The sequence below is a fragment of the Juglans microcarpa x Juglans regia genome, chromosome 8D (assembly GCF_004785595.1).
Source record: "Juglans microcarpa x Juglans regia isolate MS1-56 chromosome 8D, Jm3101_v1.0, whole genome shotgun sequence".
Taxonomy (NCBI): Eukaryota; Viridiplantae; Streptophyta; class Magnoliopsida; order Fagales; family Juglandaceae; genus Juglans; species Juglans microcarpa x Juglans regia.
Window position 1 is genome coordinate 5,333,284 of NC_054608.1, and position 69,126 is coordinate 5,402,409.

The following is a 69,126-nucleotide window of genomic DNA, read 5'->3' on the forward strand; positions in this document are numbered from 1 at the left end:
ATGTTTTGGAAGACAGTTTTATTAGACATTTTTCCGCATAATAAAAGTTCAGTTTTTCAATTATGAAATTATGGGATCTATTACCGGATTATTTTTATGGAAAATACGTGGCACTCCTAGCCTACGGGAAGGGGGTGTTACAATAGATTTTTAATAGGCAAACCAAATTTTTTTTTCAAGAAGTGCATGGAGTTGAGGAAAAATGATACTAACATCAGATTTTGAGTGCATCAGAAAGAACCAACAATAACGAGTGTAATGATCAATAAAAATCACATAATACCGAAAACCTTTGTAAGAAGTGACATGAGGTGAACCCCACACATCAAATAAATATACTCAAGCGGTTTGGTACTGACTATGCTATTGGTGCCAAAAGGAAGTTGTTGGCTCTTATTAATGCGACAAGAACTACAAACATGGTTAAGAGATGAAGATGAAACTGACAAATTATTGAATTAAATACTTGGGAAACAATCAGAGTCGCCCCCGTGATTCGATCCTTCACAAGAAAATAATCAGGGTGAAATTCAATGAGCACATTATTGGTCTTAGTAAAATGATGCACAGAAATAAGATTCTTGTGAATAGATGGTACACAAAGAGTATCACGTAATTGAAAAATTCGACCAGTAGATTGTAAGGCAAGAGAACCAATATGAGTGACAGAAAAACCTGAACCATCTCCAATGACCATAGCATCAGTACCATCATATTCAGAGTGGATAGATAAGTTAGAGAGGCCTGAGGTGATGTTGTGGGAAGCACCAGAGTCAAGAAGCCATTTCGCACTCTTGCAAGTTGATTTTCAGGCACAGTTGGCAAACATAGACTGCAATTTCAGACACAAGCGGGCTGTGTGTCCAAGTTCTTCACAAAACTAACATTTTGGTTTTCTACGAGGTTGATTATTACGATACTGACCTGGACCAGTTTGCTGAGACCCACCACGGTAGTTTTTCTTGTAGGACCGAGTGGGAGAAGGACCATCATGTCACTGGGCGGCATTGGTAGTAGCAACAAGCTGAGCTTGAGAGGCCTCCAAGCGCTTCAAGTATGCCTCATGAGAACTAAGGACATCATGGAGTTCTTCAAATGACAGGGACGCTGCTCTGGTGCAGATAGGAGCGACGATGTCCCTGTAGTCAGTCCTGAGGCCATTGAGTACATAGAGAGTAACATCATCATCAGAGAGAGGCGCATCAATCATGGCAAGTTCATCAATGGTGGTACGAGCAGCTTGGAGATAATCAACAATGGATCGGTCACCACGTTGTAGAAGGGTCAGGGACTCCTGGAGTTGCATCACCCTTGTACGGGAACGATTTCCATAAAGCTGTGAAAGACGAGACCAAGCTTCAGCAGAGGTCTGCGCCATGGCAATGAGAGGAGAGATAGTGTCGAAAATAGACGCCAAAATGGTGTTGAGAAGCAGCTGGTCCTGGCGGAACCAGTGGGCAGCAACAACACGGGCAAAGAGATCAGAGTCACCATCTGGACATGGTGGGCACTTAACTGAGCCGTCAAGAAAACCCATAAGGTCATATCCATGAAGAAGGGATTGCAAGGTGGCACTCCACGCAGGAAAATTTGAGGAGGTAAGTCGCTGCAATTGGTTTGTGTTGATGGTGATAAGAACAAGGTCTTTATCAGAGGAAGAGATGAAAGACGCCATTGTTGTGGAAGTAGGGAAAAAAAATTTCAGAATCGGATGACGTCTGATACCAAATAAAAAAGAACAACACTTAATGTGAATAACGTTTTTATTCAAAACTGTCGTATTATTCTATCTATAGTGCTTTACATATATATACACTATTGACTTATAAACAAGGAAAGTAATTTACAAGGAAAGAAAAGAAAACAAGGAAAAAATAAAGCAAGTCTGCAAGCTGGAGGCATGGACGTGAAGGTGCTGAAATCATGCAGATCGTGATACGCTCCTGTGCTGGAATTGTGCAGATCACAATACGCTCTTGTCAGCTACGATGTTGGCTTGATTGGTGGGATCTCTTTTACATTTCCACGCACACAGCCGCCACTCCATGCCACAGCCGCTACATTCTCTTTATCCAGTTCTCCCATAGGCAGTACTGGAGCATTGCCCAAGATCCCGCATCTTCCTCCATGCAAAATGCACACAATTACAGAAAAAAAGATGGTAACACAAGGTGTTTTGGTATCGCTGGCAAAGAAGAAGAAGAACAGAGCAGTGCCACAAGGAAGAAGAAAGATAAGGAGAAATACAAGAGGAAGCTGAGGTACACAAAGACGCTGCACTCACACTTGGAAGAAAAATATCAAGAATGTAAGGGTTCCCTAGGTTTGTGTATGAATTTCTGGGTTGAGTTGGAATTCTATGGAATGAAACAGAAAATTTCAACAGAGAGAATTGTAATAAGAGACGGAAATCATAGGAAATGGATAAGAGCAACTCAAATGTTCAAGTTGCCACAGCATTCTTAAAGGGCCCCTTAACCTCCAAATTTAGTAACCAAATTCTTCAAGTTCTTTCCAGATGCTTCTGCTCTGCCATTTCTGGCGTACATATTGCAGCACTACTAACTAACTGCACAAATGGCAGTGATACACGTGTAACTTCATAACAGAATGTAAAACAGAAAGTAATTAAATACAAGTACGTAAACGATAAGGCTTATTAATAAACGAAAGCAAAACAAGTAAACGGCATGTAGTCTTCATCTTCTGAGTTCTCCAACGCTATGTTCCATGCTTATTAAAACGGTGCACTTCAGGCTTCCTTCATATGGTGAGTTTCGAGTTCCATGCTATAACCCTAGTTCCTTCTCTTCGACAATTCATGTTCCTCAACTACTCCACTCATGTCCCTCCCAACTGCGGCGACCTCTGGTACTCCTCTTGGCCATCCATAGAAGCCGTAACACCCCTAGAGCCTGTAACAATCTCCCTCCCTTTAAGCACCTTGCCCACAAAGTGTGGGTATAGGTTTCGCAGTTTCCAGAGAGACTCCCATGTATTATTCGCATCAGTAGCCCCAACGCATTTCACCAAAACCTCTGTGATGGCCTTGTACCCATGTTGCTTGAGTCTTCGATCCACAATCTTCTTGGGTTCAGGCAATACTTCCCCTTTTGAGTTCACTGGAGGAAGTTGTGGCAGAGGACTGATTTGATCCCCGAGTTTCCACTTCAAGCATGAAACGTGGAAAACTGGGTGGATCTTTGATGAAGCCGGTAGATCCAACTTGTACACTACCTTCTCCAGGCATTGGATGATGTGAAAGGGCCCATAAAACCGCGGCGATAGTTTGGAATTCTGACAAATAACTACAGATTTCTGGCAGTATGGTTGAAGCCTGAGGTAGATCCAGTCCCCCTCATTAAATTCCCGCTCTGTTCTTCTTTTATCCGCATAAAGCTTCATCCTTACTTGAGAAGCTTCTAGGTTTTGTTTAAGTACTGCTTTGAGTTGTTCTCTAGTTTGCAGTAGAGTGTCAACTGAGTCGTTTGATGTTGTCCCTGGTATGTATGTGAGTAGTTTAGGAGGGCTGTAACCATAGAGGACCTCGAATGGTGAAATTTTTGTAGCCATGTGATAAGAAGTATTGTACCAAAACTCAGCCATGGACAACCATTGAGCTCAACTCTTGGGCTTATTACTTGTGTAACACTGTAGGTAACCTTCCAAGGTCTTGTTAAGAGCCTTTGTTTGACCATCTATTTCTGGATGGTAAGTGGAACTGTAATGTAAACTGGAACCTTGAAGCTCAAATAAGGACTTCCAAACGGAACTGAGGAAGATGGGGTCACGGTCAGAAACGATAGTCTTAGGAAGGCCGTGGAGTTTGAACACCTCCTAAAAAAAAAAATTTGAGCTACTCTAGCTGCTGTATAAGGGTGGAACAGTGTTATAAAATGGCCATACTTGGTCATCCTGTCGACAACGACCAATATGACTGTGGCTACTTGGGAATTAGGTAGACCCTCTACAAAGTAAAGGGAAATGGCTTCCCAAGCTTGATTTGGGATGGGAAGTGGTTGGAGGAGTCCCAGGTGGAGGATGTTCTCTGTTTTATTAACTTGGCAAATATCATACTCTCAAACTGTTTTTTTGATGTTTTTCTTCATCCATTTACAATAAAAGTCTCTCTTAGCCCGTTGATAGATTTTGAGAAACCCTGAATGACCAGCCTATGGGTCCACATGAATAAACTTGAGAACCTTGTTTTTGAAGGCTGGTTGTGCATCAATAACAAATCTGCCCTTTTTCAACAGTAACCCTTGTTGAAGGGTATAACCTTTAGGTACGGCTTGGTTGGCTTGGAACTTAGCCAGCAAGTCTTGCATCTCCAGAGAACCTGAATAGCTGTCTTTTAGCTCGTCAATCCAAATGGGAGTGGGAAGGGTAATAACTGCCAACGAACCCTCCATATTGTTGGCAGCTTCATGCCTTCGTGATAAGGCATCCGCCACTTTGTTTTCTTTCCCTTGCTTATACTGGATATTGAAATCATAGCCCAATAATTTCGTGATCCACTTCTGCTGGGTCACAGTACCCACCTTTTGTTCCAACAGAAACTTTAATACTTGCTGGTCAGTTTTAACCTTGAAAGCTTGACTCAACAAATAAGGCCTCCATTTCTGAACTGCCGTGACTAAGGCTATGAACTCTTTCTCATAAGTTGATAGAGTTAGAGCCCTTCCTTTTAAAGCCTTGCTCAAAAATGCAATGGGCTGACCCTGTTGCATAAGGACAGCTCCTAGGCCACCTCCACTAGCATCACACTTCACAGTGAAGGGTTGAGAAAAATTAGGTAGTCTTAGTACTGGTGGTGAGGTCATTGTCATTTTCAATTCTTCAAAGGCCTCGACAGCCTTGTCATTCCAGGTAAAAGAATTTTTCTTAAGTAGTGCAGTAAGTGGTGCCGCAATAAGACCATACCCCTTGATAAATTTACGATAATAACCCGTCAAACCCAAGAATCTCCTCAAAGACTTGGTGTTTTTAGGCACAGGCTAGCTTAACATCGCTGCCACCTTCTTAGGGTCAGCCTTAACTCCCCTATCAGTCACAATATGCCCCAAATATTCAACCTCAGATACTCCAAAGAAGCATTTCAACCTTTTTGCATATAAGCAGTGGGTAACAAGGGTGCTTAACACCTGTTGTAAATGCTTGAGATGGTCCTATATGCAGCTATTGTATACCAGGATATCGTCAAAAAAAACTAAGACAAACTTCCTCAAAAATGGTCTAAAAATCGTGTTCATTAGCCCTTGAAATATGGATGGCACATTGGTAAGCCCAAAGGGCATTACCAAAAATTCATAGTGGCCTTCGTGAGTACTAAAGGTTGTCTTAGGAACATCTTCAGGGACCACCCGTATATGATGATAACCAGGCCGTAGGTCTAGCTTAGAAAAAATCCAAGACCCATGTAGTTCATCCAGTAATTCATAGATTACTGGAATGAGAAATCTGTCCTTCACAGTTTCCTTGTTGAGACCCCTATAGTCAACACACATGTGCCAGCTGCCATCATGTTTTCTTACTAACAATACGGGTGATGAAAAGGGGCTGGAACTAGGTCTAATTACTCCAGAAGAGAGCAACTCAGTAATAATTTTCTCAATCTCGGTTTTCTGGTAGTAAGGGTATCTATAAGGGCGAATAGAAATTGGATTAGTGACATCCTTCATCACTATTCTATGGTCATGAGACCTTTTGGGAGGAAGCCACATTGGTTCACGGAAAACCTGATCAAATTGTGTTAATAGTAGGTCAATATGTGGATTGCAAGTCCCCTGAGGTGCTTCTATTTCAGTGGCCATCAATTACAACAAAAGCCCTCTATCCCTGTGCATTGCAGTCACTAGAGACTTGTCACTCTCATTAGTAAAAGTGGACTCACCAAGCTGCACACCTTGTAAATCAACCCACTTATCTACCCACTTAAACCACATGCTTAAACTTGAGAAATCCCAAGTTATGGGGCCCAAACTTCTGAGCCAATGTATCCCTAACACAGCATCACAACCACCCAATGGTAAGACATAAAAAGAGGGGTAGAATTTAATACCTTGTATCGTTGTGATCACATGAGTGCAGCACCCTTCACTTTGCAGTTCTTCACCATTTGCTACCTTAACTCTAAGTTGACCAGATCTATCTATTGGTAGTTTATTCTTTATCACCAATGAGGGATCCAAGAAGTTGTGAGTACTTCCTGAATCCACCAAAATGGCCACCATGGAGGTACCAATTTGGCCCATCAATCTCATTGTACTAGGGCATGGGGTTCCAGTTAAAGCATTTAATGAAATTTCTGGGTTAATCTCAATGACCTGGCAAGGAGCATTATCAGTTAAGTCATTGGAATCGTAAAACACATCCTCCCCCTTATCATCCTGATTGTCATCCGTAGCATGCATAAAATAGATTTTAAGGGACTTACAAACATGTGAGGGATTTCACTTTTCTTCACAGTGGAAACACAACCCTTTCTTCCTTTTTTCATCCATCTGCATTGGATACACTTTCTATGGTGAATGTGCTGGTTTGTTAATCCGTATGTCCCCTAAATACTGATGTTGGTTCCCCGTAATTTGTACTAAACTGCTTTTGCCTCCCCATGGTTTCACTACTCTCCTAGAACTAAGCAGATATTCTTCCTGGATTCTTGCAGGGCCAAAAACTGCATTTAAGTTGATGGGGCTCAACAGTCGAAGAGGAAGCCGAATCTCATCCTTGAGGCCACTGAGAAAACAGCTCAACTTGTGAGAATCTGGCAGTCTCTTGAGTCGGTTTGAGAGTGCTTCAAATTGTCCTTTGTAGGCAGCTACTGAGGTTGTTTGCTTGAGACATGTGATGGCCTCCATGGGGTCATCATAGGCTGTGGGTCCAAACCGGAGCTGCAAAGCTTGTGTGAATGTTTGCCAGCAATTAAATTGCCCTGTATTCGTTGCATCCTGGTACCAAATGAGAGCCTCCCCATTCATGTGGTAGGAAGCCAAAAGAACTCTATGGGCAGGGAGTGTTTGGTAAAATTCAAAGTAGTGGGAAGCTTTAAAGATCCAACCTGCTGGATCTTGTCCATCAAAGTGTGGAAACTCCAATTTGATACCCCTGGGTAAGGGTTTGCGATTGTCCTGGTGTTCTTGTTCAGCATCAGCACGAGGTTCACGGTGTGCCAGCTAAGCTTGGATCTGATTCTGTGTAACAAGAATAGTTCGCATCATGTCATTCATTTGCTGCATCTGCTCTCTTAATTCCAGTATGCTTTGTTCGTGATTAGCTAACATTTTTTGGTGCTGTTTGCAAGATCTTGTGTTGTCTGCCATGAGGACCGTAGGCTCTAGATACCAATTGTAAGGGTTCTCTAGGTTTGTGTATGAATTTCTGGGTTGATGGAAAGTATTTATGGGTTGAGTTGGAATTCTATGGAATGAAACAGAAAATTTCAACAGAAAGAATTGTAATAAGAGATGAAAATCACAGGAAATGGATAAGAGCAACTCAAATGTTCAAGTTGCCACAGGGTTCTTCGAGGGCCCCTTAACCTCCAAATACAGTAACCAAATTCTTCAAGTTCTTTCCAGATACTTCTGCTTTGCCATTTCTGGCGTACATATTGCAGCACTACTAGCTAACTGCACAAATGGCAGTGATACACGTGTAACTTCATAACATAATGTAAAACAGAAAGTAATTAAATCCAAGTACGTAAACGACAAGGCTTATTAATAAACGAAAGCAAAACAAGTAAACGGCATGTACTCTTCATCTTCTGAGTTCTCCAACACTGCATTCCATGCTTATTCAAATGGTGCACTTCAGGCTTCCTTCATACAGTGCGTTTTGAGTTCCATGCTATAGCCCTAGTTCCTTCTCTTCGACAGTTCATGTTCCTCAACTACTCCACTCATGTCCCTCCCAACTACGGTGACCTCTGGTACTCCTCTTGGCCATCCATAGAACTCGTAACACCCCTAGAGCCCGTAACAATCTCCTTCCCTTAAAGCACCTTGCCCACAAGGTGTGGGTATTGGTTTCGCAGTTTCTTCGTATTGTTCCTTTTGTCATTAATGTGTCTGCCCCTATGGAGTCCGTATCCTTCGTACTGTTCCTTTTGTCATTAATGTGGCGTGTAGGTCAAGTAGTGGTGCCATTATTGAGGCGTGGTTCTCCACTATGCCTCACCCCACTAGCGTACTTGATGGTCCATCAATGCCTCCCTTGTTAGAGTATCGAGGGTCACCTGTACTTTTCGCCCATTATGCGGACAAGCACTCAAGAGCTGGATGCTATTCAATGGGTCTCCAAGTTGGTGAGTCCTATCCCCCTACAGCACGTTCGTTTATGCAGGTAGCATTTAGAAGAGCCTACCTGAAGATCCTACTTGTTCTGGGTTGGACCTTTAGTTTGTGTCCCTTTAGTTACCCTTCTCAGGCCCACTGGGACAGAGGGAGAAAAATCCCCTTACAGTTAATGCTGCTGTACAGGTGAAGACCTTGGGAGGAATGAAGGACTTAACAACTTTCTTTGTTATAGCATTAAGTCTTTGGTTAAGAAGGAATAAGAAAATTCATGAAGATGAGCTTCTAGATGCAAGGAAGGTGATTGAACATGCTTTGACAGTACACAAATTGTATGGAGAGGTGAAGCTAGAGCCATCTTCTGCACTGAATAATTTTTGTGGATAGAGCCCACCACCTGAGGGTTTTGTGCAGTTTAATGTAGATGGAGCCATATTTCATCATCTCCATTTAACAGGAATTTGAGTTATATTGAGGGATGCACAAGGGAAAGTTGTAATGTGACTAAGTAAGGGAGAGTGGGAGTTGGTGGGAGTTGGACCAACCAGAGGTGATTGAGCTCCTAGCTGTTCTGCAAGGGTTGCAACTTACTGCACACATTGGCATTACGAAATCTGATCTTGGAATATGACTGCATGTTGGTGATTGCATGTTGGTGCTGAAAGAATTGGCAGCCGATGCATCAAACCAATCACTATGGGGACCTATTATTCATGAGATTAGGGTCTTCTTGGCTACTTTTATTGACGTAAAAGTCTATCATGTTAATATAGACTTGGGAATGAGGCAGGTCATGGCCTAGCTAGACATGCTTGGATTGTAGATTCCATTCAAATGTGGTGGGATGGGTTTACAGATTTTATCTCTCAAGCTATTTGGCTTGATAGTCGTCTATAAATCTTGTTTTGATTAATGAAGCTTTTGTTCATTGAAAAAAAAAAAATAGGAAAAAGCAAAAAAGCTTGAAAAACAAGAGCACAAAAAATGAGTCTAACAATATTTATGATCATAGATATCAATTTTTTAATATTATTGAATGCCCAATATATAAATATCGTGTCATCCAGAATATAATTTTTTTTTTTTTTTTTCGTTCTCATACTTTAAGCTTTAAAATCCAGGCATACCCTGTCCAATGATATTTAGTTTTTTTTCTTTTCTCATACATATATATTTGTTATAGTACTACTTACAACACTATTTAATTATGATGAATTCAATAAACATCATGACAAACTTACCGTTATATACACAGGTTTTCTCAGCCTAATAAGTATGTTTTTTTCAACATGCATGGTAGGTAGCAAAGCAAATATTCTATTAAAAAAAAAGCAAATATTCTATTAATGGTTGCTTATGGTTTATGATGTCGGGCCAAAACGTGATCTCATCATTCATCATTCCCTTACATGTGTCGAAACTTCTACCTTCTTCAAGTGGATACTTTCATTCTACAAGTGCATGGTTTTGATTCGGTGGTTCAATATTATATAATTGTAGCATTTGATTTTTTTTTTTTTATTTGTTTATCGCCATATATGTAAGTCAACGATCATATATTTAAAAGATGTGACATCATTTAGATAGATACAATGTAATTTCTAGATCACACCATGAATTAATTCACAAATTCAAAACTCAAATTGGACTCTTACATGATTGGTTAAACCTATGATATTGATCCTATCCTTCCCTTGAAAAATCTAATAGGATTTTGAAAAATCTAAAGCTTATAATTCAATAAGAAAAATGTTATTCTTATAGCTTATCCTTACTGTTTGAAGTTATTGCTGTAATTTTTTATTTTATTTTTTAATTTTAATTATTTAGTGATTAAGAAAGTATTTTTTAATAATATTTTAATTTCTTTTATTTTTTATAAAATATTTAAAAATACATATAAAAAATATAATATAACTAAGCCAGCGGAAGGTGTGAGCTGTGGCGGCCCACCCATTCAATAATTTAAAGAGAAACCCCACTCAATCATTCGAGGCAACGTACAGTCTGCATTTCAAAATAACATCGATCTAGCCAAAAACACCTTTAACGGATATGGCCTCCTCCAATTAAGGCGCTCCCATTGCAACTAGCCACTCATTCCTCCACCTCAACTATTGCAAAATCATCATTTTTTTACTATTCCTTCTTTGATTTGGCCAGAGAATATGGGTCCTGAATTAACGTTCATTGTCCCTACCTTCTCTTTATTGTCTGGAATGAAGCATTTTTGTTAGATTTCTCGTCCTCTCTTCTTATATCCCTCGTATTTTTAAGTTTAACATTAAAAAAGAAAAATATTGATGTTTTCACGAAAATAAACTCAAATTAATATAATTAAATGTGATACGTCAGATTATAAATTTTCTTTTACTATAAAATAGATTTGATGTATCATATCAACTCACGTTAATTTGTAAAATATTTCCATAGATTTAGTACTTCTCTTGACACAATATTTTTTTTAAAGTAGAATAAACTCTATTTATTTATAACGAGATATTACAATTGTGACCTGAAACATACAGAATACAAGTCAATTATTACTTTTAAGGCTCCACAATACCCAAATTTCTTTGTGATTAACATGGTCTAGTTTATTGTTGTAACTCTCTATTGTCTATCTGAGAGATAACACTATTTCCTAAGACAAATTTAACAAATTAATCAAGATCAATAGATGCATGACATCAAGGAGGCCGCAAGGCAAAGGGAAAAATTAATAAAGATTAACATCAAAGCATACATGAATAAAAGAATGAAAAGATGATCATTATACATGAATTGGATCCACACTCAATTCTACTCACCGGAAATTAAGGCACTAACAACTGTGTACATGATGACAATTATATATTTAGAATCAGATACCGTATCATAATCTGCAAGACCTACCGATTACTGCGTATGAACCATTTCTTTGGCAGAAACACAAATAATGGGGCAAATGCTGCAAACAAAATGTCAAAAACCCCCATTGATATTAATGCCTAAAGAATATACGTTGGAACTTTTTCTTTTTATCATGGTGTCCTGTACTCTCACTCGTTACCCTACAGTAGAAACGGCAAGAGGAACCCTGTCTAGGGCCACCAATGCACCGCCACCTGATCCGAAGAAAAACAGGTTCCCCGACTCGGCCGCCATTAATGGTTTTCTGAACCGTGTTGACTGGTTCAAAGACTCGTCTATCCTTCGGCCTGCCATCGTCACCAGCCTCAATCCTTCTCTCTTCTCTCTCGTTGTAATCAGCTTCAACTTCGTCTCGCTTACCAAATCCCACATCCGATCGTTCCTTTTTCGATTTGCGAACAACAACAGTAACCTCTCTTTGCAGTCCTCAAACCTTTGCAAGGTGTTTAGCATCTGAGTCAACTCGCCGTCACTCAGGTTTTCCGTTCTGTTTCCGAGTTCCGAAACTCGGAGAAAGATTTCTAACTGAACCGACCTGTAATCTTCGCTCACCATTCTCACCACCTCGTAAACCAAATCGTTCCTCTGAAGGTATAGCGAATCTGGTACCTCGCAGATTCTTTCTGCAAAATCCACAAGAACATCCAACTCCCTCGACAGATCCGAGTCCAAGAACGTCAAGAATCTCTCTTCTTTATTTTTGTCGTTATTCGTGCCTGAAGATGAACAAAAGCAGTAACCCAAAACCTTAGAAACTATCAAGTTTTGCTCCACGAAACCCGCGTACCATCTCACCCACGACGACAATTCCCACATTTCGGCCCCGGAACAGTCTCGAAAAGTCGAAAGGTTGAGAAAGTTTCTGCCACCAGAAGAAGGATAGAACGAAAGCTGATCGTTGAGAATGAAGGAGCCCCTGGTGATGATATTATGGATCGTGAGAAGGCATTTGATGGCAACCGGAGCGCTGTGCGTGCCATGCAGTCGAGCCATGATCGCATCTATGCAGGAGCATGCCGTTTGGCGGGACCCGTTGCCGAGGGCGAGAACAGAGGCGATGCGCTTCTCCAGCGGAGGGCTGGCCGGGTCGTGGGTGGTGGAGAGGAGGACGGCGACGTTTACAGAGGAGGCCGTGGAGAGAGTTGCTTTGATCAAGGAGGCTTTGTCTTTGAGAATATCTATGAGATTTCTTAGCTTCTTTAGCCCACTCATGGCAGGCCAAAGAAAGATTGCAAGGTGGAGAGGTGGTGAAGGCAAAGGGAAATGAGGGAAAGGGAAAGATCATAAGACATAAAACGATACAGCCTTTGGATACTTTAATTTTAGTTATGTCTCTATTAATAGTTACAATATAAAGGTCGTAAATTGCGTTAAACAAATGCACTAAAACTTCATGTTAATACGAGTTGGAGAAATTCATCATATATATATATATATATATATATAGAGAGAGAGAGAGAGAGAGAGAGATGCCGGCTGCCCCCATCTTTTACCATATATTTGTTGAGTCATGCAAGGCTGCGCCCAGCAGTAGCTGCTGACACGCTAAGGCAAAACTCTTATTTTTTATTTTTTTGTTTTTATTTTTAAATTTTTTTAACATCTTTAAATATTTTTAAAAAATAAAAAAATATCAATATACTAATAATTATTTTCTTAATCAGTAAGTAAAAAAATTAAATACATGAGTGATCAAAATGAGAGAATATAATAGCATTATTCATATTTGTTTGAGCATGTTTGTCAGTTCGTGCTAATAAGAATATTATAAAAATGGTGTGAGCTTTGACATCTCCAAAAATGTCCAATTAAGACCACTTCAATATAGAAGAAATTAAGAAGGAATATTATTGTCATAATAGGTACAAATCCTACGCGTTATAATATTTATTTATATGGCTTATTATCTTTTATAAATAGACCAAGCATTAACGGGCAACGAAGTAACTAGGAAAATTTGTTGGCCTGCTTTTGTTTATAAGAAAGTTTGTAATCGTGTTTCCGAAAGACATGTCCAAGAAAATCATCGGAGTCAATCCGACAATTGTTTAAAGCCAAACACATTACAAGAAAAAAGGTCATTTCCGGCGGTCAAAATCGCCGAAAATACATATACTTCTCGCTAGGATTGATTTCTTTCGGCGATTTCTAAATCGCCGCGGATTCGACGATATCCTCAAGCCAATTTAGAACTATTTCATTGACTTTAAAAAATCGCCAGAATTATTAGTATTTGCAGCGATAATCTATCACCACAAAGGTTATAATAAAACGCCGCAATTGGTGGTATCAAGTTCGTAGATAATCGCCGCAATTTAATAATACCAGCGACTATTTACGTCGCAAATACTCAATTAATAGCCGCAAATGGTCAATTGGGATTATTCTCAGATTGCATAATGTCAATACAAAGACGTGCCTTAACAGTAGCTGCCTCCTGTTACAGTGGGAGCATCATTTATCTAGTGAAAAACATTTGATTTAACATTAAAGACATGACTGTAAGCACATGAGAAGGAATACCAATCCCCCAACCAATCAGATGTAATTTGAACAATTACATATTGACATATAATTTCCCTTTTAGGAATAATGAGCGTCCATCTTTCTTGATCAAACATATATCCATCATGCACAAAACCAATTTAAACAAAAATGACAATCTGATCTAGTGGTTTGTCCATTATTTTTGCATTTGCAATCAACTATAGTGTTCATATTCTAATCCACTGCACTTAACTCCATAAAAAAAGTGACTTTATCTAGAACTTTTTAAAGATAGAAATGACTGATTTAGGTGAAATGGTTTAGGATTAGCTAGGGAGGGTAGCAAACAATCCCATGTTTTTCTTATTAAAAAACAAAAAATTAAGCATTGGATTCCCAAAATGTGGAAATACACTTCCCCTCATACCTGGAACTTTTCAAACAAATTAGAAAAAAAGAATATTTGTTTTGAATTTTCCAGTCAACATGCTATGTCTTCATGTACATGTCTATCATAATCTTTATATTATAATTCTATACCATTCTATTTTTTTTTATAAATAACTCTATAAAATACAAATTAAGAAAGTGCATTTAACGAAAGTGCATTTAAGAAATTGCACCAAATCAACCAAAGCCTGGCAATACAATCATAACTTTAAGAAAGTGCATTTAACCATTCTTTCACTACTTGAGGAACACACTGCACGCTCAATCAATTCTAAAAACATATATCCTTGCAGTTTAAATGCACTTTGGTGGTGGCATGGCTGCTGTAAATTGCCTTGGCAGATCTAACATATATCATGTACGTACTTGCTCTCAAATGTAGTTATTTAATTTAAGCAGCAGTACATACATTAAGAGACGTTGTTTGTCTGTAAAGAGCTGAGAGTACTGCACCCTGTGTCTTAGTTAATCATCAGTTGCATACAAAGCATGAATTAATGTAAGATAATTATATAAATATTAAACACATGTAATAAAATATTGGATACACCATTAATTCTGATCCAAGCAATAAAATAACAATCACACATGTGCAGATTTTGAGGATTATCTCCTACTGGCCGGGAACCCTTTGACATATATATATATATATATATATATATATATATATATGTCACATTATATAAGAATACCAAATTATTTATCAAGATGGATATATACAAATGTTTATTGTCATGCATACCCATTAATTAATTCCGTCTTAAAATTAGAGAGCCTTAATTAGCGGAAGGTTTCCCAAGTGGAAACCATCTTTCTTGATCTATATATTCATCCCTTTTACTACTCTTTAATTAGTTCTGATGAGTACATGAAGCACTAAGCTAGCTGCAAGTATATATAGAACATAAATTCACAAACCCCATGCGGCTGTCATATATATGCGTTAATCCTCCAAACAACAACACTGAAAAATCAATAACAACTCAGGTCTTTACATCTAATAATATGCACACATGAGCATATATATGACAGCTGTTGATCTTGTCCACAAACCAACTGGAATCCGCATCTGTTGTACTGAAGACCGGACTCAACTCCGGAACAAGGATCGAGCTTTTCAGCTATTGCGAGCTAAACTGTGAGCATCAATTTCACCATGGGTCATCTTTGCTTGTTGACCATATATACTAACAGACAAACAAACATATTACTCATAAAGGATCAACCTGTGGTGTTTTCATTTTTGTCAGAGCATTTCAATTAAAAAAGGAAAAATCTGAATCCTTTATGAGGTGTTTTTATTCAAGGGAAAAGAATTTAAACAAGAGTAGTATTTTTAGTTCAATGTTGTTTGTGTTTTTTAGTAGGTAGGATGATCCTCTATAGTATTTTCTTATTTATTAATTATATGTTAGTAGTCTGGTCTGTTATATGCAATTCAGAACTTATAATTTCATTTCCACTTTAAAATTACATGTTTGGCCCTCTGCGCCCCACAGCCCTCTTTGTTTAAATTATCTTGCTACATTTTATCATCATCCTTGAACTTACTACAGGTATGAGATAAAAGTAAGAGAGCAGCAAGAGATGATAAGCAGTCAACGAAAATCACAGGTATATCTTAGCTTAGAGGATATTTGAGATACATATGTGGTCACAACACTTCCTTGGGGCGTCTCATAGTTCTAGTAACTTTCTTTAGGGGGGTAGTTTGGTTGTGTTATCAACCTAATGCACGTCAGTCACCCTTTGAAGTTCAGTATGACAATCAGCAGTACCACAAGTATTAGCATATTTTCAATCTTCACAGTTTGACAGCACTAGTGTCATTTTCGATCATTTTAACTTGAGATTACATGCAGTCTAAAAAAAATGGTTCATACTTTATGCTAACCACTTGAAGAAACACATAGATAACTGGAGATCTAATCTAACTGGGTAATACTTTTACACTAAAAAAAAAAAAAAAATTTAATCTCATTCCCACAAAATTATAAACTCACTAAAGACACTATATAACAATGTGTAACATGAAATTACAAAGAAAACAAAGTCCAAATTAGGGTGAAATTAGGGACACAGGGGCTCGATTCCAAAATGGCTCTGTGAATGGAAAACATTTCTCATGACCTAATGCACCCAAATCATAGTAATGGAAAACGAAAATAAAGAAAGAGAAACTCACTAGGGATTTGCAGAAGACGGCGGCACTGGGCAATCGGAAACCACTTTGCGAAGACGAGAGTGCGAGAGAGATGGATGGAGACCAATAATCTGAAATACAAGCTCATCGACGTCGGCGAGGAGGCGAGATGGTGGCGAGAATAGCACCGGAGTCGCCAATCGCAGTCGAGAACAACAGAGAGAGTGAGAGAAAGGGGGCGGGAACTGGGACAAATCGTGAAGGGGGAAAAATTTTGGGTAGGGTGGGAGAAATAAGGCGCCCGCGGGGGAACATTAATTTTATTAGTATTTCCGGCACTTCAATGTCGCCGCAAATAACAAATAATTGGCCGCAATTAAATGGGTCATCTGTTTTACGCTGACAACGTAGATTATTGTGACGACAATCTACGCCGCAAAAAAGGGATATTGCGTCGATTATTCACTTTCGACCAAACTAAATGCTGCTACAGTTAAAATTTCCTATTGCGTCGAAAACATATCGCTACAATAAATAAAAATCGCCGCAAAAAAAAAAAAAAAAAAAAAGTGAACGTCAGATTGTGAATTTGGGCTGGAAGTCAGCGACGGCATGGAAATCGCTGCAAATACTCCTTTTTACCGGTGATTATAGTTGCGGCGATAATAAAAACACTGGAAATGACCCTTTTTCTTGTAGTGACAATTAATTAAAGACCATTAGCCAAATAAGGTTATGAAAAATCGATCGGATTGGGGGATTTGATAATTGATGAGGGTCCTTTCCTTCTCTGAGGGGTGAGGTGGTACTCTCTTTGCTTTTGTAAAGGTTTGTCTCTTAGACGTCATCTGAAGAGATTGGATGGAGGCCGATGAGTTACAAAGACTAAGGGTTGGTGTCAGCCTCACAGAACAGGAGGTACAAGCAGTTCTGGTAGATTAGAGGGCACTAGAGAAATTGTTTTAAGGCAAGTTTTGTTTGCTAGCCCTGACAAAGCAAACAAAAAGAGGCTTTTAGAGCGACAATGACAAGATTATGGAGACCAGAATGAAGGATGCAGTTCAAGGATGTGGGGGATAACAGGTTTCTGTTAGAGTTCCAATATATCAGAGACAAAAATAAAGAACAAAATGGTAAGTCTTCATCCTTTGAAAGAATGTTGGTAAGTCTAAAAGAATTTGATGGTAAAACTCCATTGAAGATGTCCCGTTCTCTCATGAAACTTTTTGGATCCAAGCGTACAACATGCCTCTGGCTAGCATGACTGAAGAGATGGGGACTAAGTTAGGCTCTGGTGCAGGAAATGCGTTGGAAGTGGAGACATAGGAGAATGGTCTTGGATGGGGCAATTTCTTATGTTTTAAGGTGGAGATCGATATAACCAAACCATTATCAAGAGGGAGACTTTTAACTATGGATAAGAAGCAGCTTTGAATCCCTTTCAAGTACAAAAGTCTCCTTACGTTCTACTTTCAGTGTGGGGTCATCAAACATGCGAGGCAATGCAAAGGTCCCAATTGTAATGATTCCAAAGCTGAAGGGATGAACCAGTTTGGTCCATGGTTACATGCGAATTAGGTCAAGAATAGTAGTCAGTTCACCAGAAAGTGCAGTGGTGATTCTCATCAACCACCACAGCAGGTCTGGCAATAGCAAAACTCTGGTGGGGTGCCTAATAAGGAAAGCACTGAGGCTAAGACATAATTTCATGGTCAACAAGCAAAGGAGGGAGAGGAGATCATTGATTCTTGGAATCAGTTTTTGAATAAAATGGAAGATACCCCTGCTAGGCAAGAAGTGATGGGTAGTCTAGGAAGGAAAGAAGAGAGTTTTGAAAAGTTCCCTACTAAAATGGGCGATGATGTAGTTCTTTCCTTATTAAGCCCGTATTTGAGGTTCCAGCATGTTTTAAGGAAGATTCTAGAAAGGATAGGCAGGTCAATCTGGGAAAACCAATTAAGGAGATGATTGGGGTGACTAAGATGGATAGTATAGCAGATAGAAATCTTTCCTCCTCAGTGGGGTCTATTGCTAGCCAAGCTAGATCATTGGATCAATTTTTAGGCCATTAGTTACAAGATTTGGCCCAATTTATGAAGCATGCTAAGTGGAAGAGGAGACCCCGTGACAAATTCTTCAATAAAACCCTCAAAGATTCTAATGACGAGTCTGGTACTAACAGTTCTCTCAAACGGGATGGAGGTATGGTCAGCCAAGAAGTAATGGAAGAGAGCTCTTTCAAGAAACATAAGATTCTGGCCATGAAGAGTGACTTAGCATAACAACAAGAGTTAGCAACAACTATGAATTGCCTAAGTTGGAACTGCTGGGGGCTTGGAAACCTTCAGACAGTTCATGAGCTTCACCATATGGTGAAGGATAAGCTCCCAAAGGTAGTTTTTCTTATTAAGACAAAATGTAATAGAAGCAACGTTGAAAGAGTGAGCAAAGGCTTAGGCCTAAAGCATAGTTTTGTGATGGATAGTCGAGGACTCAAGGGAGGAATTGCATTTCTATGGCATGATGATTTGAATGTTACTCTAGTTTCCTATTCTCACTATCATATCTCCCTAAAAGTTTTTGTTTAGGGTGACAGTATGAAATGGATGCTTACTGGTTTTTATGGTCATCCTATAACTAGTAAAAGGCTAGGCAGTTGGTTGAGGGCACTAAAACCACCACGAGGGATGGCATGGATTTGCATGGGGGGTTTTAATGAGATACTACACCAGAAGGAGAAATATGGGGCTACCTTGAGACCATATAGTCAAATAGACTTGCAATGAATGACTGTGGTTTGAGTGACCTAGGCTATAGTGGAGACAAATTCACCTGGTGTAATAATCGTGAAAGACCTCAGTTCACAAAGGAAAGACTCGATAGAACTCTAGGCAACTCGGTATGGCATGATATATTTCCCAACATTATAGTGAGAATAGAAGTTGCCCAATGCTCTGATCACAGACCACTCATGATTACTATGGCCACTGGTTCATAATGGGCTGTCAAGGGTGAGAAACCTTTTAGATATGAAGCTAAATGGGCAAAAAGGGAGGAGTGCTTCAAATTGGTGGAGGAAATTTGGCATAGAGCAGGTTTGTACTTTAACAGGTTACAAGAACTATTGAAAGCCTCATAAGATGCAAAACTAAATTAAAGGAATGGAGTAGAGTCAATTTTGGGCAGTCTAAGAGACTCATAAACACTAAGATGAAACAGCTTTCTAATCTTCAGAAGTCTAATAAGGGTGACCTGACTCTCAGAATTGACTTCACAAATGGAGATTGAGAAGTTTCTTGAAAAGGAGGACATCACATGGAAACAAAAGGTTAAACAGAAATGGTTGAGAGAAGGAGACAAAAACACAAGGTTCTTCCACCAGTGTGCAAATCAACGTAGGAAGACCAATACAATCAAGAGGATAATAAATGAGTGTGGCGAAGAGTTCACATCAATAGAAGCTATGGTTGACCAGTTTTAGCATTACTTTTAGGACCTCTTCTCTACTTCTCATCCAGAAGGTATTGATGAGTGTCTGAGGACTCTTCAAGCCAGTGTGACTGAAGATATGAACAAAAAGCTCTTGAAGAAGTACACCACTCAAGAAGTGGATGAGGCTGTTTTCCAGATAAATTCCCTTAGCTCACCTGGCCCTGATGGATTCCAACCTTTTTTTTTTTTTATCAACAACACTAGAATACTGTTGGCAAAATGGTATGTGAAGCATTATTGTATGTACTGAATTCTAATGGCAGGATTGCTGAGCTTAATGAAACATACATTGTTCTAATCTCCAAGATTAAATCCTCTTCTAAAGTGACTGATTTCAGACCCATCAGCCTATGTAATTTCCTCTACCAAATTATCTCTAAAACCATTGCAAACAAGTTGAAGAAGATCCTCCATTGTATTATCTCTCAAATCCAATCTGCTTTTGTGCCTGGTGCTGAGGTGTTAAGCTCAAGATTGACTCATGTAGAAAAGCAAAGATCTCTTACAGGGGTTCCTATTGCTCGTGGCAAGTTTAGCATCACTCACATTTTCTTTGCAGATAATAGTTTATTGTTTTGTAAAGCTAATGCTTTCGAATGGAGTACATTGATCCACATTCTCAACCTCTATGAAGGGGTCTCGGGTCAGAAATTGAACAAGGAGAAAAAATCTATTCAGTTTAGTAGAAATACACCAAGACAAGTCCAATAAATGATCCTCAATATTGTTGGAGTTAGATCTTTTGTGCCTTTGAGAAATATCTCAAATTACCTTCTATGGTTGGTAGGTCCCGAGTTAATTCATTCAAGAATATTCTAGAAAAGTCAGAAGTAGGCTGAGCAACAAAAAAGTCAAAACTTTTTCTCTAGCAGATAAGGAAATCCTTATTGAAGCTGTGGTGCAAGCTCTTCCTACCTTTAGCATGAAAGTTTTCAAGCTCCCTTTTAGCCTACTTAGGAGCAATAACAAAGTGATGCAAAATTATTGATGGGGTCAGCAAGATCAAGAGATGAGAATACACTGGATTTCTTGGAATATAATGGGCAAAGCTAAGACTGCTGGAGGTCTAGGATTCAGAAATTTAATGAGTTTTAACATGCCCATGCTAGCCAAGCAAGGGTGGAGATTACTGCAGTACCCACTTTCACTAACTTTTCAAGTGTTGAAATGGAAATATTTTCCTAAGGTTAATTTTTTGGAGGCTAAACTGGGAAGTCAACCATCCTACATTTGGAGAAGTATTTTGGCTGCTAAACCTAAATTGGAAAAATATATCTTTTGGAGAATAGGCAATGGCAGTGATGTTCATATATAGAAGGGTAAATGGCTTCCCAATGCTTATAATCACATGATCAAAAGTGTTGTCAAAGTATTACAAGCTGGTGCTAAAGTGATTGACCTTGTTGACCCCGATACCAAGCATTGGAGAACTTCTCTTATTGATGATATTTTCGTGCAAGAGGAAGCTAATACCATAAAAAGGATGCCTCTAAGCAATTGCAATAGGCCTGATAGACTGGTTTGGAAAGGTTCTGCAAATGGGAAGTTCACAATTAGAAGTGCCTACCATTTGCACACTGAGTCGGTGGATCAATTGAAGGGGCAACCATCTAGTAGTACAAGGAAAAGCAAGATCTAGTCAACTATTTGGAAGATAAATATTTCCCCTGCAGAAAAAATCTTTTTTGTGGAGAAAATGTACAGAGGGTTTGCCTACTATTTTGAATTTATATAAGAGGAAAGTGGTGAAGTCATACTGTCCTATATGTCTTGAGGGGGTGGAATCAATTACTCATGCCCTATGGAGTTGTCCTCCTGCTCAAGACATTTGAGGTTAGTGTTCTACAACGCTACAAAAAAGTCCTCACTCAGATAGGCTTTTCCTAGATTTGATTGAAGACTTGTGCAGGAATTCAGATTTTGAGATCATGGAAGAGATTGTAGTGGTTTCAAAGAGAATATGGTACAAAAGGAACATGGTAGTATTCCAAAATGAGTTCAAGCATCCAAATGTGGCAGTGAAGCAAGCAAGTGAGGATTTGCAGATGATGAAGGAACTACATTCCTAGAAACCTGGGCAGTCTAGTTCTATCAATATGGTGGTTCAAAGCTAGACTCCCCTTCCTAAGAATTATGTCAAGATAAACTCGGATGTAGTTGTGGACAAGATTAATTGTCAAGTGGGAGTAGGTATCGTAGTAAGGGATGAGAATGGGTTGATTTTTGCAGCTATGAGACAAAACATGTCCATGTTCTCTGATCCTCTATTGGCAGAAGCTGTTGGAACTTTTGAAGCTGTCAAGTTTGGTCTACAATTGGGACTCACCAAGATTGTTTTAGAATGGATTCACCTCAGATTGTCCAAACAATTCAAAGGGAAGATGAGTCTTGGTCAAAACCAAGATTACTTGTCAGTGAAATCAAGGACCAGTTATAGTCCTTTGCCCATTGGTCTGTACACCATGTCAAGAGGGATATTAACATTGTTGCACACACTCTAGCTCAGAATGCTCTTCCTCTTTCTATTCATAATGTGATTGTAGACATGGAGGAGGCTCCTTCGTGTATTATTCATTTGTTATGAGTCGGTGATTTGAATGAAGAAGATATTTCCTTTTAGAAAAAATCGATTGGATTAAGGCATCGTTTGTTTTCATAACGCATTTCAACTCATCTCATCTCATCTAATCATTATAATTTTTTCAAATTTTCACACAAAATAAAATAAACAATTCAACTTTTTCAAATCTTAAAACAAAAATAATATTAAAAAAATATATTCTAACAATATTTTATTCAACTTTAAACTTTAATCTTAATTCATCTCATCTTATATTATTTCATCTGCGAAAACAAAGATATTCTCTCAAATTTGTTTTGCTAAAAACTCAATTAAAAGAAAGATGAGACCATATATATTAAGTGATATTGCGGTATTTATTGAACATTTAAACATTACAATTTTCCCCCCAACTTATCTCAATACATCTCATCTAATCATTATAACTTTTTCAAATTTCCATATAAAATATAATAAACAATTCAACTTTTTCAAATCATAAAATAATAATATTATTATTTATTTTAATAATATTTTATTTAACTTTTAACTTTCATCTCAACTTATCGTATATCAACTCACTATTCAAACCTTTCCTTTAATAATGCTTGGAAAAATTGATCAGAATAACAATAAATATTAATTAATATAAGATTTATTTCTTCTTTATACGTACACAAACGTCATTACCAAGAAAATGCGTTCTTGTTTGCTTGTCTCGAATCAAAAATCTCGATCGGCTCGGCTTCGACCAGAGTCCTACCTTGGTACGTACCCGTCCCAATAATAGGCTACAAAATCCGGAGCTTCGACTAGACTCGAACGGTGCATGGTTGATGGAGACAAATTTAGCATGAATTTCTTAGGTCATGAGCTTGTTTGCCACACGTAATTGTATCGAAGTCTCTTTACGTAACCACGACGCTCTCATCATGATTTTACAAATATTTAATACTTTGACTAAACTCCTCAAACTTTGCAATTGACAGACAATTTCAACAAAAGGCAACTTTTCATTTGAGATGTAAATCCAATATTGCTCGATTGGCCGGGAGTTAGATTTTCAAAATAACCCAAAGTCTGAAGAAATAATTAATATGCAGCATACATGATAGGTACATGTATGCTTTGATACATGAAAAAATTATTCTCATCAATCACTATTCACATCTCATATTTTATAAAAAATATCGTTTTATGAAAAAAATTATAGATGTAGAATATGAGAGTAAATAGGTAGAAGCATATACTAACATGAAGATTCCTTGATTTAACTACTCTTTGCAAGCAGATCAAGACATGAACAGCAGAAAACCATTTCAAAAAACAGAGCAAAATGTTTATAGTTTTTTATCTGCTGGCTAGAGTCAATCTGAAATCTGTTTATAATGTCCAAGCAGTTGAGCATTTGACTGTGAAACATCACTAGTACTACTAGATCACAAACCCAATTGAATCAATCCATTCCAAGATATGGAAATTAATCCCACTAGTTAGGATATAATGAACAAATTATGAAGAAGGTTCTTCTCACTCGGTTTTCCGTTGCTTTGTTGTTTTCACGTATGCTGTTTGTACATTAAATAACGTAATTGGAACGTGAAAACAAGCAATGGAAAAACATGAAAAATCAAAGATACGTAATTAAATACTGTAAAGGGGGAAGAGAAAGGTCAACAAAATGCATGTACATACATGAAAAGGTTAGAGAGCCCGGGCACTTTAGTCGAAGGAAAGTGAGGTTGAGAAGCAGAGGAAAACGCGTGAAGGTTATCCAAATTAGAAAACGTGTCGCAGACCCTCTTCATTTCGGCGCGTTTGTGAGGACATGATGACCAACAGAGAAATGGACTAGCTTTAAGTTCCGCTACGTCGACGTGGAACACAGAAAAACCCATTTGCAAGGAATGTCAAGGACTTTAAAATGGCCACTCAGGTACGTACGTACGGTGGAACAAATTTACAAAAAAATTTAATATATATATAACTATATAGACAAAAAATTTTATTTCAAAAAATATAATTTTTGTCTCAAATTATATTTAGAGATGAAAAAATTTCGCCTCAATTTTTTTTCGAAAAGACCGTCTCAAAAAGTTTTGAAGATGAAAATCAAAATTCGTCTCAAAAAATCATTTTTAGAGATGAAATTAGGCGGATCCAGTTGAAACCGTTCGAACAGATAATTTTTTTTTAGACAAAACGATTTTGTCTCAATATAATGTTCGAATGAAATATTTCTCCGTCTGAACCGAGATGTCCATTCGAACAATATGAAATATTCATTCGAACTAATGTCCATATTTGATCATGTTCGAACAAACGGAGTGTTCGAACAAATTTTATGCGTTCGAACTAATAAATTTTTCAAATGACTTGTATTCGAACAAAAATTATGTCTGTTCGAAAGGAAATTTTATTTTCGAAAATTATATCCTTTCGAACTGGGTTTTGCACATACCTGTTGTTCGAACAAATAATTTATTGTTCGAACGTCCGTATTTCTCTTTTGTCGTTCGAATGGGGTAGTTTTTGTTCGAATGGGTCTGTTTTGGTTCGAATGAAATTACAAATGATAATTTACCGTTCGAACTGTATTAATCATACAGATCAGAATTTAATTAAAAATATCATATTAATATTACACAATTTGTAATTCAAATATCAATTGTTCAAATGTTTTGGAACATCATAATAGCAATTAAAGAAAAGATAAATTTGAAGACTATGATGGTGGCACAGAGTTTTGAGACATCATTGACTAGAATTGTTCAAACATCTTTTGGTTATTCAAATGCATCATCTCTTCTAATCTCGCCTCCAAATCCGTTGTTTGATCTAATCAGGCCAACAGCTCTTTTTCCTTGGACCTCAATCATTCTATCTCAAGTGCTGCTTCCTCCAATTCCTTAGTCTTGTCGTCATTCAATTTGGCTCGAGAATAGGATGATGATGATAATGAGGATGGTTTTACGCAACGACCTAAACCCCTCAAATATCCAGAACGTGATCCAAGAACTTGAGAAATGATATGAACATCGTTGACAAATGATGCATCTGATGGATCCGCAGCAATTTCCTTAAGAGATTATCTCTGTTTCGGGACTGGCCCAAACACCATCACGATTTTTATGTGTTTTAACATACAATTGGGTCAAATCATAATCAGCAGGACTTTCTTTTTTCTGTAAAAGGAAAATCTATATTAGAACTTAAATAAAAAAATGTGTATTATATGTTAATATTTAATGAGCACTAAAATAACTTATCATTTTGTTAGACAAACGATGAAAAGATCGAGAACCTGCATGATGGTTTATCTTTAAATTTGATCTATTTGTTTTGTTCACAGTACTCCGTTGCTAAAAGAAAAAAATATTAGTCTATATGTTTAATATATCTGTGATATATTATTAAAAAAAGACAGCAGCGATATTACCTGATAAGCAGGGTCTTTAAACCTATCACAAACTTTCTCCCATTCGTTTGGTGGAATATTTTGGAATGGATTTTGGCGCGCCTCTATTATAGTACTAAACTTCTTATAATGTGCATGGCATCGACCTTTGTACCTCCGAAATGCATTCGACATCAGTCCCTCAACCATTAATCAATCCTCTCTTCGGCCAAAATTAAGCTCAAACTCATCCTTTCAAAAATTATAAACAATTACTATAAATACAAAATAACTTGAAAGTAACATGTTATATACTTAGTTGCTTGAGATGTATGTTATTACCAAACGACGGTTTTTTATGTGGTATTTCACATTTTGGGGAACTTTAGACCAAGAGGATGTAGAAATCGGTGTATACGTGCGAGTAAGTGTACCAACATAAGAAGCAAGCCACGCTGCTGAATCTCCGGAGCCACCGATGTGATCATCAGGAATGTCAACTTTGATTTTACCAATTTTCCTTACTTTCTCTATGCAGACATCCCTCGTAGTGCCTCTACCTCGACGCTTGTTTACAATAGCTATATATACAGCAATTAAAGCATAACTTTTTAATTAAATTAATTTATTTTATAGATATATTACTTAAATTGAGTATAAAATATGATATCTAATTTGATAAAATACCTTGTTCTGACCTTAGTGATGTTAGCTCACTATTAATGACAGGTAAACCACACGGGGAGTCAATAATGAATTGGGATGGCACACGTGTTGCTTTGCATTTGGGAGGCATATCTATTTGAAATTATAACAAATTATTATTCAAACAATCGTTAAAGATATTTACATGTTAATATTACTTACAGAAATTAATGTTTGAAATTCATTCATTATCCGTTTTGCTGGACCAGTCGCCCTTATCCTCACTAGACACTTCAGTTAATTCATATTCTTCCGATATTTCACCCTCAATTACTTTGGGTTGAACTTCTTCTCTACGCAATGGAACCATATCATATTGGCTTAAATCAACAAATAGATTGATACCTACTTCACTTTCTTGATATGCTTCTTCATTTGCTGGACTATCAACATCTTCATGTGGTTCGTCTGCCTCTGGAATGTAATCATATATATTTTTTGGTGCAAACTTCTCCACTACCCGCCATGGGTTTCCGTACTCCAGATTATCTAAATAAAAAACTTGATTTGCTTGGCAAGTGAGAACGAAAAGATTGTCCTCATACCATGTGTGAGATGTATTGACACTCACAAAATAATCATCGTTACGCACTCTCAACCTAGGATTTGAGACATCCCACCAATTACATTTAAACAACCAGACCATATATCCCCCCACATACTTTAACGCTATGATATTTTCCACAATTCCATAGAAGTCAATGTTATCATCCCCATGGCTTCCTTCGACTACAACCCCACAATTTTGAGTTTTCCTATATCTTTCTCTATCAGTTGTGTGAAATCTATATCCATGCACCAAACATCCTGAGTACTGGAAAGCCCGTCTGGACGGACCACATGCTAGAGCATATAGTTTTGGTGAGATTTCTGATGAATTTTCACCATATTTCAATGCAACCTATATCAATAAATATTATTATATATAAAAAAAAGTAGAGTTTAGTGGTATGAAATTCGTATTATAAAATGAGGCTTAACAGTAATACCGTATGTTCAAACCATGAGGCAAATTCCTTTTCGTGCGTCTTTTCTACGTCAGTTACACCATTCGAGCGAAGTAGTTGTATATGTTCGATGTGCATGTCCATGTTCATGTTTAATTTATATGAAGTTATACTATATTATTATACATAAACTTAAAGATAATAGTGATTTAGAGAATCATCACTAACCTTAAGTACTGATCAATCTCTGCGCAGTTATTCAAGATATACCATCGAGCTCTTTCAAACTCTTGCGAACGTAGATCGTAGCCCCCTTGTGCGCCTATGGGCGCAGGATATGGAAAAATACAGTAAATGTCGATGAGACTCCCATCTCTCACCCACCTTCATAATTTCGGTCAGGTCTTGTAAATCTAATATCAGCCCCACGAAAATACAATGAACAAAAGATATGCTACTCATTATCAATATATGACTCTGCAATCGAACCTTCTGGACGAGCTTTATTCCCCACAGATCGCTTAAGTTTTCCCGAAATCCGTTCAATAGGATACATCCATCTATACTGAGCCAGGCCAGCGAGTAAAGCCTCACGAGGTAGGTGCACAGCCAAATGAACTATTACATCAAAGAATAAAGGCGGGTACAAACTCTCTAATTTGTACAATATTACTGCAATGTCAGCTTCCATTTTTAACAATGCATCAACTTTCAACGTTCTACCGTAAATGTCTCTGAAAAATCCCCCTAATTCTGTGAGAGCTGTACGAACATCTCGAGTAAGCTTTCCACGCACACCAACCGACAACAGACGCTGCAGAAATACATGACAATCGTGACTTTTAAGACCAGTTATCTTCCAATCATATGTTCGAACACATCTTGTCATGTTTGCAGCATAGCCATTGGGTAATTTGATTTTCATAAACCAATCACAAAATTTATTTCTCTCATCATTTAAAAGTGTATACCATCCGATGGGCATATAAGCTGACGATCTATTATCTTGCAAATGCAACTCCGGTTTGATCTCCATCTCCTTTAAGTCTTTACGAGAGTTAGCTGTATCTTTTATCTTTCTTTCTTTTGACATCAAAGTGCCCAATATATTCTCACATATATTTTTCTCGATGTGCATAACATCTAAATTGTGACGTAGTGTTAAGGTAGACCAGTATGGTAATTCAAAGAAAATACTTTTTTTTTGTCTAATTCAACTCCACTGCTTGTCGTTTTCTCTTTCGAACCCTTGAATCTTTTCCAAATCTGTTTTCTGAAACATCCCTCAACTGGACGATAATATCATTCCCAGTCAACTTTGGCGGTGATGCCCTGCGCTCAACCATTCCATCAAATATCGCTCTATTTGTACGCCATCTATGATCATGTGGTAAATAATGACGATGTCTCATAAAACATAATTTCCTACCATGACTCAACCATTGAGACTGTGTATCTTTATTATAAACAGGACAAGCCATTTTATCTTTTGTGCTCCACCCAGACAGATTTTCATATGCAGGAAAATCATTTATTGTCCACATCACTGCAACATGCATCTTGAACTACCCCGACGAGGCTGCATCATATGTACTGACACCCTGTTCCCACAACTCTTTCAACTCTGCATTCAGTGGTTGCAGATATACATCTAATTCATTTCCTGGTGACCTTGGTCGTGGTATCAGTAGAGCCATCATAAAATATGGATCCTTCATACACTTCCAATGTGGCAAATTATAGGGCATTAATATGACAAGCCAAGTACTATGAGAAGTGCTCATGTTGCCAAATGGATTAAAACCATCCGTTGCTAAACCAAGACGTACATTGTGAGGTTCTTCAGCAAACCATGGATACTTGATATCAAATTTCTTCCATTGTAAAGAATCTGCAGGATGCGAGAGAAAGTTTTCATTTTGGACTCTTTTTGTTTGATGCCAAGACATATCTTTGGTAATCAACCGCGACGTAAACAATCTTTGAAGTCGAGGAATCAACGGAAAATATCTTAACACTTTATGGGGTACATTATGTTTATCAGATGTCCAACTTGACTCATGACACACTAGGCATGAGTCTAATTCTGCATATTGCTGCCAGTAGAGAACACAATCATTTTTATTCGCGTGGATGATATTATAATCAAATCCTAACCCTCGCTTCAATTGCTTCACTTTATAAAATTTACGGGATACTACGTTATCTTGAGGAAGAGCCTCTTTAAATAATTCTAGCAATATGTCGATGGCCTTAGCAGAAATACGACAAATAGACTTAATATGAAGCAACCTCACCGTAAAAGACAACTTGCTATGACTAGTGCACCCGTCGTACAACTTTCTTTATGCATCCTCCCACAATCTTGCAAAATTATCATTACTCTCAAATGATTGTGTAGATGTTTCTTCTCCATCTCTCATCCCAAATATTCATGCCCCCAGATTGCCTAACATCTCAGTCATATCCTCTTCATTATCATCACTATCATCACGATCATTCACATTAATGTCGTCTCTGTCGATGTCGTTACCCTCCTCCATTTGATTGGTTTGATTGCTAAATCTAAAGGATCAATTCTATTTACAAATAAATGATCCTCCACTACCACCAAGTTATAAAAACTAAGATTTTTGCACTTCTTGCACGGACATATTATAAATCCTCGACTGTCAACACTTATGCGAGCAAACTCTATAAAAAACTTCACCTCTTGTGCATACTCCTTATAGTCTTGCCCAAGTCTACCTCCCAGTAGCATCCAACTTTTATCTAATGTATTTCTGTTACTTGTCGGATGTCCATCAAAAAACACAAAATTTATGAGATAAACACTAGAAAAAAATCCAACTTTTATAAGGCAGTTGATCCTATCCCATTCGAGAGACTATTATCTATATCGTATATATACTCAGTCCTAAACTCTAATGTTAGTACAAATTTCGGTAGCATTTTCCTACTATTCTCCAAGTATGCTAGTCATGACAAGTCGTCAACCCTATTAATGGGTCGAGAAACTTACAGACCACATACCCGAAGAATGTAAGGAATCGCTGAACTAGAATTTTAATTGACTAACACAAGAGTTTAAACTGAATATATCTACCATATAGATAATAGAATCCCAAACTGTCCACTTTGGACAATTCAAAAGTTGTACCCAAACATTTTTTAAGAGAAAATTTGGCCACAACTCTCGAGCGGGTCTAAAGTTTAAGTACATATAAAAATAACCCTAAAATTCAAAACTATCTAACTCATAATACAATTATACAATGAAATCACATTACAAATCACAAATACATTGCAACATTACATTCCTAATTAATCACAAATTGCTACATTCTAATTTAATTTTAGTGCATAATATGTTGTAATTAAACTATATTATTTTTTAATTAAATTTTTTATAAGTTTTATACATTAATTTAACTATTAACAATTGCTATGTTATACCTATATTTTAAATTTCTAATTTAATTTTAGTGCATGATATTTTTTAATTATACTATATTATTTTTTAATTACATTTTTTATAAGCTTTATACATTAATTTAACTATTAACAATTGCAATGTTATATCTATATTTTAAGTTTCTAATTTAATTTTAGTGTATAATATTTTGTAATTATACTATATTATTTTTTAATTACATTTTTTATAAGCTTTATACATTAATTTAACTATTAACAATTGCAATGTTATATCTATATTTTAAGTTTCTAATTTAATTTTATATAAACTATGTTGTAATTATATTATATTAATCTATATTTTTATATTTTATTCATTTATAATTTTTGTTATATTTGGATTCTGTTCTAACAATATTCTACTCCCACAGGATCCCGTTTGAACTAACGTTATAGCCTTGGAATGGGACAAACCCAAATTCCAGACACGAAACAGAGAAAACATTTGTTACAAAATACAATTTTCACGATCACAATCTTATAAGATATATATTGCCAGAATGCCCATTTTAAATGGAATTGCACAAACACAAAATACATGAGCATGCATCTTAACATAATTAATTAAAAACTATAAATTATCAAAAATCTAAAAATTATAAATATTACATTAAATTTTAGCAATCCAAACAAAAGTATCAATCCACAATACCTACATAAGCAGAAAACATATTATGAGAAAACCTAAATCATGTGCAATAAACTAACATTAATGAAACTCTAAATACAAAAAAATATAGAAAAAAAACATACATTTTGTTCGAACATCTCTTCTCTCTCCCAAGAATCTATTCTCTCACTAAGTCTGTGAGTATCTCTCTCTCCACAACACTCTCACACACACAAAATCACAAAGCCGTGCTCTGCCTCCTATTAAACATTCATCAACTGTGAAAATGAATGGGAGGTTTAGGTCTATGAATCTGTGAAGTCCCGTTCAAACTGGAAATTTACCCATTCGAACACGAAAATTTCGAATAGGCGCCAATTCTGTCGCTATTTATTTCAAGTTCGTACGTGTCATTTTGTTGTTCGAACTAACAAATCAGAATATTCCTTGGCATATTCTTCAAATGTAGACCACTTCAAAGGGTATTTTCGCAACACTGTTCGACCAGAGCGTTCGAATGACGAATATTGATGTTCGAATAAACTAACATTCAGAGTATTTGGTGCGAAGTTTACCTCCAAACACATTCCACGAGATAACACCATTCGAACGGGATGTTTTTGGGTTCGAACCAATCACAAAATATTTCAATATTATATACTATATAATAACTATATATTTTACCAACTATTTTATATTATAATTGATAATATATAATGTGCTACAAGTCTAATAGTTAATATAATACTTATACTATATACTAACTATTAATATATAGTATTTATTAATATATATATACACTTTTGGCCTTCTAATTTTGCACTATATATTATATAACTTACTATCTTGTGATGTAATCTATAATAACTATAGTTATAGTAACTTATAATAGTAACTAGTAACTAGTTACTATAGTTATGATAACTTGTATAGTTATCATAACTTATAATACTTGCACTGAAGTAGCTATAGTAACTATTTTAACTATAATACTTATGATAATTTGTATAGTTATCAAAACTTATAATACTTACATTGTAGTAGCTATATAACTAATAACTACTATCTATATTAATTATTTTAACTTGTATAGTTATTATAACTTATAATATTTACACTGTAGTAGCTATATAATTAATAGCTACTATATATATATAGTAACTATATAATACTTACATTGTAGTAGCTATATAGCTAATATCCACTATATCTATATTTATATTAATTATATTAACTTGTATAGTTATCATAACTTATAATAGCTATAGCTATATAGTAACTATATATAATACTTACACTTACACTGTAGTTATATAACTAGCAACTATAGTTAGTGTTATAATATTATATAAACTATAGGAGTATAGTTATCATAACTTATATATAGTACCTATATAATTCAGCCATTGTAATTATACTAAGTACTTAGAGCATTGGCATTTGACTCATCAAATGAGTTCAATCTTCAAAATTTAATGAATTCATGTTTAAAATCACTGCATTGGATTCACCAAAAATTAAAATCTGAAACTTTAACGAATTGTGCATTCCAATTCATCTTCAAATTTGAAGAGTCAATATTTACACTCTATAACTATTATTTTATTTACTTAAATTATTGTTTCCTAATTTTGAGCCACAATGTATTTAAGTTGAGAAATAATAATTTAAGTATCAAATTAAATTATTAATTAACATATAGTTAGTATAATTGTAAAACATGAAAAATAAATTAAAAATATTATTATTAAAAAAACCATATTATATTATTATTTTGATAAATCCAATAGTTAATTCAATGTGGGGTTATGGATAGGGAAGTTTTGAGTTTATGGAAAATATGTATTTTTCACCAAATTTTGAAGATGAAAATGATTAATCCAATGTTAATGCTCTTAATATGTACTTAGTATAATAGAAACAATATATTTAAAAATAATATACTAAATATATTAATTAAAAGTATTATAATACTTTTATTAGTTTCATTTTTATACTTTTATACTTTGTAAGATTATTATTATTATATATTATTATTAGTAATATAATTATAAATATATTAATATAATAACCGTTCGAACGAAATGCCATGGGCATTATAGACCCAGTTCGAATACAATGAAACAAACTCTCTCATTCAAACCAACAACCACCGAGAGCCTCCAAGTTTGTCCCTTAACTCCACCGCGAAAACTGCCACTCAACCGCCGTATGAACCCTAATTTGAACTTCTAAGAGGTATGGGTCAACTCTCCACCTCTGTTGTTTAATTTTTTGCATGAATGGGATGTGTTTGGGGGGTATGGATTTCGAATCCGAAATCCACCCATTTTGGTGTATTCCGTAAAAATAACATCAAAATAATTGGTAGAAATGATTGGACTTCACTCCTTAATCATTTCTACTAATTAAAACAAAGGATAACATCTAGATAGAAAGTTTTTCAGTTCGGGGCTGAGTCGACTCAGCCATGGCTGTTTGGCTTCTTCCGTTCGAACAAACTCTAGTCCGTTCGAACTCCTAGTTGCCAAACAACATTATTTTTGTTCGAACAAAATAAGTTCGTTCGAATGAACAGAACAATCCATTCGAATAGATTTTCTAGTTCAAACAGACTATGTTCTATTCGAACGAATTATTTCAATTTAGTTCAATATACTATAATTCTTCAATAATATAATTTAAATATTTTGGTTAATTATATTCTTACTTTCATTATGGTTAAACAGTATATCAAAGGCATCCAGCGGAAGAAAACGTGCGAGAGATCAGCCCAGCCAAAGTAGTGGATCAGCAGCTCATGCTCCGGAGACGAGGCCTACACTTGTCGAGTGTCTAGTCATTTTGTCTGACTTCTCCGATCTTTCATCGGAGGGACGAAGCATACAGTCCATCTTCACTGAGCGGGGATGGATACCGATCTGTGAGCAGCGGGGGACTGCATATCTAGAGATGGTCGGTGAGTTCTACCGTGCTATAGGAAAACTTAGCGCTGATGCTCTGTTCTACACCATATCAATCTGGGGATTTAGTATTAATTTCTCTCCCCGCATTATTGCTGAGTTCCTTGACATTCCCCGTATAGCCGATGCATATCCTGCAGTGGCTACACGGGGACCAGCGACTGCACCATCTGATTACGACACACCGGCCGCATTCTCTATGTTAGCGTCGAATGTAGATTCAGATGCTACTTCGGATGGTAGTGAGGAGGATCTACCTGATGATTGTTTCACAGACGATCAGGTGCGTCAGCTAGTACGAGATCCATCGCTCCTCCATATGATGGGACCAAGGTGATCCGACAGACCAATTGTATATGATTTTTTAGAATGCTTAATTTGATTGTTGGCTATAACATCGATCCGAAAAAACACAAGACTGATTTCGAGATCGATCGAGCCAGATTTTTGCTGCGGATAGCACGGGGAGATCTCATTGATCTGGCATTGTATTTATTCCTCCGCATTCGATCGGAGTCACGCTTTTTCAGGGGAGGTAGTCTACCATTCGCATTGCTGATATCTAATCTCCTACTTCGATCGGGGGTTATAGTGTCGGCCACTGATCGGAGGTCGCCACATATGGGGCTCCTTAACAATATCACATTCAACAAGAGCAAGGGGCACTTGCGGAAGACTGCACCAGAATAGCCTAGTGATCCTCCCACAAATCCAGCTTCTAGTAGTGATGCCGCTGTTGAGAGATAGCCTCCTGGGGCTACTTTGGATCAGGTACGAGCTCTGTTTGTAGAGTTCGTTGAGCCATCATGGAGAAGTTTAGAGATCTGAAATGATCTATTAAAATGTTACAAGAGGATGTTGATATACTAAGAAATCAATAATTATGGTCGTTTTAGTTATTATTTTACTTTTTATGTAGTATTGAACATAATATATTTGAGATGTAATTAATATATGGTTTTTATTTCTTCTGTTTACTACTTTGTTTATTTTTTATAATTTTACTTGCCGTTCATGATAATATAAAAAATGATACTATCTTTAAAGTTATATTTATATAAATTTAACATAAAAGAAATCATTATAAAGTTTTGAAGTTAATTACATAAAAGTAATTTATAAATTTATAAATATTTTAACTCACCGCAAATCATAATATATAATATATACACATTTTTACATTTTGAAAATGATAACAAATTAATGGAAAAAATATTTATTACTTTAATGGAAAAATATATGCACAAATCCATACTAATAAAAAAATTAATTGAATCTCTATCCGTTTGAACAAAGAAATTTAAGTTCGAACGGTTACTAACTTACCCCGGGAAAAATAAATTAATTCCCGCCAATATTATTATTCGAACAGATTATATACTGTTCGAACCAACATTAAATCCATATTCGAATATATTTTGTTCCGTTTGAACGGTTTTCCTTTTTTGAGACGATCTTGTTCGTTACAAAATATCTTGTTCAAATTGATATTTTTCCGTTCGAACGAATTTAGTAGCTCAGGCATTTTTTGAGACGTCTCCAAAAATGACTTTTAGGGACGAAATTTATTTCATCCGGAAGAAATTTCGTCCCTAAAAATTTCTTGCAGTGTAATGCTTAAAATATAATTTTATTTTTTATTTTTTTAATTTATATCATAAACCTTTTTGGGAATTATGTCTGGTTTGTTTTCAAGATTAAAATTCGAAATTTTGAAAACATTTTATCTCATCATTATAACTTTTGCAAATTTACATACAAAATAAAATAAATAATTTAATTTTTTTTAAATTTCAAAACAAAAATATTATAAAATATATTCTAATAATATTTTATTCAATTTTTAAATTTTAATCTCAACTCATCTTATCTAATCTTTGGAAACAAACGAAGGCATAATTAATTATTATACTGTATTATGAAATGCGAGCCTCGAACTAGCTAGCTTGACTCTTATCTCCATGTAATTAAGAAAATGTGATACCACAAGCTATTATCGGTTTCTATTTTCTGTAGAAAATAATATTATATTATGATGAGAAGTACTCTAGCTATAAAGTGATTGCAAAAAAGTCATTTCATAAACTAATGTGGTTTGATATTGTTTGTCAGATTGTAAAATTATTTTTACGGTAAAGCAAATGGACAGATCGATCACGTGAAATTAGGCCCATTTGTGAGATTGCTTTAATATAATCTCTTTGTGGTTGTAGCACTCCTTAGAAAAACAACTCAATAATACAATTTCATCAAGCAATCTAATATATCTATATATATCTACGATAATAAATTCTATAAAATTATATGTACATATTAATATATTATGATGTAGAAGCTTATCCAATAGATATATAATGTGAATTATACATTAGTTTAATGTTTATAAATATTAATTATATGTACGTATATATTATACATAGAATAGTGTTACATATACTTATAATTTTACTTACTATTTTACTTATAACACTCATTTTGTTAGTTTTTTTGTGAAATTCAAATTTCAAATATCATGATTTTTAGCATATCAATAACTGGCATGTGGAGAATTAATTTTTTTTTTTTTTAGTTTTTCTTAAGTATATTTAGCATTTTTCCTTATACATATATATTGTGAAAATTGAAATCACTAATTCTCCCAAGGTTTTAAGTTGTGTCAGACGTGTGGGTCAGACTCCATCTCAATAAATGGATCTATTACATTGAATATTTAATTAGTTAAATGAAATATAGTGTCAAGAGTTCGAATTCAGAACCTTTGAAGAGATACCATATGAAACTACTACTTGTTTCAAAAGGTTATGCTACCTAGAGCATTATTATTTACATCTTTTACATATATAAACTCTAATACACTTGAATTGGGCACAATGATTCAGTTGTTGCAGGACATTTCAACTGCAAATGACGAGTAACAAAGGGAAATCCATACACCGGTGGGTTAGAAACTTATAATTTCTTTGCATTTCTAAGCGCATCATGTATGACAGTATAGAAAACAATTCTAGCTCGAGACCAGACCAACTTCCAAAATTTGCTCATCAGAAGTAGGCTGTTGGGCTTGGGCTCATTCTGGGCTTGTTTCTAGCCCTCGTTGACAATTTCTTTCTTCGAATAGATGATCTCGTGTGCAATATGTTAAACCGGTACTTGTTTAAAATACTCAAGTGGATGAAAATTGATAATTTTATCCAATAAGTATTCAAAAGAGTCGGCAAATACATGGAATCACGTACGACGGAGACTTTAAAAAACATTGTTCATATATGAATGAACATTATTTCTTAATGGCTCTATTCGTTTATGATTTTGTGTAGTTGTCTGTGTCCCAATTAGGGCTATTACCCGTTCTATGCGGGTGGGTAGCCCCCCCTTCCCCCGATCTCCGTTTAATGCAGGCGGGTCGTCTCGTTCAATTAAACGAGCAAGGAAATTAGCCCATTGTTGTTTGGCACCCCATCCACCAAAAATATTATCAAAAAAGTTGTCAATTGCACAAGATCTCATATTTATGCATGAATCTACACAGAGTATTACATAAATCGCACATCTACACAATATGTGCATATAACACATGATCTACAAAGACTTGTGTACAAATGGAGAAGAAGAAGATTGCGAGGAGGAGGAAAAAAAAAAAGAGGAGAAGAAGAAGAGGAGAAATGGAGAATCGCGACAATCGCCGAATGGAAACGAATAGAAGAGAATAGAGAGAGGAGAGGTGGGTGGATGGAGGAGAAAGTGAGAAGAGAGAAAAAGGAAATTAGGGTTTTGACTGAGTAATACTATATATAGTTATGGGTTGTGCAAGCGTCATGCATTCTTAGTGGGGTCTATTATTAAAAAATTAATTTTTTTATTTAGATCTCATATTTACTCATTTTTTTCAAAAAGAATATGCGGCGCTTGTGCATTCTATATATACTTGTAAATATCATTTTTCTTTGACTTTTACATATGTTGTATTTTTTAAAATACAATACGGGCGTGCGAGTGAAAACCCGATCGGGTGGGCACCTCACCCGACCCATCCGCATTTCAATTTTTGCTTTAAGCACTCATGACTCAACCCACACTTGAAGCTGGCGGACTGAATTGTCAAAGCCTGCTAGTTAGCTCTAGTCTCGATCAGTTAATGAAATACATCAGGTTTTGTAAATAGAAAAAATATATTATTTATATATATTTTTATTATCTTATTATCATCTTATGATCTGACATTAAATAATATGTATATAATATAACCAAAAGAGCATTGAGACGAGACAAAACTTCCCATTAGGCTTGACGACATTGTAGATTCTTTTTTAAGTTTAATTCTTAGGAGTAAAATAATTGGGAATTGGGTCCCAAGCAAAATTTAATAGTGAAATATATGTATTTTACACTCACATTACGATATTCAGTGGGTCGTAAAAGTGGGTTTCAATATCTATGTGAATTAAGCATATAATGAAAGGGACGGAAATGAAGAAGAAATGAAGAGGAAAACACAATGTACACGTAATCTGAATTGGTCAAACGCCAGAAAACTCAATCCATCAAGCTATCAACCTCCTAAACTTGACTGTCAGGACGGAGACGTTCCGACGAACCTTCTCCGACGTCGTCCATTGCCCCCTTTTGAGAACGTGCTGAACCGGTCCGGGAAAGAAAACTTCTAGTCAGCGAAAATCGCCACCGGCCCGATCGGTTTACCCGTTCTTGAAACATATAGTTCCTTCCACCCCCAGTCCCCACACTGGCACTCCGGTAACCCCTCCTCGAACTCCTCACCCGAGGAAATGCCGTGCTGCTGCTCGTCCGGTTCAAGGTCGAGTTTATCAGCCGACTCCTTACGTCCTCCGGTAACCTCAGCGTGAACCTCTCGCAGTTCTCGCCCGGTTGAACTAGCGAGTGACCCGTCGAGTGTGACCGCGGGAATATCCCGGTAATTCGGAACCCCGATGACCGAGAACGGGGTAGACGGTTCTGATTGGTCCCCTGAGCATGATTTACTAAATTCACGTTCGGAGCATCTGACTCTATGATGTGATTATCAGCGACCCGAGATTGAGTCTCGTCGGTATCGGGTAGCCGATCGGGTTCGACCGGATCGTTGTCGAGATCGGGAATATGCATAACAGATGGGATTTCGCCGGGTTTTAGGATCAGATTGGCCCGACAAACGGGGCACGTAGACTGAGAAGCCAGCCAAGCGTCGATGCAATCGGTGTGAAAGACGTGGCTGCACTTGGGGAGCAAACGCAGCGTCTCGTCGTCTTCGAACTCGTTCAAGCACACGGCACACTCCAGCGAGCCCTTACCGATCTTGAGCCCCTTGACTGTGGAGTACACAAAGGTCGGGAAGGTGTTGATAGTGCTCGAGTCGACGCCACGCGCCATGCGAGAGCGCCGGTCGTTTCCACCGACGGGGATGGAGTGGTCGAGGCGGCCGCGGATGCGGTAGTCTGTGCACTGGCGCACGTAGACGGAGAGAAAGCCGAGGACAAAGAAGACCGCGACGAGGATCACCATGATGAGTGCCATGCGCTTGTCGAACTTAAGACCGGCGAGTGGGTCCTGCGGCCCAGATACGGTACCTTGCGGTGGCGGTAAGTTCTGTGAGGCGGCGAGCGGTGACAATTGCATCAGAACAAGCAGCTCGACTATCCAAGCGACGCCATGAATGAATCTCAAGAGTCCGGAAATCCTCCCGCTGTGGTTCTGCTGCTTGAGGACGGTCATCACTCATCCGGGTCGAAGCTAGCGAGCGAGAGTAGCGAGTGCAGAGTAGGATCAAAAGTCTACCATGGCAGCACTGTCTGAATTCATTTACCTATTGATCTAATGATTCGAATGTCGCTGAAGGAAGCAAAAGAGCAAAGGAAAAGCAGAAATGGGTGGAAGTTAAGATGCGGTTTGGAGAGATCAAGTGGGAAAGCTGGCGGGGGAAATCATAATTGCTAAAAGCAGGAGAGAGCTTTACAGTATATAGCGTATCAATTTCACCCGCTCCTTCTTGGCTTTCTATGAAAAACAGGGAGATAACGGACCTACGGTTGGTATGTATGTTTGACTCGGAAAGAGGGGTGAGGCCCCACGTGGACCCTCGACGTAGTCCTTTTTGTTTTAGAGAGATTATGTAGAGGATACAGGACCGTCCTGAGGTTGTCTGTGATGTACGGTCGTGGCTGCCGCGAAACACACCGACTACCGAGGGTCGTTGCTAACAAGGTCAATTCGATAACATCAATAATTGTCACTGCCTATGCACCAACGTTATGCTTTGGATTTGCCGTTGATCATCTGCTTTTATATACGAGTAATGTTAACTTGCGTGCAAGACATACAAGTCTCGGTTTAAAATTAATTATAAAAAATTGATTTTTTAATAAATTCTATTTTTCTTCAAAGTTTACACGGAACATTGAGATTTGTATAAATTGTTATATATATATATATATATACACAATTTTGATATATATCTTTTTATTCATATATTTTTTATGATTTTTGTGTCCCAACTTCCGTTTGGGATTTGATAGAGGCTACGACATTAGGATGCACACAATACGGGTTATATGTTTTTCATTCTGTTAAATATTATGCGTGTATGAGATAGATTACAACAGAAAAGTTTAGGATACAGGTCGTGACTAAAAAAAAAAAAGTAGAAGAGAAGTCGCATCACCACCATAGTAAGGATATGACAGACCATAATTTGTTCATTGCCCAACTTAAAATAATCAACATAGTACTACAGAACAACACTAACTCAAGATGGAGATAGACCTCTATATTAAACATCGGGATGCACTGGTTCCTCTTGCTAGTAATCCACCTCGATTCTTACATCTACTAAAAAACCCACGATTTTGATGAATGAAATTGTAGTGAGACTACCACAGTGAACCTCGGTATGTTATAACTCAAGAGAAAATTAATAATGTACGAAAACCATCTTATCAACCCTTTTTCAATTTTAAATGTGTGCACCACGATCTCTCCTTAGAATCTTCATACACACACCTTAGCTCTCTTTCCCATACTGCAGGTGATGATTCCGTGTATGACTTCATAACGAGCAACGTTTGGTTTCATGCCCTGTCTTTAACCACGGCATCTTGTAGCCACCGCCGATCGAGAGGCCGCTGCTTCAATCCGAGAGCGTTATCATCTTGTTTGAGACCATTGTCCCACGACGACAATCCAAGTGACGTCACCAGTCCTTAGATGCTCCCAAGTAACCAAAGAAACTCTATTAAGATAATGTCTCATCTCAACTTGGGTCGTGTTTCACTCACACACCCCCACATACTCCTCTTATAAACAAAAAGTAAGCAGTTTTTTAAAGAAAGACATCAACCTTTTTAGCAATACTGCCAGTAAATCACAATGGTGTATTATTAAGTGGAAAAATCTCAAATTAGGGTAACAATGTAGTAAATCATAACAATGCATACTCACAGTTATTAACTGCCGTTTTGTTAGTGACCTCGATCTAGTCCTTAAACATTAGGGGTCCACAAGCTCGCCATGTTCTTGTGATGACCAAATGTGCCTTGCCAACTTGCTTGGCCTTGAACTTATGTGGCAATGGAGGGTCCCTAGGTTGATGATTTTATGTGTTTGATGCAAAGTGGAACGGCTTGAAGGTTTCCCTTGATGTTGGCGCCATTTGAATGATGCTTAGTGTTGGTATAGTGAAGTGAGGCTAGGGTTTTTGGTGGCGGCTAAGGGAATTACAAATTTGGGATGAGGTGGCTAGGGTTGGAGTGTAGAATGATGTGCTAGGGTTTGGGGGGAGGATTTGGTAGTGTTTGAACGAGTTTAGAGTTGTTCCTTGAATTTAGGGATTGGCTAGGGTAAGATGGAGAAAATAGGATTTGGATATGGTAAGACGATGAAGGTCTTTGGTTGACTTGAGTGATTCTAAGGAATTAGTGATTTTAGGGATTAAGTAATTTGAAGGATTGAGTGATTTAAGGGATTGAGTGATTTTAGGGATTGGATTTAGAGGATAGGATCAAGATTCCTAAAATGTATGAATTACCATGTGGGACTCTAGGGTTTTGGCTAGGGTTTAGTTGGATGAAGGGATGCTAGGGTTAGGATTCCTAAAGTTTAGGAAATCCTTATGGAAGACTAGGGTTTCCAACTAAGGCAAAAGATGTGTATGAAATGATGGAGGCAATGAGAATTCAGCTAGGGCTTAGTTGGATGAAGTAAAGCTAACTTTGGAAAGTGGAGATTATGGAAAATATGGGATTTGAAAGATGGAGGCTTAGGATATGTTTAATATGTGAGAAAATGCAAGAAAAGATATGAACAAACTAGGAAATATAAGAACAACAATGTATTTTTGGATTTTTGAATAGAAAATGGAAAATATGCAAAAGATAGGTAAATGGATGATATGAAGATTGAATGAAAAATAAACAAGAAATTGATAAAATGAATCAACACCTATTCACGAATTGCAAGGTGATGTTCATCTCCTTGGGATTCACAAATTGCACCCAAGTAGGCCAAGTGTAAAGGCACCGAAAGTGTTCTCAAGAACACACAAGCCATCCACAATGGAATTTGTCAAAATGTCAAAAGATGTAAAAGAAACGTCTAAGGGTCCTATTTAAAGTAATAACATATGTGGAAAAACCGTAAAAGGTCCCATTGTAAAATAGGTTTTCAGTGGGCCCCATGATGACCCATGTCATATGTTGGCCATTGGTGGCCTAGGCTGGCCCATGGGCATGGCTGGTATGGCTACTAGCTTGTGGCTGGCATGGCCTAGGCACTGGGGCTGCCTATTGGCATAGCCTGGGCATTGGGGCTACTTGTTGGCATGGCCTGGGCACTAGGGCTGCCAGTTGGCATGGCCAAGGAAAGGGGCATGGGTGCTGCTCCTAGATTGCGCGCTAGGCATGCATGCTAGGTAGCTGCATGCGCTGGGCATGCGTGCTGGGCTGCTGCACGCATTGCTAGCCTGGTCACTACTCTCACTGGGCGTCCTGGGTGTGCCATGGCAAGGGCCATGGTATGCCTGCGGGACTGTCATGGGCATGTCATGGCATGCCTGTGGGGCTGCTGTGGTGCTGTCAAGGCATGTCAACGACAGTGTCGAGGGGCTGTCAAGGCTTGTCAGCAACAGTGTGAAAGCCTTGTCTGTGCACTGTCGGGGCACGTCAGCAGCAATGTCGAGGCATGGGCCGTGGGGCTGTCCAGCCTTGTCAGTGGCAGTCTCAGGGCATCAGCCATGGGCCCATCAAGGCTTGTTATGGCATGGTTGGCAGCTTGGCTGTGGGCCACAAAACTTGGGGTTTTGACATTTCCCCTCCCTTCAAGCACATCCATGCCCTCAAGGATCAAATTTGAAAATCTCCATGCCATCTCCTCATACTCTTCCTTAGCCATCTTTATGGCAAAACAATGTAACCCACATTTGCCCAACTTCTCTAATATTGAGGCCTCACACGACTTGGCTTCCTTGGATGCCAAAGTTGCCCAAATGTTCTTCTTGGACCCGAACTTGAACTCCATGGTCAACTTGTTTTAGTCAAGCACTACCCTTCCAAGGCCCTTGAGCCATAGATTGCCCAAAACCACATCAAGCTCTACTAAAGGAAGCACATGTAGGTCTGCCACTATTCTCACCCCTTGTACGTTCATTTTCGCTTACTTTACTAGCCCTTCACATTTTAACTCTTCCCCATTCACTACCTTCACCTCAAATAGCTCTATAGCAATAGATTTCAACCCAACATTGGTGACAATATTGGAGTTGATAAAGTTATGTGTGGAGCCACTATCCACCAACAATGTGACTTCAAACCTCCCTGTCCATGTCATCACTCTCATGGAGGCATGCTTTTGGATCACGGTCATGGCATTAAGGAACAACTTGGCCTCTTCTTCTTTTTCATTAGATTTGGCCTCTTCTTAATCAAACTCCTGGCTAGATGATTCAACAAAGCAACCATCATCCTCTTCTTTATTTCTCTCATCAATCAACATGTACATTTGTCCCGATCTACATTTTTGCCCTATGCCCCATTTCTCACCACAATTGAAACAAAGGCTCTTCTTCATTCTTTCTTGGACTTCTTCTCTTGTGAGCTTTTTCACTTCAAGCGGCCTGGACTAAAAAACATTCCTCATTTCCTCCTTACCTTTCCAAGGAACATTGGTTTGCAAAGGTGTAGTAAGCTTGCTCCTTATCTCCTTAGATTGACGTTTCGCCATATTAGTGTTTTCTTCTAGAATCTATGCCATCATCATGACCTCTTGAAACCTTGTAGGTTATTTCAACTTGATCTCCTTGGCTAACCAAGGCTTCAAGTCATCAATAAAGGTGCCCACAATTGCCTACTCGGACCAACCTCTCACCATAGTTTGAAGTTGTCGAAAATCCTCAATGTAATTGTGCACCTTTCCTTCTTGCCTCATCTTAGCAAGTCAGCCATGGTGATTAATAATAGAGGATGAGCCAAATTGCATAAGGAACTCTTTTTCAAAGGTCATCCACCCCAATCGTCTTCTCTCTTTCTCATATTGGTCTTGGATCCACCTCCACCACTTACTTGCTTCTCCCTCCAAATAAAAACATGTCGTCGACACCCTCTCTTGTCTAGGCAGCTCATACGCATGAAAGTAATGATCAACCTTGTCTACCCATTCATATGGATCACCACCATTAAACTTGAGAAAGTTCACCTTTGGCCTTTGAGGTCTCCGGTCATAAGTTCGGTTTCCTCTTCTTTCGTCATAATGGTCATCCTCATATCTCCTTCCTCGATGGCCTCTATCCCTTTCATGAACATGGTGCCTTCTATCAAAATAGTCACCATGGCCATAAGGCCTCTCATGCTCATACTCAAATTCGGCCCCATGTTCTTCATCATGTTGCTGATGCTCAAGCCCCACATCTTGAGGCCCTCCCCTCAAACTATGGCTTCTAGTGTGGTTCTCATTATTACGTATCCACCTCTCCACCACCACATGTTCATTTTTACTATTTCTCCTCTTCTAAACTCGATTTTTGGTGATTCATGCATGGATCCCGTAACACTTGTCTCGACCCCATCAACAAAGACATCATGCCTTTGCCCATTCGGATAGGGATGTGGCCCATGGCCATTTCCCTCAACAATCCTTCTCTCAAGCCTCTTAAGGCATGCATTTGTCTTTCTTCTTATGGCTTCCATCGATCTTCTATTCTCCTTATTATCTCGGTAAGTGACATTCAAGGCTATCCTTCACTCGGCCATAATAGTGGTGACCTCGTCAAGGACATTGGTGAGCCTTGTGGTGTGCCCTTCCAAGACCTCAATACATTTCCTATTGGAACCACTTTGCCCCTCGGCTTCTAGAATGCCCCCATGCATTGTGCTTCAAATTCTTGACACAAAACAACTTGGAACTTGGCTTGCAAACTGAAAATTCAGCATAAAACAATCTTAGGCAGCAACTTAGCTCTCTTGGATGCTTGCTCAAGGCTTCAAAAGTCCAACCTTGGGTCCCCCACTTTCTAGGGTGGTCAACCCCTCTTGCACACACTCAATGTCCAACCTTGGATCCCCCACCTTCTTGGGTGGTCGATCCGTACATGTAACACCACTCTGTCCTTTACCTTAACCCCCAAACATCGGTTCACAACACAATAATAATAATAAAGTGGAATCCAAGAGGGATTCTCTAACCCAATCACAAGATTGAGTTAACGCATTGTTTACCTCGAAGAGAAGTGAGCACTTCTCTAGAACACCAAGCAAGAAAGCTCTCTAAATGAAACCTCTCAATGAAGGCACCAATTAATGTTACGGATCTCGATCTAGTCCATAAACATTAGGGGTCCACGAGCTCGCCTTGTTCTTGTGATGACCGAATGTGCCTTCACAATTTACTTGGCCTTGACATAGTGGCAATGGAGGATCCCTAGGTTGATGAAGGTTTGGTGTTTAGTGATAGAATTGATGATGATGATGAGTGCGGGTTATCTAACTGATGATTTGGTGTAGTTGATGCAATGTGGAACGACTTGAAGGTTGCCCTTGATGTTAGCGCCACTTGGATGATGCTCAGGGTCGGTATGGTGAAGTGAGGCTAGGATTTTGAGTGGTGGCTAAAGGAATTACGAATTTGGGATGAGGTGGCTAGGGTTGGAGTGTAGGATGATGTACTAGGGTTTGGGAGGAGGATTTGGTGGTGTTTGAATTAGTCTAGGGTTGTTCCTTGAATTTAGGGATTGGCTAAGATAAGATGGGGAAGATAGGATTTAGATATGGTAAGAGGATGAACGTCTTTGGTTGACTTGAGTGATTCTAGGGAATAAGTGATTTTAGGGATTGAGTGATTTGAGAGATTGAGTGATTCAATAGATAAAGTGATTTTAGGGTTGGATTTAGAGGATGGGATGAGGATTCCTAAAATGTAGGAATTACCTTGTGGGACTCTAGCGTTTTGGCTAGGGTTTAGTTGGATGAAGAGATGCTAGGGTTAGAATTTCTAAAGTTTAGGAAATCCTTATGGAAGGTTAGGGTTTCCAACTAAGGCAAATGATGTGTATAGAATGATGGAGGTAATGGAAATTTGAGCTAGGGCTTAGTTGGATGAACAAAAGCTAACTTTGGAAAGTGGAGATTATGGAAAATATGGGATTTGAAGGATGAAGGCTTACAGAATGTTTGATATGCGAGAAAATACAAGAAAAGATATGAACAAACTAAAAAATATAAGAACAACAATGTATTTTTGGATTTTTGAATAGAGAATAGAAAATATGCAAAAGATTGGTAAATGGATTATATGAAAATTTAATGGAAAATGAACAAGAAATTGATAAAATGAATCAACACCTATTCACGAATTGCAAGGTGACGTTCCTCTCCTTGAGATTCACGAATTGCAACCAAGTAACCCAAATGCAAAAGCACCAAAAGAGTTCTCAAGAACACACAAGTCATCCACAAACAAATTTGCCAAAATGTCAAAAGATGTAAAAGAAATGTTTAAGGGTCCTATTTAAAGCAATAACATAGGTGGAAAAATCCTAAAAGGTCCCCTTGTAAAATAGGTCTTAGGTGGGCCCCATGATGGCCCGTGTCATATGTTGGCCCTTGGTGGCCTAGGCTAGCCCATGGCATGGGCCATGAGCATGGCTGACATGGCTGGCATGTGGTTGGCATGGCCCAGGCATGGCCTGGTCGCTAGGGCTGCTTGCTAGCATGGCCCAGGTGTTGGGCTGTCTACTAGCATGGTCTGAGCACTGGGGCTGCCTGCTGGCATGGCCCAGGCAAGGGGCCTAGGAGCTACTCCTGCGCTGCAAGCTGGGCATGCACGCTGGGCTGCTGCGTGTGCTAGGCGTGCTATGCGCACTGCTAGCCTAGTCACTATCCTCACTTGCATCCTGGGCGTGTCATGGTAGGGGCCATGGCATGCCTGTGGGGCTGTCCTGGGCATGTCATGGCAGGGGGTCATGGCATGTATGTGGGGCTACTGTGGTGTTGTCAAGACATGTTAGTGATAGTGTCGAGAGCAGTGTTTTTGACATCGTACTGTACCGGTCGGTACGGCCTGTATTTTCCGTACCGGCCACTTGGCTGGTATAGTTTATATCTGCATTTCGTACCGCCCAAAATACCCGGTGCACTGTCCTGTACCGGCCGGTATTTGATTTTCCAGCCGAAACATATATTTCGGCCTGTACAAAAATCTACAGCCAACTTGCCGTTTGGTTTGAATTTTGGATGGCAGTTTCTTAATTTGATTAAGCACTTAAGGGCTATTTCGGAATTTAGACTTTGACATAACTTAGGGTTTTGACAAAACACTTTTGAGTCTTTGAATTTTCTTCTTTGCCCAAATTGATTTTAGCCATAACTCTCTTAACTCTCAAGCTCTCCTCTGAGTCCTTTCTTCTCTCAAGCTCTGCGATAGTGATTTCCAAATTCCAATTCAAGCAGCTTGTCTAAAACTATATCGCACAAAGGTAAGCTCTTTTTCAGTTTTTCCTCCATAATTATTCTATTTTTCAAGTTTGTTCTTGAAACCTTATGGGATCTGTAATTTGTGCAACTTTGGAGCTTGATAATTTTTTCCCTCAACTTTGAAGCTTGATAAAGTTTTTTATTTTCTTAAAAATATTTGGTAAAATAAATATTTTTTTATCTTTTATTTTCTTTGACGGAAGTAGAAATTTAGACTTTTTTTAGTTTCTAGTTTTGATATGTTCCATCATGAGATGTATATTGAATTAAAAATATTTGGATGCAAGTTGGTCGATGCACCTGTTTGACAAAAACTGTGTGCACGTTGGGCACCTAGAATTTCATGTAAATAGGTATATATGTTCATATATATATATATATATATATATATATATATATATATATGCCAAATGATTATATAGTGCCATATGACATGAATTATAAGCATATGGTTTTTGAAATAATTATTTTGAGAGAATAAGTCCGTAGTTGGAGACACTCCCATCAATGAATGTGTATTGATTTTGTTTTAATATTGAAAGCCACTCATGTTTGCATATGAAAATTGAGAAAGTTAACTATTCTAGTTAAATTTACAGGTTTTGATTGAGTTTTCATAGACCCAACATCTTTATTTCAAGTTTGGTGTATGGAAGAACGCTCTGGTCAGTATGCTTTCTTGTACTCCTAATTTTCTACTGAAGCAGTCTTACTTGGTGGGTTCTTTCTGATTCTGATTCTAAGTTTCTTATTTCTTTTGACTTTTTTTAATTTTTCTTACTTATAAGTGTTAATTTTTATACTTTAATAGTTAAAAATGTCTAGTTGTCAATCAACCGATGGTATGACTTCAACTCCAACACTTGCTCTTATAAGATTAGAAGATCCAGCATGGGCCCATGCACGTGCAGTGCCAGGAGCAAGAAATAATACTGAATGTTTATATTGTAATAAAGTAATTAGAGGTGGCGGGATCACTCGGTTGAAGCATCATCTAGCTGAGATTCCAGGCGATGTAGAAGCATGTAAAAATGTCTCTGAAGATGTAAAATGGCAAATGAAGGAGTTACTTGATGAAATGAAAAAAAACAAAGAGAAGAAAAGAAAAATAAGGTCAGAGATTGAAGGCGATATAGATTTAACATCTGATGATATTGATGATAGTAATAGTATGGAGGGACAATCTCATCTTTCAAAAGGTAAGGGGAAGTAGAAAGAATCTGGAACTGGAAAATCAGTGAGGGGATTGAGTAGATTTTTTGCTCTAAGAACAACTCATGGGGCCCAACCTTCAATTAAGAGTTCTATGTGTTCAAATGAGATGATTATAAAAGCAAAGATGTCTGTAGCACGCTGGTGGTATGATGCTAATCTGCCCTTCAATGCGGCTTAATCCAAGTTTTATCAACTAGCTATTGATGCCATGACTGCCATCGGGCCAGGATTCAAGGGCCCTTCTTTATATGAGTTGAGAGGAAATTTATTAAAGATGGTTGTGGATGAGGTTCAAGATTATTTGCAACAAATTAAACAGGTTTGGAATGAGAGCGGTTGTTCACTAATGGCAGATGGTTGGACAAACCAAAAGCAACAATCATTAATCAACTTTCTAGTTTATTGTCCGAAATGTACAATGTTCTTGAAGTCTGTTGATACATATGGCCTTAGAAAAGATGCTGAAATATTATTTAATATCTTTGATGAGGTTGTTCAAGAAATTAGAGCTGAGAATCTTGTACAATTCATAACGGACAATGATGCAAGTTATAAAGCTGCAGGAAAAAAGTTACAGCAGAAGTATGGCTCTTTCTACTAGTCCCTATATGCAGCTCATTGCATAGACTTAATGTTGGAGAATTTTTCTGATCCAAGATATTTTCCCCTTATTGATGATACTATAAAAAAGGCAAAAAAGATAACAAAGTTAATCTATAACCATAGTTGGGTTTTGGCATTGATGAGAAAAGACTTTATCAAAGGTCATGATTTGTGTCGTCCTGCAATTACAAGATTTGCGACAAATTTTTTAAGTATCCATTTGCTCTTGTTTAAGAAAGAACTCAGACAAATGTTTACTTGTGATAAATGGATTGTATCAAGTCATTCTAAGAGCAACATAGGGAAGGAGATAGCTGGGATCGTTTTAGAAGATAAAGAGTTTTGGACTCAATGTCAATTTATTGTCAAAGTTAGTGAGCCTTTGGTTCGTGTTCTACGACTTGTTAACGGGGATGAGAAGCCTGCAATGTGATACTTGTATGATGCAATGGAAAGAGTCAAAGAGAACATAAAAGCAAGATGTAATAACAAAGTTAGTTTATTCAGTCCATTCACCAGGATCATTGATTCTAGATGGGATAGGCAGCTTCACAGTCCATTACATGCGGGGGTTGTTTTCTTAACTCTGGAATTTACTATAGCCCCAATTTTAAAAATAAAAATGATGTTGTAAGAGGCTTCAACAGTTGTGTTATGAAGATGGAACTTGATCTCGATAATCAAGACAAGATCATTGCAGAACTTGACTTATATAAAAATGCAGTAGGTGAGTCTGGACATTCTTTAGTAATTCGCCAGCGCGATAAGATTAATTCAGGTATTATCATTTATCAATATTATTTGTTAAATAATGTGACTTTGTACTTTAAATTTTATCTTATTTTATTTTTACTTGTATTTAATTAATAATTTATAATTGCATTATTGTTATAATTGCATGGTGGACTCAATTTGGTTGCGAGGTTCCAACGCTTCAAAGGTTTGCTGTTCGAGTACTAAGTCAATATTGTAGTGCAACTGGATGTGAGAGAAACTGAAGCACATTTGATTTTATTCATTCGAAGAAGAGAAATAGATTAGTGCATAAACGTTTGAATGACCTAGTATTTGTTCGTTATAATTTGAAGCTGAGAGAGAGGTAAATTCATTTCTGAACAGAAGAGCCGTTTTCATTTTCAAGTAGTGTTCGATCGATTACGTATTAATCAATATTCGATTGATTGGTCTGAGGTTATCGACAAAAAAGATTTGTCTAAGTCACTTCCAGACAGACTGGCTTGACTAGTGAGCGAGAAATGAAAGACTAGCTGACAGAATATATAACATTTTCACTTATGTTTGATTTTAGTTTGACAGGAGCATAAAAAAGGGAAGAGATGCTTTAGATCCAATCAATCTTGAAAACATTAATTTGATGAAAGAATGGGTGAGTGAAGAATCTGAACTTCTTGATGGAGAAGATTTGAATTGGGCAAATATTAAGGAGCCATTAGCCTCACTAAATGAGGAAGACAATGATAAGGTTGGTGTTGATGTTGATGACATTGATGAAAATATTTTGATTAACATGTCGAATCCTGATCCTTATTGTCTTTTTGATGATAATTAGTATTTTTGATGAAGTGGTGACGTTAATGATTTTATCATGATAATGTTGGTATTTATAACTTTATATTAGTTGCAACTTAAAACTTAAGACTTGTATTGAGAAGTATTGAGTTTATGACTTATTTTGTTGTTATTTGGAATACAGTTAATGCTTGTATGTATATCATTTATCCAGGTATAAATTATTCTGAAATGATACACAAAACGGTACCGGTACAGAAACGGTATCGTGACCGAAATATTATCCCGAAACGGTACACGAAATGTTACTGGTACCGAAATATTTCATTCCAGTGCCTTAACAGGTACGGCTTCCGGTACGATATTCAAAACATTGGTTGAGAGGCTGTCAAGGCCTTGTCCATGGGGCTGTTGGGGCATGTTAGCAGCAGTGTTGAGGCATGGGCCATGGGGTTGTCCAGCCTTGTTAGTGTCTGTGTCAGGGCATTAGTCATGGGCCCATCAAAGCTTGTCATGGCATGGTGGCAGTTTGGCCGTGGGCTACAAAACTTGGGGTTTTGACACATTTGTAGCCAGCGTTGTCACCAAGATTGAAGAGCTTGCATTAGCGATGAGTTCTCACTAGAAGTGTAATCAGTTTGATCTTGTCCTGAGGGTCATAGACCAAAAGTTCGGTCCACCCATTTACCAGACCGGACTAGACCGTTAACTATCGGTCCAATCAGTCCATATGAGTTAGGAACGTTTTTTTCCTCTTTTCTTTTTTTTGGCAAATAAATTAATACGACAAATTAATTACATTAGTAAAATTAAAATTAAGTGAGCTCTTTAATGTAGATTATATAACTAATTCATTAAAAAATCATTATATTTATGATGTTAATAGTTACTAACTTAGTACTTTAGTATTCATAATAGTCTATATTAGAATTCTAACATTTTATATATAGTTAATGAATATTAAATAATTTCATTGTCTATAGATTATTCATGCTTACTTGCAACTTATGCACCTTAAAAAAAACTTATCTAATTACTTTAATTAAGAGTAAATAGTATAGTATGTATTTACATATAATAACATATATTATCATATAATATATGGGAAATCCTTAGGACCGATCGGGCTGGAATTAGGCAAATAACAGCCTGCCAGTCACATAGAAACACCTAAGCCTGCCACCACAATTATCCTGAAGCAGCACTACTCCTGTGCGATTTCAGCTCCTTACCTTTCGCACCCGAAAGGAACCCCAGCTTATTTCAACCCAAAGGAATCGCACCACAGGAACCCCCAGCTGCGTCGGCGGAACTCACCACTAATCGCACCCCTTTTGTCAAAGCTCAACCCAGAGGAACTCCCCCACAAGTCGCACCCGAAAGCTAAACCCATCGACATCGGCGTCGGCCCCCTTCAGAACCCCCCTTCATCGACGCTCAGCCCTCTTCGCAGTAGCGATAACCATTTCTAGTATGCCTTTTGACCAACCCTAAATTCTATTTTGCTTGGAATGTAAATTACTCGTGTAAACTGCTTAGAATGTAAATTGTTTGGACTCTTTGGGATCGATAGATCATCAGGACTTACCTGATTTGTTTGCAAATTGATTGTGGCTGTAATATTAATTATTGGTTGCATTTTATGGTGTAATTTTTATGTGTAAGAAATGTTGTTTTTGCATTTCTCCTCATCTGTTCAGAAACGCTTCCATTTTAGGTGTTTGATAAAAGTTATGCAAGAGAGGGGCAGCGAGGAAAAGAGTGGGGCAGAGAGGGGTGGTGCGAGGAAGAGAGCGTCGCACTGAGGTGCTCGCATCGGCGTTGAACTGAGGGCAGTGCAAAGGGATGCAGCAAGGAAAAAGGGGCAGAGAGGGGCGGGCAGTGCAAATGAGAAGGCAAATAGCATACATACGATCGTGATTCTTTGTGGTGGAGCGTATTTGTCTTACAGTGTATTTTATTAAATGGAGTTAGTTGAATAGAAGGCTGCTTTTGTGGGTTTTTCAACCTAACCGCTGGGAAGCATTTCTCATAATATATTAGTTAATTAATAACATATATTATTTCACATTTTATATGGTCAATAGTGATAGATTAGATAAAAATTACAAAATTAACTTATACAACTATTATATAAAATAATATTTAAAAAATGTATATGTAAACATTTCGGCCTAGTCCGATCAAAAAAACCATACCCTGGGATCGGACTGAAAATCAAATTTTTCAGACACCATGGATTGAGATAGACCAACTTGATTTTCAATCCAATCGATATTTTCAGTCTGGACCGACAAATTTTCACACCTAGTTGTTCTCACGTCGGTCATTGATGGTCTGGTTTCCCTATGTTTTTGGCCGGCCATATATCCAACCTACGTCGAAAACCTTTTTATTAATAATCTCGTTTCAAGAATCAATGATCCGCAGGGTGAGAACAATAATAACGATTTATCCATTTTGTATACAAGCTGGTATCAATGGTTAAAAAATGATCTCCATGATCAATATAATTTGGATAAGCAGTACTATTTATCTACATAAATATTTTTAATTTTTTTCTCCCTTTCTTGATATTTCTCAGACACAAATATTTTTTTAAAATGAATAAAGAAATAATAAAAAGTAATATTTAAATAATCTAAAAAATAGAAGAAATAAGCTAATATATATATATATATATATAGAGAGAGAGAGAGAGAGAGAGAGAGAGAGAGAGAGTACTACACATATCATTAGCTAAAAATATATAGAGTGACTTGTGATCATTAGCTATATCATACACAAATAATTTAGATGGAGTACTATTGAGAATAAATTTTCAAAGCAGGTGAAAATGCAATTTGCTGGGTAAATGCAGGGCAGTCAAGGCTTGTGATTCAATTTCAAAGGAAACTAATCCTTTATATATTAGTCAATAGTTCTTCCAAGGTCTGCAGTACTGGATCAGGATTTTAGGCCATATGGCCAACTTGAGTTTAAGGTCAACGTAGCAGACGTACGTAGCCATCAGTTTTGTTGGAAAAACGAGAGAGGGCGGAGAGAAAGAATGAAAAAAGACAAATTGCATGTTCATGTTTCAGTCAAGATTACTTGAAGGGGAAGTTTTTGGAGGGCATGCATGCATGGACATCCATCCCCACTAGCTAGCTAGCTAGCTAGGTCTAGGTTTACCATGCTGCATTGAATGGCTTGATTTTTTTGTGATAAATAATTCGACACGCAATTTTTTTTAATCCTCATGATAATATTCTTTATTAATGATAATAAAGTAAAGATAACAAGCTGACCATCAAAGAGGATTTCTTACATCATGATCGATCATCTGTCTCGCGCCATGGTTGATGCTTTAACTGAATTTAATTGGTTGAGTAATATTGCTTCTTGATTTCTATGCATTAATAATAATAAAAAAAACAACTATTTGTTATCAGTTACTTTTTATTAAAATGACTATTTTTTATCAAAATAAGTCAATTATGGTTGCAAATAGCGATGGTCGAAGATGCATGCATTGAGAGAGGGGCCGGGAGTCCTATTATTATGAGCTTTTGCTTCAGTTGTTTTTGTTCGAGCCTGGTGATGGTCTTTTGCTACACTTCATGAGCTTATTTGTTTAGAAAGTGAGAAGACATCATGGGGTACTGATCAGATACCATAAACAATGAGCTTATTCTTGCCTTCCATGTATGTGTGTGTATATATATATATATATATATATATATATATATATATATATATATATATATATATATATATATATATATATATATATACCTTAATTGGTATCAGAGCCAGAACCGATACCCGTGGGGCATTAGGATCTCTCCTCGCAAGGGTTCTAGAAGGAAGGTGGGTGGGGCCGCTGCTAGGACCCCCGTGAGGGGAGGGTCGAGGGTGCGTGACGGGGAAGTCTCACATCGGCTAGTAGTGATCCTGCTAGTGGCTTTATATTGAGAGAGGTGACGGGCGTAGTCCCACATCGGCTAGTAGTGATCCTGCTAGTGGCTTTATATTGAGAGAGGCACCCTCTCTTGCACAAGCGCTTTTGTGGGAGAGTTCTACCTTAATTGGTATCAGAGCCAGAACCGATACCCGTGTGGCATGCAGGACCGCTCTTGGCAAGGGTTCTAGAAGGAAGGCGAGTGGGCCGCTGCTAGGACCCCCGTGAGGGGAGGGTCGATGGTGCGTGACGGGCTTAGTCCCACATCGGCTAGTAGTGATCCTGCTAGTGGCTTTATATTGAGAGAGGCACCCTCTCTTGCACAAGCGCATATATATATATATATATATATATATATATATATATATATATATATATAGGAGGTCCATTGCCACCGAGGCAAATTAAAGACTCTGGAATGGTGTTTCTCTTTAGGAGCTAGATCTAGTCCACTTGTGAACTGGCACAACAGAAAGAGGTGTTGCAAGGTTATCTCATCTCTCACTTTCCTCTCCTTGTCTTGGTCTCCTCTCCTTGTTCATCTCCTCCAGCGGCCGCCGCTCACCTCCTCTCCTTTTCATCATCCCTCTATCTTCTTTTATATCCTTTTCTCATTCTCCTCCTCCACACATTCTTCCAATTTTATTTGTGTCCCTCATTTTTTGAAAAGTGTCTAATCCTGCATATAAAAATACATAATAATATCATAAAAAATACAATGAATTTAACATTCACACGAAACTAATTTGGATTGAAGCATAGAAATATCGCTCTTTTTAAGAAGATTCAAACTCTTTGCGGTGTACAAAGTCTCAGATTAACTGGTGTAGTAGAACTCCTCTTGACTTGACTCTTCTAGGATACAACAAGTCAACTGATCATCATATAGCCTGAACCAATTCTGTACAAGTGGTTGAGCTCAAAGCTCTACCAAAAGAACACATTTCTTTTACCTAGAAATGTTAGACTAAAAATAATTTTAGAATGTGAAATTATACTTTAGAAACAAGAATTGATAGGTTTTAATACCAAGAAATAAATATCTCCCGCCATTGATACTATTCACTATTTTGCTACGTTTCTCTCTGTGTTTGGCACTTCCAAACTCTTCTCCACTCTATTTAGATAGTGTAATACCGAAGGGAATTGAGTAAATGAGTCCAGGGACCAAACACTGTATTTATAATCGAAGCCTCCATCAAACTTCGGTGTTTACGTGTCCCATGTGATCCTATTTTCATGGGATCAATTATCAACGTGATGGAAGAGTGTTGGACCACTTCAAAGACTCTTAAGTGATAGACTCGTTCTCATGGACGTCTCCGTGAGAAACGGTCAACATTCTCTCACTTGGTCCACACTCATAATCAAAGATTTCATCTTAAACTCATCGATAATCTCCATTTAAGTAATAAATACATGAATCATGGCGATAGGTCCTCTAATGACGAGTATTACCTTCCATGTATTACTATGTATTTATTCTTTAAACATTATAATTTATGTGGGAACAATTTCTTAATGAATAAACTCTATGTTTATTCTTGGTCCAACATAGATGAATTTTTCTCAAAATTTAAATTAAGATACACATCAATATGAGAAAAAACATCAAAATATTTATGAATTTCATTAAAATAACATTGTTCATACAATGAAAAATTACATAATGAAACCAAGTCCCATGTTCACTACATGATCCTTGAATTTCAACGGTGGCATGCCCTTAGTCAAAGGATCAACGATCATTAGTTCAGTGCTTACGTGCTCAATGACCACTTTATTTTCTTTAACATGTTCCCTTATAGCTAAATATTTAATGTCGATGTGTTTACTCCGACTCCCACTTTTGTTGTTTTTAGCCATAAAAACAGCAGTTGAATTGTCGCAATACATTCTCAATGGCCTAGAGATCGAATCCATAATTCTAAGCCCAGAAATGAAACTCTTAAGCCATACACCATGTGAAGTAGCCTCAAAACAAGAGACGAACTCGGCTTCCATAGTGGAAGTGGCAGTCAAAGTCTGTTTGGCACTCCTCCATGATATAGCTCCACCGGCCATCAAAAATATATATCCTGATGTTGATTTGTGTGAATCAATACAGCCAGCAAAGTCAGAATCTGAGTAGCCAATTACTTCCAGATTATCCGTTCGTCTATACATAAGCATGTATTCTTTGGTTCCTTGAAGGTACCTCATTACTTTCTTTGCAACTCTCCAGTGGTCTAAACCTGGATCACTCTGATATCGTCCTAACATTCCTATAGCAAATGCAATGTCAGGTCTTGTACAGACCTGAGCATACATTAGGCTTCCGACAGCAGAAGCATATGGAATGTTCTTCGTTTATTCCCTCTCAAGGTCGTTCCTTGGGCATTGGTTCAAATTGAACATATCACCCTTCACAATGGGAGCTACACTTGGTGAACAATCCTTCATCCAGTATCTCTCTAAAACTTTATTAATGTATGTTTCCTGAGACAGACCCAAGATACCTTGAAATCTGTCTCTATGGATCTTAATGCCAATGACATAAGATGCCTCACCCATATCCTTCATATCAAAATTTTTAGAGAGGAATTGTTTCACCTCATGCAGCAAACCCTTATCATTGGTTGCTAGCAAAATGTCATCTACATATAAAACAAGAAAATATATTTTACTCCCACTGACCTTCTGGTATATACATTGATCCATAACGTTTTCTACAAAACCGAATGAAGAAATTACATTATGGAATTTCAAATATCATTGTCGAGATGCTTGTTTTAAACCGTATATGGATTTCTTGAGCTTGCAAACCAATTGATCACCATCACTAGAGTGGAATCATTCATGCTGTTTCATGTAAACCTCCTCCTCTAGATCTCCATTGAGAAATGATGTTTTCACATCCATTTGTTGCAACTTTAAGTCAAAATAGGCTACTAATGCCAAAATAACACGCAAAGAATCTTTCTTAGATACATGAGAGAAAGTCTCCGTGTAATCGATTCCTTCTTTCTGGTGAATCCTTTAGCAACGAGTCTTGCCTTGTATCTCTCAATGTTGTCCAATGAGTCTTTTTTAGTTTTAAAGACCCATTTACATCCAATGGCTTTTACACCATTAGGCAACTCAACAAGATCCCAGACTTCATTACTCTTTATAGAATTCATCTCTTCCTTCATGGCATTGTACCATAATTCTGATTTTTTACAACTCATGGCTTGTGAAAAGAACTCGAGATTATTTTTGGCTCCAATGTTATAGTCAGATTCTTGCAGATACACAACATAATCACTAGGAATTGCTGATCTCCTTGCTCTAATAGATCTTCTTAATGTTGCACCATCATCTTCCTGAAAAGTATATGGTTCAACTTGTTGTTCAAAAGTTGTTGGCAACTCTTGAACTACTTGATCTACTGGAACGTCATCAGCAGCTTGTGGAATATCAATGATTGGTTGTTCAACACCAGTTTGCACTTGAGGGGTATTGTAAACAATAACCATTCTATCACTTGAGGTGGAAGGTTGAGATTCTGAATGATCATTCTCAAAAACTATGTTCCTGGTTTGATCACTCCCACTGATCAAGTCATTTTCAAGAAACTTTGCATTATTGATTCCACAATCCTAGTGCTGCGAGATGGACAATAAAATCTATAACCCTTAGACCTTTCAGCATATCCAATGAAATACCCACTAATGGTCCTTGGGTCTAGTTTCTTCTCTTGTGGATTATAAATTCTCATCTCAGACGGGCATCCCCAAATGTGCATATGTCGCAAACTCGGTTTACAACATTTCCATAATTCAAATGGCATTTTAGGAACAGCCTTGGTTGGAAATCAGTTTAATATATACACTGTCGTCTTAAGTGTTTCAGCCCACAATGATTTAGGAAGATTGGAGCTGCTAAGCATACTCTGCACCAAGTCCAATAATGTTCGGTTTCTTTTTTCTGCTACACCATTCTGGTCCGGTGAACCAGGCATGGTATACTGGGCAACAATCCCATGCTCTTGAAAAAACTTTGCAAATGGCCCAGGTGCTTGTCCATTCTCTGTGTATCTACCATAATATTCTCCACCTCTATATGATCTCACGATCTTAATTTGCTTGTCGCATTGTTTCTCTACTTCAGCCTTAAAGATTTTAAAGGCATCTAATGCTTCATTCTTGTTATGAAGCATATAGAGATACATATATCGTGAGTAATCATCTATAAAAGAGATGAAGTATTTCTGACCATGTGAGTCCATGTCTGGACTACATATATTAGTATGTATGATCTCTACTATTTCTGAACTCCTATTGGCACCTTTCTTTGCCTTGTTGGTCTGCTTTCCTTTTATACAGTCCACACAAGTCTCAAAATTAGTAAAATCCAGAGTATTAAGTACCACTTCATTTACTAATCTTTTAATTCTATCTATGGAGACGTGACCTAATCTCCGGTGCCATAATTTAGAGGAATCATAATTAATAACACATCTTTTAGTGTCAGTGTGAACATTCATTGAATCATAAGTGGTATTGTTTTGTAAATTAATGCAGTAAAGATCATCAGACAAAATACCATTCCCAACACAATCAGATTTATAAAATAAACTGAATGTTGAATTTGAAAAATTAAAGGAATATTCAAAAGGTACTAGTCTTGAAATTGAAATCAAGTTTCTAGAGAAACTTGGAACATAAAAGGTCTTTTCCAACTTTAAAACAAAACCACTAGATAAAATTAAATAGCAAGTTCCTATAGCTTCCACATGCGAGCCCATCTAGTTTCCTGATAAGATGCTTCGCTCACTTCCCACTGGCTTCCTTAGGTTTTGCAAACCCTGCAAAGAATTTGAAATGTGGATTGTTGATCCAGAATCAATCCACCATGTGTTAATATTGACATTAACCATATTAAATTCATAACAAATAAATGAGGTTGGATTACCTTTGTCTGCAAGCCATTTCTGGAATTTGGAGCATTCCTTCTTCATGTGTCCTTTCTTTTTACAGAAAAAACACTTGGAATCTTTCTTAATACCACCTTGAGGAGGTATTTTGCCTTTTCCTTTCAGCTTGGCTTGAGATTTGCCCCTTTCATGCGTCGCTAGCATTGCACTTTCACGTTGTTCCATCATCAGTCTCCCTTCCTCTTGAACACACATGGTCATGAGTTCATTAATTGACCATTTATCCTTATGTGTGTTGTATAAGATTTTGAAGAGTCCATATTGATGCGAAAGGGTGTTCAAGATGTAGTGCACCAGGAAGGACTCTGACATTTCAACCTCGAGTTTCTTCAATTGAGCCACATTGTCCCTCATTTGCATGATGTGCTCAAGCACACCTTTCACACTGGTGAGCCTTAGGGATGAAAACTTCATGATTAGGGTGCTTGCTAGTGCTTTGTTTGAAGTGACAAATTGTTCATCAATGGCCTTTAGCAAGTCTCAGACCTTTTCATGCTGATCGACAAAACCACGAATACCAACAGAAATTCTAGTCTTAATGAACATCATGCTGAGGCGATTAGATCGCTCCCATCGCTCATAAAGTGCGATAGCTGCTGCATTGCTGGTATCAGTGAGTGCTGGTGGTTCGTCTTTTCTAATAGCATAGTCTATGTCCATCCACCCTAAATGAAGAAGAACTCTCTCCTTCCAGACTTTGTAATTATCTCCCTTAAGTTCAGGGATATCATAACGAATATCAGAGAAATTTGTAGGTTGTATAACTGCATATAGATTACATACTTACGTTAAAATTGAGGCCTAAATAAATATTCATGTGTTACCAATATAAATCATGCTTTAAAAATTGAATCTAATGACATAAAATTGCCTGTGAGCTAAATTTTTAATTCAAGTAGATCCAATTAATCTATATGATAGAATTTTATCAAATTATTTACTTAATTCATAATTCTAAAGGGTATATTATAATTTGATGTATATTCTATCTTAGACTTTTATGATAAAACTATCAAATTATTTACTTAATTCATAATTCCTGTGGGTAATTTATGAATAACTGATATTTTATCCTAATTAATAAGATAATTATAATAAAAATTCATGTGAGATAAAATTTATTATATTGAGTATAATTAATTACAATTAATGTCTAATATTCTTTATGTGATCCTAATCAATCATAATAATTTTACTTAATTAAAGATGTTATAGCTATTCTCTAATTAACATAAAATTATATGGATCACTAGACATTCAAATTGCATAAGACTAACTTAATATTATGAATTACATAATTTTAACTAATACTAACATGTTATTATTATGCACAAAATATTCATAATATAAGCATAAAAAATGCATAATCAAAACTGCATAACATTTAATTTCATGTTATAAACTATATACTCATCCAAAAATTGCATGTATTAATATAAAGCAAAATTAATCAATTCATGTAAACTAAATATGAGCATAATAAATAAATTTACACTACAATTATCCAAATTGCATATAATTAAAAATAAATTATAAGCACAAAGGGCATGAGCCCAAAAAAAACCCACTTTTCAAGTTATCTAAATAAAAGTGGAAGAAAAAAAAAATTTTTTTTTTTTTTTAAACAGGCCCATATAAACTACCTGTCGTTTTCCTTATTGTTTAAAACAAAAAACAGCCATGTAAACGACATGTCGTTTTTGTCAACCTTATAAACGACATGTCATTTAGTATCGTACTGGTTAAATGGCTTCCGAACAAAACGACATGTCGTTTTCATCAAATTGAAAATGACGTGTCGTTTAGCATTATACTGGATAAAATTGCTTCAAACAAAACGACATGTCGTTTTCATCAAATTGAAAACGACGTGTCGTTTATCATTATACGGGATACAGACTCCTGAAGTAAACGACATGTCGTTTTCATCAAATTGAAAACGACGTGTCGTTTAGTATTACTGAATGAAACATTCCTTGCTTAAACTACATGTCGTTTTCAATAAGGCTGAAAACGACATGTCGTTTGGGTCATCTTCAACCTCCAAACAGCATTCAGAAACACGATTTTTAGACCATTTTTCACCTCAAAAATCACATTTTTAAGCACAGAAAGTTTAGAAAAACTATTTCTAAATTATTTCTAAACTTCTTTCAAGTCAAAACCATCTAAAAAAAAACTTACAAATTTTGAAAAATTTCTGCCAAAAACCAGAGATGAACCGAATTTTGATTTTAAACATCAAGGCAGAGGTAAACCTTGCTCTGATACCAACTGTTAGACTAAAAACAATTCTAGAATGTGGAATTACACTTTAGAAACAAGAATTGATAGGTTTTAAAGCCAAGAAATAAATACCTCCAGCCTTGATACTATTCACTATTTTGTTGCGTTTCTCTCTGTGTTTGGCACTTCCAAACTCTTCTCCACTCTATTTAGATAGTGTAATATCGAAGGGAATTGAGTAAGTGAGTCTGGGGATCAAACACTGTATTTATAGCCGAAGCCTCCATCAAACTTCGGTGTTTACGTGTCCCACGTGATCCTATTTTCATGGGATCAATTATCAACGTGATGGAAGAGTGTTGGACCACTTCAAGGACTCTTAAGTAATAGACTCGTTCTCACGGACGTCTCTGTGAGAAACGGTCAACAAAAAATACTATAAAAAATATATACTCACTAAACTTGTTTCTCTTATCTTTTTTTTTTTTTTTTTTCTAAAGTTTTTTGTTATCACCCTGTTGTACCGAAGGACTAATCAAATATATAGATATAGTCCATAGACGTAACCGGGAAAAGGAATAAAGGAGCCAACGTGAACAACCTTTTAATGCCAACGTCTACAACTTTAAATAAGCCAACCACTATAACTTAAATAAGCTAACTTAATACCCAAACTCAAAGCAACGACAACTAAATAACAAGCCCGTTGACACTTAAACATATGAGTAGTGATATACACATAATATATTGTACAATACATTACACAACAATGTAATAAAATGAGGGTATTTTTGTAAAATTATGTTACTTTCATAAGATGTTTTACAAAAATAACCCTTATTTAAAATATAATTGTGTAAAGTGTTGAAAAAATATTGTTTGTAAATCATTTTCCTAAACATAAAAAATATATGATACTTCAATGCAGGCACTTAAAGTGGAAGAAAGTAACGGTAAAAAAATAAATATTATTAAAAAAATTACCTACATTTCCCCACTATTTTTAATAAAAAAAAATATAAATAAAGAGAGATATTTCAGATAAAGAAAGATTATTATGCATCATAAAAGTGTGCTCTGCATTGAACCCTCACTTAGTGAAATAAAAACTTTTACTACAGAGTCAGTTATAGTCTTAGACTTGAGCTATGACTGCTTAAGGGATATAAAGAATTATTACTCATACACAATAATCCAGGTGTTGACATTAGCTTTATTAGCTAGCACATTACGGTTTTGTGCTAATCCCAGTTTCATGAGTGTATTTAAGAATAAACCTAAATCTCATAGAGAGCGACCTCACTCTCACACTCACATAGGTAAAATCTGTCAATGGTGCTATTGTAATTCTTACACCCTACTCATAAGAGCTACCGAATTTCATTGAGAGTTTCTCCAAAAATTCATCATCCACAACATTATAGGATAAATACACTCACATCATTGGAATGAGAAATAAAATAAATAGTGCATTTCCCACGAACATCATATGATTCGTTTTTTTCCATTGAACTCGATTTTCAGGATCTCTGGTCTCTAGGTTGGGTATCCTCATACATTGCTCGTGAATTTATGGGTTTTAATCTCATTCCTCTCGATGAATTCTAGACATTTTCTCTTATCAAGGCCTTGGTTAGTGGATCTGCAAGATCATCACAAGACTTAACATAATCCACGTTAATAACACTGTCAGTCAAATAAGATCTCACAGTACTGTGTTTTCTTCTTATGGATTTAGAATTATCATTATAGTAACGGTTTTATACTCTATCAATAATAGCAATACTATCACAATCAATTAAAATAGGTGGAATTGGTTTTTCTCATAAGGGAATCTCATGTAATAAATCAATCAACCAATTTGCTTCCTCACTTACTGAAGCTAAAACTATAAGCTCAACTTCCATGGTTGAGTTAGCAATAATCATTTTTTTTTTTTTTTTTTTACACTTCCAACATACAACACCACCACTTAAGGTGAAAATATAACCAGTAGTTGAAAGGGATGCACCTGACAAGGTATTCCAATCAGCATTACTAAAACCTTCAAGTACAGCAGGATACCTTTTATAAAACAAACCATAATATTTTGTACCGGATAAATATTTCATTATCCAATCCATTGCATACCAATAGTCTCTTCTAGGCTTGGTAGTAAATCTACTAAGTACTCCTACCGCATAACCAATGTCAGGTCTAGTACAATCAGTCGCACAACGTAAACTCTCAATCATGCTAACATATTCCTCTTGATTAATCACCTCATCATCACTTTCAATAGAAAATAAATGAACACTAGAATCAAAAGGAGTAACAACATGCTTGCATCCAACATAATTATATTTCTTCAATAATTTTTCTACGTAATGCGATTGATCAAGAAAAATACCATCATATGTTTTGGTAATTTTCATACCCAGAATAAAATTAGCCTCACCAAGATCTTTCATAGCAAAATGGTTACAAAGCATGCTTTTGTTTAATCTATAACATGCAAATTAGAACAAAATATCAATAAATGATCAACATATATGTTAATAATAACATGCGAATGTTTTCAAGATTTATGATAAATACATTTATCACTTTCATTTGACTTATTGTTGTTTTCAATCATGCAAGAGTCAAATTTCTCATGCCATTGTTTAGGGTTCTGTTTTAAGCTATATAGAGATTTTGTCAATTTACACATTTTGCTTTCTTGGCCAGTCTCTACAAAGCCTTCGGGTTGATCTATATAAATTTCTTCATCTAGGTCTCTATTTAAAAAAATTGTTTTAACATCCATTTGATGAATCCTTAAATTATAAATTACTACAATGAAAATTAATAATCTAATGGATGTTATTTTTATAACTGGAAAAAAAGTGTCGGAAAAATAAAGGTCGGTTTTTTGGTTAAAACCTTTTTGCGACTAACCTAGCCTTGAATTTTTCAACTGTTCAATCTAGTCTAAATTTTTTTCTAAGGACCAATTTACACCCTATGGATTTGCAACCCAGCGGTAAATCCATTAATTTCTAAGTTTTATTAGAAATTAGTGAATCCATCTCATCATTGATAGCCACTTTCAAAAATACAGAATCAAGTGATGCTAAAAATTCTTGTAAATGTGATATCCTGTATTTGCGTATATTTTAACTAAGTAAATTATTACATTTATTACGATTATGAGTTTTCTTGTTTTAAATTTTAGATGATTTATGTGATATTATTTTGACATTTTTAATTGTTAATTCAATATGTTTTCTTGTTAATAATTATTGTTCATTATTTAAATTGCTCTTTATTTTAAATTGGCTTATTGTTGGCTTCAATAATTTTATTTTTATTTAATCACTACGTTTAAATTATTTTATTTAACTTGCTGTTTTGAAATCTTTTTCATTGCATCATTTTTGTGACCCAAGATATGAGGATTAAACCTCATTTTTCTTTCTCTCACTTTTTCTTTTTCCTCTTTTTCTTTTCTTTTTCCCCTCATTTTCTTCTCTCCTCTCTCTCTCTTCTTTCCCAACCCTTCTCTCCCAACCCTTCTCTCCCCAGTCTATTTCATCGTCCTCCAGCCACTACCGCCGTGCACCTCACCGCCCCTCCCATTCTCTTCCTCACCGGCCGGCGACCACCCCCTTCATTCCCAACCCCTCCCGCGCCACTTTAGGCCTCCACGCACGACTTAAAGCCGCAGCCACCATTTGCTCCACTGCCGCCGTCGTGCCACCTCTAGCCACCCTCTCTTCACCACATTATCCTTGACCTCCCAGCAACCTAACCCACCCATCCTCAGCTCCGATCCGCCACCGGTGAAGCTCCACCATCCATATTTTTGTTTTGAGCATTTTGATCTCCAAACACCTCCCACGCCGCCACCCACGGCCAAGCACCACCACCATTAGTTTCACCGATATCCCTAAGCCTTTCCCTAGTAATCTCGGGTCTTGGTTTGTCCCTGTTCCAAAGTGGGTTTTTGAGACCCATGGCCACAGTGCATTTTGCACTATTTCGTTGATGTGCCGCTACTTCTTGTACCTCCGTGATCCTTCAAAAATTATAATAAAGCATTGTAAGTATTTTTCCAAAGAACTTTCGTGATTTAAATGTATTTTTGCACTAACTCATTTTACTCTTAACTGGTTGGTTATGTCGGACTAAGTCCAAGGAGTAAGGGGGTCGGATCGATTGAATGATGAAGTTGTTTGTGTTATTGGACTATGTTGTGATTTATTGGTTGTTGGATAATGTGTTGTACTATGTACATTGCATATTTGCACGCATGTTCATGTTTGTAACTGAAAACTAGGTTTTCGCACAATTGCATACATGTTCATGTGTATACTTGAAATGATTGGATTGACTGGTTTGAGAGAAATGAAAAGAGACTATAGGGATGGTGGTATAGTCCCGTCTGTGATTCCCGCCTACAGTGCTCTGATAAGTACTTCTTGTGTGAAAATGAACTGTAGGGATGGTGGTATAGTCCTGCTTGTGATTCCCGCCTACGGTACATGCGGTAGGGATAGTGGTATAGTCCCACATGTGATTCCCACCTATAGTGTCCGATAAATGTTTTTGTTGTCGGTTTATAATTTAATGGTTACAAGCGCATTTTCTGGAAAAATGACAGACATTATTCATGGCGTGTTTTTGGTCAAATGAGATTTTTGGCGTGCGTTGAAAAATAATTATTTGCAGGGAACATGAGGTTTTTGGGGTCACATTTGTGGTTCGTTATGTACTCATGTGTGTTGGCTCCATTAATGCATTTCTATCACTTGGGTTGCTTGGTTGATTACTTGCTAAGATTCATAATCTCACGATATTCGATACCCTGCGGTACCATTTTATGGTATCGCAGTTTTTGATGCAGATGAGGACGACGAGCCTTAGGCTTTGGCTCCGCTAGAGGAGTGATCTGGGATTGTTCTCGTGTATCGAGATTCGTTTTATCACTCGTTTATGTATTTTCCCTTTGTAATATATTTTGTGATAACTGGTACTTAGTTGGTGAACTTTTAATTAACCGTTACGACCTTTGTTGTGCACTTTTGGATATTGCACACACTTGAGCACATTTCGTTCGGATGCGTGGCCCGTGTTGTCATCATCCCAACGTCACAATTCTCGAATTTCCGTACGTGGGAGTCGGGGCATCACAGTAAATTCTTTGGATTTTCCTCAGTATTGTAAATAAAATAGTTGGGACCAAAATCTCTTTCAATTCTAGCTCTCTTACTCCTTAATTCAAAAATAAATTTATTTTCAATATCAAAAAATCTATAAACAGTCCTATTTTTTACATATCCAAGAAAGACACAAGTAGTAGTTCTAACACCCAATTTGGGTCTTTTAGGATCTATTAGCCTTACAAATGCCAACCAACCCCAAACTTCAAAATATTCCAAATTTGGCTTAAACCCACTCCATAATTCAAAAGGTGTAGTTTTTGAATTTTTGCAAGGCACCTTATTTAAAACCTAACAAGCAGTCAAAACTGTTTCACTCCAAAAATTTGAAGGAACGCATGAATCAATAAGCATAGCATCCATCAACTCAATCAATGTTCTATTTTTTCTCTCAGCCACGCTTTTATTTTTTCAAAAGCATCACTTTTATTTTTTAATATATAAACATATGTATATTTTGAAAAAACATCAATAAAAGTGATAAAATATCTATTTTCTTCCCGAGTTAAAATTCCTTCAAATTGACAAAGATCGGTGTGAATTAAATCTAACAATTTGATATTTTTTCAACACTTCTATGAGTAGGGCTGAGCAAAAATCCAACAATTCGACTCCGAATTTGACTCCGCTCTTGGTTCGCTCCGACTCCAACTTGTCGGAGTCGAAGTCGAAGTCGGAGTCGGAGTTTTTTCCCTATTGGAAATCGGAGTCGGAGTCATTGGATGAACCGACTCCAGCTCCTCTCTGATCCGCGTCCAACACTCTGCCTCCGACTCCGCCTCCGACTTGGTCCCCGATTTTATACATATTTTATAAAAAATATGTGTTTTTCTATATATTAATCATTTAAATTTTATACAACTATATCTTATATAGTTAGTTAAACTCAATAATATACTAGTTAAATAATATATTTATACTATAATATATAGACTAAATTGACTAATAAATAATAATAGTTTAGTATATGACTATATGTAAATATCATACTATTACAAATTTACAATATTACTACCATGTTACATGTAAGTTGTAACACTAAATTACTAATGTATAAATATAAT

The 69,126-nt window shown here is 36.9% G+C and overlaps 4 protein-coding genes and 1 long non-coding RNA gene across 5 annotated transcripts; 2 read left to right on the top strand and 3 right to left on the bottom strand.

The window, feature by feature from the left end:
* Positions 1 to 11,007: 11,007 nt before the first annotated feature.
* On the bottom strand, positions 11,008 to 12,597 carry LOC121243460 (putative clathrin assembly protein At4g40080). Its single transcript, XM_041141575.1, has one exon. It carries the CDS (start codon positions 12,420 to 12,422, stop codon positions 11,346 to 11,348), a length of 1,077 nt encoding a protein of 358 aa, XP_040997509.1. The 5' UTR covers positions 12,423 to 12,597; the 3' UTR covers positions 11,008 to 11,345.
* A 26,200-nt stretch (positions 12,598 to 38,797) lies between these two features.
* Positions 38,798 to 40,635, bottom strand: LOC121243522 (RING-H2 finger protein ATL11-like). Its single transcript, XM_041141650.1, has one exon. It carries the CDS (start codon positions 40,163 to 40,165, stop codon positions 38,996 to 38,998), a length of 1,170 nt encoding a protein of 389 aa, XP_040997584.1. The 5' UTR covers positions 40,166 to 40,635; the 3' UTR covers positions 38,798 to 38,995.
* Positions 40,636 to 48,451: 7,816 nt separating this feature from the next.
* Positions 48,452 to 49,180, top strand: LOC121243078. The gene is made up of 2 exons (XR_005936057.1): positions 48,452 to 48,607; positions 48,980 to 49,180. It is a non-coding gene; the product is annotated as an uncharacterized LOC121243078 (long non-coding RNA).
* Positions 49,181 to 49,249: 69 nt separating this feature from the next.
* On the top strand, positions 49,250 to 50,221 carry LOC121242146. The gene is made up of 2 exons (XM_041140047.1): positions 49,250 to 49,604; positions 49,818 to 50,221. Exons 1-2 carry the CDS (start codon positions 49,250 to 49,252, stop codon positions 50,219 to 50,221), a joined length of 759 nt encoding a protein of 252 aa, XP_040995981.1.
* Positions 50,222 to 57,358: 7,137 nt separating this feature from the next.
* LOC121242147 (secreted RxLR effector protein 161-like) lies at positions 57,359 to 58,006 on the bottom strand. The gene has a single exon (XM_041140048.1). It carries the CDS (start codon positions 58,004 to 58,006, stop codon positions 57,359 to 57,361), a length of 648 nt encoding a protein of 215 aa, XP_040995982.1.
* Positions 58,007 to 69,126: the final 11,120 nt, after the last annotated feature.

What these genes read in the sequence shown, in the direction of transcription:
- LOC121243460 (XM_041141575.1), bottom strand. Translation starts at nt 12,422, where the DNA reads ATGAGTGGGCTAAAGAAGCTAAGAAATCTCATAGATATTCTCAAAGAC.
- LOC121242146 (XM_041140047.1), top strand. Translation starts at nt 49,250, where the DNA reads ATGACTTCAACTCCAACACTTGCTCTTATAAGATTAGAAGATCCAGCA. An exon ending in ACAATCTCATCTTTCAAAAG is followed by an intron (nt 49,605 to 49,817) that starts GTAAGGGGAAGT and finishes TTTATCAACTAG; the next exon opens with CTATTGATGCCATGACTGCC.
- LOC121243522 (XM_041141650.1), bottom strand. Translation starts at nt 40,165, where the DNA reads ATGACCGTCCTCAAGCAGCAGAACCACAGCGGGAGGATTTCCGGACTC.
- LOC121242147 (XM_041140048.1), bottom strand. Translation starts at nt 58,006, where the DNA reads ATGTATGCTCAGGTCTGTACAAGACCTGACATTGCATTTGCTATAGGA.